A 72,089-nucleotide genomic window follows, 5' to 3' on the forward strand; every position below is an offset into this window, starting at 1 on the left:
TGTACACACTGAGTTCAGAGCCAAGAGCCAGAGCCTGAGATTGTCCGAGCAATGATTTGCTGTGTAATCCTGAGCAAGTCATTTCCCCTCTCTGGGCTATCTATGACTTCCTTGTCTGCAAACTGCATGATTTCTAATAGTACTTTCAATTTGAACTTTATATTTACTTACGTAAGGTAAGAACAGACTCTCGCGGAGGATGATGAGGATGCAGTAACCAGAGACACTCTGTATATTATATATCTTCTGATAGAAAAAGAATCAATTTGCTCACTTAGTAAGAAACGAACTTTCTTTTTTTCTTTCACTGCAGGACTGGGAGTTTTGTACTACTGGCCTTGTCGTTAGCAACCCGATGCAGAACCCATGGCTCCAAAATGGTAATGTTGTTGTTTGGTGCCATTGAGTCAGCTCCAACTCACAGTGGCGCTATGTCCAAGAAAATAAAACGTCTCCCAGGATGGTGCCATGCTCACAATGGTTTCTGTGTTTCAGTACATAGTTGAAGCCATTGTGTCTCTCCAGCTAGTTGAAGGCCTACCTCTTTTTCACTGCCTCTCTCTCCACTTCACCAAGCATGATGTCCTTCTCCAGGGACTGGTCTTTCCAAAGCATGTGAAACAAAGTCTTTCTGCCCTTATCCCTAAGGACCATTCTGGCAGCACTTCCAAGATTGATTTGTTTGTCCTGGTGGCCGTCCACGGTACTTTCAATATTATTGACAAACACCACAGTTAACTGCATTGATACATATATTTTTTGGTCTTCCTTAGTCAATGTGCAACATTCACAAGCATATGAGACAATTGAAAATATCAAGTAGGCTTACCTTAGACCTCAAAACAAAATTCTTGTTTTTCAACACTCAGGAGGTCTTGTGCAGCAGATTTACCTAATGTAATGTAGCCTTTGAGCTCTTGACTGCTACTTCTATGAGCATTGATTGTGGATCCAAGCAAGATGAAATCCTTGACAACTTCAAGCTCCTCGCTGTTTATCCTGACATTACCTGTTGGTTCCGTTGGGAAGAGTTTGGCGTTCTTTACATTGAGTCATGATCCATACCGAAGGCTGAATCCTTCATGCTCATCAGCAGCACTTCAAATCCTCTTCACTTCCAATAAGCAAGGTTGGGGCATCTGTGTATCAAAGAATGTTTTTAAGCCTTCCTTTGATTCGGACACTGCATTCTTCTTCATAGAATCCAGCTTCTCTGATGATTTGCTCAGCTGATAGATTGAGTCTGGTGAAAGGATGCAACCCGGATGCACATCTCTCCTGATTTGAAACCACGCAGTACTCCCTTGTTCTGGTCGAAGCACTGTTTCTTGGTCCAAGTGCAGGTACCACATGAGTAGAACAGAGGTTACTAAGTGTGTTTCAGAAAAGCCCCATCACTTGGAGAAAGGAACACAAGTACATGTACTACCTGTTGCAAGCAGGTCACAGGGAACTAACTACCTCTGACTTTTTAAAGCACAATCTTAAAGGCTACACCCACCTGGTGCGAAGTCCAGGAGGCAGGGTCGGCGTGTGCGGAGTCGCGGATGAGGCTCGGGCTCCTGGGCCCAGCTGGAACTGCTAAAGGACAGACCGATTCATGTTGGAAGAAGTAAGGCCAGGTGCTTCTTAGAGGCAAGGATGACAAGACTTCATCTCACAGACTTTGGACCTCTTGACAGGTTAGACCAGTCCCTGAAGAAAGTCATCGTGTTTGGTAAAGTGGAAGGGGAGCCAGCAAGAGAATGACCCTCCACTAGATGGACGGGCCCAGTGGCTGCATCAATGGGCTCAGGCACAGGAGCGACTGTGAAGGTGGCACAGAACTGGGCAGTGTTTCTTTCTGCTGTGCAGAGGGTCACTTTGGGTCAGCCCTAACTTGATGGCACTTAACAAAAACAACAACAATTATTATGGAAGCAGATGGCCACATCTCTCTACCAGAGCAGCTGAGAGCTTTGAACCGCCAACGTTTCAGTTTGAGGCCAAGTGCTTAACCCACTTGCCACCTAGGCTCCTTCTAGGTATACTCCTAGACACGTGTCTTACAGGCAGGGGTCGCAGATCCATTACACTGACCACTGCATTTCTAGATGGAAGGCAGAGACCTCCCACAAGGGAGACCAAGAGATTTTGCAGTTAATGATTGAAGGCAAGCCTAGAAAAAGTCCTTGGACATTGCAAGCACAGACACAGACAGTATGGGGCTGCTCGGGATGTGCCAGGGGCAGGAGCTGCTCATCTAAAATGCCAGTCCAGGTCCAGCAGTAACAGCTACTGCTTCTAGGCATGTGGCACATCACCGAACTGCTCTACTGGAGCTCTGTGGTTACAAAGAACATCACTCATGATTCTCCCAAGAGGGCCATGAAACAAATTAGCCAGTACTTACCAAACCCTCTGAAAATGAACTAAGCCAAGTAGCTTTACACATACATTTCCTCCTGGGACTCCAGATTACACATACTACAGGGTACATAGCGTTCCTTTACCCAGATCTCACCCAAATCATGAAGAAATGAGAAGGTGTGTTTTTCCTAGAGGAAAACAATTGAGTAGTAATTGAAAAGCGGAGCACGAAACTCAAACACCCACATGCATTTTTATTTTCACCTGATGGACATAGTTTACTTATTAAGCCAAAGCATAGCAATTGTGCCTATCCATGGGGAGAAAAAATTTTTTTTGACTAAATAAAAGCATTGTCCCTGAGAACATATGCATTAACCGTTTCATTTAGCCAACGCAATCACTTTTCCCCCCACAGTAAATAAATGAAGGCTACATTTTGTTTCCATTAAATTTCAAATGCCACGAAGGAAAAATAACATGAGATTAGATAATGAAACATCACCAATTCTACTGTGAGAGAGTAAGCATAAGATTCTGACATGTCACAATCGACAAGTCTTAGTTCAATTGACTAGTTTCTCACCAAAGCATTATTATCCCTTGTGACAATGATGTAAAGAAGCCACAACAAAGAATGGCAGAGTTACACGATTTCACCAGATCACACAACTAATGAATTGTGAAGCTGAGACCCACACAAAAGTCCGTACAGCCCGTCTCCAAATCATACACTAGTTCCATTACAGACAACTTCCCACAGCAGACAAGTCCAGCGGTGCTGCTCTAGTGCTGGGGCCACTGTTATTGCCTTCCAGAAGAGCCCTGCTTCCTTCCACCCGCGCTACCTACTGCAGTCCACACGCAGCGTCAGTCTACAGCAGACAGCCCGTGGCCGCCACTTTCCCTACAATCCAGACCAAAGCTCTTGGTCACCCCTCTCATCTCAATCCCTTTCATTCAAGCCAGACAGATGAACCCACTTCCCCCAGCACCTTCTATATTTCCCAAACTCTACATCCTCATTTCTTCTCCTGGAAAAATCTTCCTCTCAGTATATATCAATGTGCCTAAAACCTGTTAACATCCAAATCCATCCCTAAGGCTCTAGGGCAGATGGAAACCACTCTATCTTTTCAATTCTCACAGCACCGCCTCCTCTTTGCTTTGTCGCAGTTACAACAAAAGTCGAATTTCCTTCGTCCCCTTCTTCTATGACCGGTCCAAACATTTTCATGCCTGCATTATCTATGTAGGTGTAGCTAACCATCCATTCATGAATACACACAGAGACAAATATATTTATCTATGCATATATGCATGTGCATACAGATGATGCACGGATGAATCCCTGGCGGCACTGTTGGATAAGTGTGAAGTCAGCGGTTCCAACCCACCACCCACTCCACAGGAAAAAGATGAGGCTGACTGCTCTCCAAAAGATGTGAACCTTGGAAACTTTACATGGAGCTGTTATGAAGCAGAATCAATTTGATAGCAGTGCGTTTGGGATTTGGGGTGTGTGACTCTATGTGCAGGTGTCAGACTGCTAACAGCAAGGTTAGTGTTTCCAGCACGTCAGCCACTCCATAGGAGAAAGATGAGCCTGCCACTTTCATAAGGATGTACACTCTCGGAACCTGTCTACAGGGTCCTTATGAATCCGGACTAATTCATTATGTATACATATGTACACACATATATAAATACATATGTTAATATGGGAGAAGAAGAAACACACATGACTGAGCTTGAAAAAGTTTGTGAAAAAACATAACGTTTCGTTCCATTTTCCACAAACTTTTTGCAGCCTTCTCATATATAAACATAAGAATGCATACACAGACATACAAAAGTATAAGTCAAACTCTTGAAGAGGAAGGTTTTGATCTTACTCTCTCTCAGAGTGTATAGAGCTATGTCTTGTACAAGGAATGGATTCAATAAATCAATGATAAGTTACTCCATATTTAATAATGAAAGAATCATGAGGATTTAGAGGAATTGTGTCAGTTTATTTTTAAGCAAAATGAAGTGATTTTAAGCAAAAGATCATAATTAATAATGCATTAGAATCATTGGTAAAATACCATGATCTATTACTACAATTACAAAATAATTAGAAAACATTATTAACATTTGTAATATCTCAGGTATAACATGGTTCTAGGAGCTGTGAAAACCATTTGGTCTTTGCTTTGTCTTTAGAATATTAAAAAAGTTTTAAGAACCTCCAGATATATGCTTATAAGTGTTCTTCCTGGAAGCCATCCCTGAATTTTATTTAAGAATGTGGTTCTTGGTTGCTATTGAATCAGTTTCAACTCATGGGTGCAGAGGAAAACTACCCACGGGGTTTTGAACTCGGTGATGTTTCAGGAGCGGGTCACCGGGCTGACTTCTGAGACCCCTCTGAGCAGATGCAAATTGCCAAACTTTCCGTTAAATCCAGTGCTTAACCCTTTGTGCCACCTAGAGCTCCTTCACCTAAGAAGAACCTCAATCCATTGTCCTCAAGTCCATTTTGCCTCATAGCGGCCCTACGATCACCCCCTTCGTATGCTCAAAGTTGTAAATCTTTATAAAATCATTTTATTAGGGACTCATGCAACTCTTATCACAATCCTTACATACATCAATTGTGTAAAGCACATTTGTACATCCATTGACCTCATCATTCTCAAAACATTTGCACTCCACGTAAGCCCCGGCAACAGCTTCTCGTTTTTTCCCCTCCTTCCCCATGCCCCACTCACTCATGAACCCTGTTGTCCATCCCCCAGGGAGGAGGTCACATGTAGATCCTTGTAATCGGTTGCCGCTTTCCAACCCACTCTCCCGGTATCGCCACTCACACCACTGGTCCTGAAGGGATCATCCATCCTGGATTCCCTGTGTTTCCAGTTTCTATCTGTACCAGGGTACATCTTCTGGCCTAGCCAGATTTGTAAGGTAGAATTGGGATCGTGATAGTAAAGGGGAAGGGGATGGGAGGAGGAAGCATTTAGGAACTAGAGAAAAGTTGTATGTTTCATCGTTGCCACATCACACCCTGACTGGCTCTTCTCCTCCCCGAGACCCTTCTGTAAGGGGATGTCCAGTGGTCTGCAAATTGGGCCTTGGGTTTCTACTCTGCACTCCCCACCTTATTCACTATGATAAGATTTTGTGTTCTGATGATGTCTGATGCCTGGGCTGTAAATCTTTATAAAAGCAGACAGCCTCGTCTTCGGACCAGAGAGCAGCTAGTGACTTCACACTGTTGACCTTGTAGTTCTCGGCACAATGCATAACCTACTCCTTCAGCAGGGCTCCTTACAGTTCAAAATATCACTGTCAAACTATCTACAAGATATATACATTAAGCATCACCAAATGGAACTGACCAGCTTCTTGACTGATACACAGAATTTGCTTGTAGAATTTGTCTGGGTTTGCTTAAGTATAACCTAGTCAGGCCTTGCCATTTCACTTTACAGTAAACAACATGGCATTGATTCCCAGAGGGACATGAGCATCTAATAGTATTTGACGTTAATAAATGTATATAGTGATGAGTTATCCAGACAAAATAATCATTTATTAAATTGTCATTTAAGCCCACAAATTTTTTATGTTTTACTACATATTTTCCCTTTGCATTGTGTGTTTTTATTAATTATGCAAGCATGCAATCTTATAATAAGATTCAAGATTAACTGGCTATCCATTAATATGTAATTGAAGATACATATATCAAAGAATGCTTAGCATTTTGGATCTCATGGATGGTGTTCTTACTCTGATTTAATCTAACTAGTTGCTACTACCTGATTTTAGCTCTGTGTGGAGAAAAATGGCTAGTTGAGACTGACCAGATATGGAAATTGAAGGATAAGAGAAAGATAAGATGCTTGGATCAGGTTATACTGTATTTGCCAAAGGTACAAGACATGTGAGTGACATGAAAGCCACATGTCTGCCATATTTCTATTATTTTTCTTTCTAGTACACAAATGCTAATAATTCCCTTCTCATTCAACTTTGTCCAATCGAGTCAAGTAAAAATATTGGAAGATTATGCAACTTTAGTAAATTACCTCATGAACAATAATGTGATCAATGCCAAGATTAAATGGGTTCTTAAAACGTGAAATTTTCTTTTATGAAATTGAACATTCTTATGATATACTGTATCAAGTACTATGGTAAATGCCCTAAATTTTATCTACACACCAAAGATCATAAAGTTAACTTTAAGCAACCAACTGAATGATATTTTGATATTAAATATCTCTATTTCACAAATTGAAAAACTAAAATTAAACTACTTGTCCCAGGTCATGATTAGTGCGGACGGTTTGAATTCAATCTCTCCACCTGGCCTTGTAGAGTTTCACAGTATGAGGGATGAAGAAATGTGTTGGAGAAAAAGGAAAGGTAGAGTGTAGCCAGGTCCAGAGACGACCGTCTGTTGTCTGAATTGGGTTACTGATTACAAGTTCAGCAATTCGAAACTACAAACCAGTCAGCAGGAGAAAGAGGGGCTTTCTACTCCCGTAGAATTACAGCCTCAGAAACTCGCCAGGGCAATTCCACCTTGTCCTATAAGGCCGCTGTGTGTTGGTATTAACTCGATGGCAGTGAGCTTTTGGTTTTAACATCTATTGGAGTCATGGTATCCGGGCATTGAGCTGCACACCACCGTGTTGGCAAGGCAGTTCAAACCCACCAGCCACATTGTGGGAGAAAGATGAGACTACTTGCTGCTGTAAAGATTTATTAGAATCAGAAATGCTATATTGGATTGCTATGAGTTGGAATCAATTGGATGGCAAGGTATTTGATTTGGTTTTAGCATGACCAGGTGTTCAGTAAATAAGTCAGAGGGAAAAAAAAGAAGGAAGAAGGAAAGCAAAAGAAAACACATTTATCAACACAAATACCTAATTAAAACTAAGGTGAATCTGGGCCACGGGTCTTTCCTGATTCCCTTTCTACACACACACACACACACACACACACACACACACACACACACACACACACAATAGGATGGGCCCAGCGCCTCTCAGATGCCCGGCCCCGCTCTAACGATACATTTCAGAATAGCACTACCATGTCTGCACACCAGAGTGCAGAGCATGGGATTTGTGCTAGTAACTGGTGCACCTATTCTTCCAATAAAGACTGAAAGGTTCTAAACCCATGAAATCCTCAGGACCGTTCTGCTAAAACACAGTTATGCATGAGAAAGAACTTGATAAAAGATGTTTATGAATTGGAAAAAACACACTCATGTTTGCAGCAGTATGCTAGACTCTCAGTTCCACATATTTGGATCATTTGATCAATAGAAATCCTGCCTGTTACTCGTCCCGTGTGTTGTTGCTAAGCGGACCTCAAGTCAGCTTTGACTCAGAGAGATCCTATGCACAGTGAAAGAAATACGTCCTCTTCCGGTGTCATCTTCACATTGTTATATTTGTGCCCCTTTTGGGTGTGTCAACCCACCTCAGTGAGGATCTTCAGCTTCTCCCCTGCCCCTTTACTTATCAAGCATGATGCCACCGTGTCAACCCATCAGAGGGTTAACTCTTTTGGGCTGACCGTCTACTTTACCAAACACGATGTCGTTCTCCAGGTATTGATCGCCCCTGATAACATGTCCGCAGTTCATGAGAAGTCTCCATCCACTTTGCTTCAAAGGAGCAGTCTTCTATACTTCTTTTAAGATAGATCTGTGTGTTCTTTTGGCAGTCCGTGGTACTTTCAATATTCTTCCCAATTCCGTAATTCAAATTCATTAATTCTTCACCGGTCTTTCATATGCTTTCACAAGCATATGAGGCGACTGTAAACATCCTGGCTTAGCACATCCTTATCCTGAAAGTGACATCTTTGCTGTTTTACACTTTCAAGAGGTCTTATGCAGCAGACCTGCACAATGCAAAACATCACTTTCTGTCAGGCTGCTTACATAAGCATTGCTTGGGGAGCCAGGCAACATGAAATTCTTAACACCTTCAATCTTGTCTTCTGTATTTTTCATGATGGTACAGTTGTGATGATTTGGCGGGAGGGGAGCGTGTTACACTGAGTTGTAACCAGGTATGCTGAAGGCTGCAGTCTTTGAGATACTTAAAGTCCAGCTTACTTTCAACACACACTGTTGTGTCTTCTGCGTCCGTGGGTTGTTAGTGAATCTTCATTCAATCCTGAAGCCACCGTCTTCATACAGTCTAGCTGCACAGATTATTTGCTGAGCATACGGATTGAATACATATGGTAAGGGGGTGCAGCTTGGTGTACTCCTTTCTTGATTTTAAATCAATCATCTCCTTAGGATCCCTGTTGGCATAATGAATGGAATTGGGTTGCGAACCGCAGTGTCTGCAGTTCAAAACCACCAGCTACTCAGAGGGAGAAAGCTGAGGCATTGCATTCCTGTAAAGAGTTCCCGTCTTGCATCCTCACAGGGCAGTTCGGCGCGGTCCTAACCAGTCACGATGAGTCAGAATCACCTCCATGGCGGTGAAGAGTATCCTGATATTCTTTCCAAACAGCTACCTCCCCGTCTATGTACAATTTCTACAGAAGTGCCCTAGTGTCCCAGGATTCCCATTTTTCAAAAGGTTATCCAAAGTTTGTTATAATCTATACAGTCTTAAGTGACATCTCAAACTCCAGTTCACTGAAATGAAATACAGATAAAAATTCATGTTCTCAGTATCACTGACTACATAGGAAGTATTTAATAGCCACCTTCAGCTAGTGCACACTGTGTTGGTTATCACAGACATGGAACAGCAAGCATTTCAGCAAACTATATGTGATGTAGTTATTTCATGATATTAAAGTGTGCACATGGCAACACTTTACAATAAGTTCATAAATCTCTTTCAATATGATGGTGATGTACTTACTACATCTTCATTCTTCTCTCACTTATAAGTCAGGGATATGGTAATATTTGGGCTCCTGCAATGAGTTCGGCTGTGTCAGAGTCATTGTGTGTGTGTGTGGCAGGGGGGGGGGTAGGTGAAGAGTGATATGTATTGGCTATCCTGTCTCCTGAGTCCTTCTTTGCCATGAGGTGACTTAGCGAAGCTTGTCAGCAGAGGTGACTTTAGAGGACTTTTCCCCATTGACTCAGGTGCTCAAGAAAACAGGAATTGGGTTCTAAAATTTTAAAGTCAAATAATCCTAAACTGAAAGCACAGATGGAAACGAGGCTACATTTGGGGTGGTCCAGGTGTAAAGAAGGTAGGAGAGGAGAGGCCATGGCAATGAAAAGAAAGCTAAGGATGAGGGCGATGGAAGGAAGGGGAGTGAGAGGAAGCCAAAGACTAGCTGGGCTGCGCCAACCTGGCAAACCACATTTGGCCTGATTATCAGAGGCTGTCAGCTTAGCCCTGCAATGGATGACGGAGAACACAGTTGGTAAATAGATATTTCTTGTATTCTTCATTTTATAACCTCTCATTTTATTGAGGCCTCTTACAGCTCTTATAACAATCCACACATCAACTGTATGAAGCATTTTTGTACATAGGTTGCCATCATCATTTTCAAAACATTTTTCTTTCTACTTGAGCCTTGGTATCAGCTCCTTCTTAAGAGGAGACAAAACGCTGAGAAAAATTAAGGCAGGTAATTTTTCAAGAATTACCTGTCAATCACAATTTCATAGAGGAGTGCCTTTCAAATGCTATTTATTTATTTAGGATTGTATTTATTTAACACGGCTTTCATATTGCATAAGCCTCAAAAATTAAATTTGTCTTTTGTCCCAGCACCTATGATTTGAATCTTCAAAGACTGCTTTCAGTAGGTGTGTGTGTGTGTGTGTGAGATGCATAATTTTATTTGTGATGTAGAATCATACAGCTAGAGGGCAATTTTTGGATTCCCTCAGTGACTTAGAATTTTTTCTTAAGTAGTGGAAAGTTTAGGTGCAAATATAAGAGAGATCCTAAAATGTGAAAGAGGAAAAAAATAATACATGGTGTCTATTGGCATATAAATCTTCAAGGTTTGTTGGAAAAACTTAACTCTTGGTCGAAACCCTGAAGCACCTATTCTAAAATTTAAATTCCAAAGGCCCCAGTTTTAAACTAATGGAATCATCCAATTGGATATGGAACCTGAACCTGATCCAATTTGATAAGGTTTCTGAACCTCAGAAAGAAGAAACCTGCTGAGAATGGCAAAAGCTGAGTTTCTAAAATCACCAATTATCTGGGGCCCAGTGTTCTTCCAATTATACCCCGCTGGCTGGCTCTCATGTGCTTTGTGTAAGTGGGCATAACATGGTAAGACACCTACAAATTGTCAAACTTTCCTACATCATCCATATTTAGAGACAAGCATCCAATGGTTTTTGTCTGATGATCACAGCAAATAGGTCAGCTATAAACTAACATTGAATTCTTAGCAGCTTTTCCCCTTTAGATGCCACATTGACATAATTGTAGTCTTAGACACATACTAAATCACTTAGCTGAATTGAAGACCTTGTCTAACTAATTCTTTTTGTACACGGATGGCCATGTGAGCATGACATTCTAATCATCTTTGTGGCCCTATTGCAGAAGGAGGCAGTTGCCATGTAGATGGTACCACATTAATGACTGGGGGCGCAGAGGGAAAGGGCTTCATTAAAATGTGGCCTGTGGCTTCTAGCACTCTTCCAGCAAACTCGACCACCAGCGTGGCTCACACTTACTGCCATGATACCCTGATGGCAAAACTCCTACTGGGGAATAGCTAGAGAAAATAATAAACAATAACAGCTATTAGCAATTGAATAATACATTTTATGCATGGATTAACTAACTAAATTTCACAACATGCCCACAAGGTAGGAATTCATCTCCTATTTTATCTCAATTGGTATGAGTTAAACTCGCGGGTGTCCTGGATAGGAAAAGAGCAAACAAACGCCACAATAAAGCATTTTCAGATTCACTGGGCAGCGCGGTGAAATGCAGCAGGGCTCCAAGTAATCCCCTGAAGGATCCATGCACATCCAAATACCTCATTCAGTACAAAGACACTTGCCAACCAAGACACACGGGACCCATCAAAAGCAAAAATCAACCTGTGCTTGAAATATTAGAAGGTACAAACTTACAGGGAGAAAGGCTTGCACGGTTACATTTTATAAATAATGTACATGCAAAGATGAATCACAATAGATTACCCAGGGCCGCTAAACTGCAGAGTGTTAGAAAAGGAGAGTCCCTCAGGACCAGCAGTGTGAGCGGCGATACGGGGAGGATGGAGGGAAGGTGGGTTGGAAAGGGGGAACTGATCACAAGGATCTACATGTGACCTCCTCCCTGGGGGATGGACAACAGAAAAGTGGGTGAAGGGAGATGCCGGACAGGGCAAGACAAAAATAATAATTTATAAATTATCAAGGGTTCATGAGGGAGGGGACCACGGGGAGGGAGGGAAGAATGAGGAGCTGGTGCCAGGGGCTTAAGTGGAGAGCAAATGTTTTGAGAATGATGAGGGCAATGAATGTACAATGTGCTTGACACAACTGATGTATGTATGGACTGTGATAAGAGTTGTATGAGCCCCTAATAAAACGATTAAAAATAAGTAAAGGAGAGCCCCTTAGGAACTGTCAGATACACCTTCCAGATTGTGCAGGGAGAATTTGTCTCAGAGGATAACGTGCCCTGTCCATGTTCACAGAGTAATAGTCATTGATTCAATGGCTTCTCTGTTTCAGGGATTCCTCTGCGTGCTAAATACACAAAGAGGAAAAATGACTAGGCCTACCCCCAAAGAGCTACAAGCTTCCGGAATAAGTACTTATTCCGGAATAAGTGTTAACAGGCTGGTCCATCTTCAGCCAACAGAGAGCAAAGAGGTCGTTAGAAAATATCCAGGGCATCAATTGATCAGTTGATAACTCCTATGGCAATCACTCGGGGAGGGGCTTACAGGAAAAAAACCTCGTAGGCAACGCTAAGGGAAGATGGTTAACTCCACCTGTCACGGCCAGAGGAGCCCTGGCGGCGGCGTGGTTACCATTGAGGCTGGGATCCTCCTGTTCGGCTGCTCCTGAAGGAAGGCTGGCCTCTCCACTGCCTTCAACAGCTGTCGTCTTGGAAACACATCCAGGTTCACTATGAGTCAGCTTTGATTTGATGGCAGTGAGTTTGGGTTTGGAATGAGGCACTGGGGGAGGGGATTTGCAAAATAGGGGATGCAATGCTTCCCCCACCCACCCTCTTTACCCGATTTGTCTCCTAGCTTGGGCACCCGATTTTGCAAAATTGAACAATAAAGGCCTCTCTCGATAAAGTGCGTACAGAGTGGACTTCGTGCGCGTTACAATTTTACTATAGCTGCTTGTATAATCGTATCAGGTGAGGCAGTCCAAACCAGTTCGCTCCAGAGAGAGGCCCATCAGGGCACAGGCTAGGTCAGGGGTTTGTACTGATCTGCCAGTTACAAAGGGGAACCAGTACAGGGTCCGGGATGTCAACGTTTCTCACAGACTCATGTGGCACGCCCAGTTATTAACTCAGGTGCACACTGAAAAGTTGGGGGTTCAAACCTCCCCAGAGTTGGCTTAGGAGAAAGGTCTGATGATCCTGCTTCTCTATGGGGTGCGATTCTAGCTCCTCTGAATTTCCAGAGCTCATCTGTGGGAATCCACTCAATTATAAATTGTTTAATTTGGGCTTTGCTTCCCAGTTGGTCTATAGATTCAGAACAGAAAGACGCGTAAAGAATATTGTATGATATGAGGCATGTCAAAACATACTGCTACTAGGGTTCCAGTTCATAAAAGTAAACATGGTTAGGCTTCTTTCACATGTATTTAAGCATGTATCTGTGACCAGTGGCTAGCGGCAGGCAAGTTTTCTCAGTAACGCACTTAGTCTTGTTAAGGTGTCTACAAACAAAGTCCAATCAAAACCATGACTCCTGGGGCGATCTTCCGGGTCAGTTAAATTCAAGGAAGGCAGGTCAGCTCCGAAGTTTATGGAAATTGTTGTTCGTGTGTGTGTGTGTGTTTCCCAAAGTGTAATCTTGATAGGTTTTCTTAAAGGGCACAGGGTGAATATAGGATCTTTTTTTTTTTTCTAGTTGAGAATTTCATTGGTGAGAAAAAAGGTCAAGAGAGTTGTACCAAGGAAAATTTTGTGAAATAATAATGCACTCCAAAGTAGCAAAGGCTGCCCTATGAAATTTTAAGAAGTGTTTAAAATTCTTTTTAAACTTCTGTGCCAAGCTCCTGTCCTTATACATAAAGCATGAAGGATGCAGGCGGAAAGAACCAGCCCAGAACCAAAGCCTACCGCATATGGCACTTAAGGTCTCTGCATTGCCTATCAAATTATATCCTCTCCCCTAGCCCTTCGTTGACAATTTCATTGTCAAATCAGGAACCCATTGGAGTACCTTTTCCCTTTTAGCAACATGTGTATACATTTTCAAAATGGACTCTTCAAGAAGTCATGAGGTCACTGATTATCTCGGGAATCCTGGAATATAATTTTCTAAAATTTATAAAATCTGACCTTTGGCACATGTGGTTTAGTGTAGTCTAGATTTACTCAAACCTTTATTGAACCACTGTCCACTGAAACCTTTTATCTCTCCCCCATTGACATTCCTGTTGTTGTCTCTTTAAAGTGAACTATTAACTTCAGCTCTGTCATATTTTATTTTATTTTGATTCAATTATGATTCATCCAAAAGAACATTTTATTTAGTAAGTGATTTAGCATATGCTCTTACCATATGTCCACCACTAGCCTCCTCCTTGAGGAGAATTCAAAACTCGTACTGCTATTGAAATACCATATATACTCAAGTATAAGCCGACCCAAATATCAGCCGAGGCACCTACCTAATTTTACCACAAAAACTGCATAAAAATGTTTTGAAAAACTCAGATTATACACAACTATATATGGTAATTACTCTAACTCAGGTATTAAGAAGAGCACTTTACATATATCTTCTTACTTAAGATGGTAAGTGTCTCATCCAAGCCCCAGGATTGCAAATGAGTACTACGATTTGAACCCAAATCTCTTCTTGTCCAAAATCTGAGTGTTCTCTTAACCCTTCAAGGGTTCATATCTAGTATGAAGGAACCATTCATACCACAGTGCGTAAGGTCACATGATACATTCTGATATCCAGTCTAAGATATCACTGAGCTTGGAGAGAAGGATTCTAAATGATTTTAGAGCAGAACAAGTGCTTAAAGGGTATGCATATAAGTTTTGGAGATGATCAAATAACTACTAGAGGTTTGTTAGGTAGACAAGAGAAAGAGAACTTTAAGGGGATAAGGAAATATGTGGGTGGGGGGGAAGGGAGGAGCATTATTAAAAATCAAACAAACAAAAACAAATTGGTTGTGTAACTGAAAACTTTCTGGCATACCTGGAATAAGTTATCAAATGGGCCTGAAGAGGTAGCAAAGACTCACAACCCAAGTTATGGAGTCTGAACCTCACCTTTAGTGAAAGGCTTCTTGAAGCGAAGGTGTCAACTGGTCAACATTATATTTAGAAATGATCACAATGATGTGGAGTATGCATTAAGTAAAATGAGAGTGAGATCGGGAAGATGGGCATTATTACAACAGCTTAAGTGACAGAAAACAAGGACCTGGTCGGAAGTAAGGTAGAAACAATGGAAATGAAAGAAATTATCACAGAAATATTTAGAAGATTGAACTTGACCCTGTGCCTTGATGACCAAGAGCCAATGAATGGTACTGATAGAAGAAGATCAAGCTTCTGAAAGCATTAGTCAAAAGAAAAATTTCAGGAATTGATGGAATACCAATTGAAATATTTCAGCAAGTACTGAAGCATTGGAAGCACTCACTTGTCTGTGAAGGAGATTTGGAAGACATCTAGCTAGCCAAATGACTGGATGAAATTCATATTTGTACTTACTTCAAAGAAAGGTGATCCAAGAGAATATTCAAATTATCAAAACATATTATTGATTCCACATAAAAATAAAACTTTGCTGAAGATCGTTCAACAAAAGTTATAACAATACATGGAAAACGAGCTGCTAATAATCCAGCATTCTGTGATGTTCACCTTCCTGACACGATCACTGAAGACAAAATGGTTGCATAAGCAAAAGGGATAAAGAAAGCTGATGGTCCTGGCTATCCAAAGATATAACATCTGGAGTCTTAAAGGCTTGAAGATAAACAAGCAGCCATCTGGCTGAGAAGCAACAAATCCCACATGGAAAAAGCACACCAGCCTGGGTGATCATGAGGTGTCGATTGGATAAGGTATCAGGCATCTAAGACCCAGAACAAAAATCATATCATTGTGAATGATGGGGAGTGTTGAGTGGAGACCCAAAGCCAATCTGTATGCAATTGGACATCTCCTTACAGAAGAGTCTCAGGGAGGAGATGAGCCAGTCAGGATGCAGTATAGCACCGATAAAACACACAACTTTCCTTTAGTTCTTTAATGCTTCCTTCTCTCCACTATCATGCCCCCAATTCTACATTACAAATCTGGCTAGACCAGAGCATGTACACAGTTACAGGTAAGAGCTAGAAACACAGGGAATCCAAGACAGATAGACCCCTCATAACCAATACTGAGAGTAGTGATACCATGAGGGGAAGGGGAAGGAAGGGGTAGAAAAGGGGAACCGATCACAATGATTTATCAATAATCCCCTCCCAGGGGTATGGACAAAAGAAAAGTGGGTAAAGGGAGACATTGGTCAGTGTAAGACATGAAAAAAAATTATAACATCAAGAGTTAGTGGGGGAAGGAGGGACAGGGAGGGAGGGGGAAATGAAGAGCTGATACCAAGGACTCAAGTAGAAGGAAAATGTTTGAAAATGATGATGGCTATATATATATTGAGAGGGGAATAGAACTATGTACTCATATCTATATGTTAAGAATTGAGGTTGCAGATGGACATTGGGCCTCAACTCAAGTACTCCCTCAACATACGAACACTTTGTTCTAACAATTGTGAAGCTCACCTTCCTGACATGATCACTGAAGACAAAATGGGTGCATAAGTAAATGTGGTGAAGAAAGCTGATGGTGCCCGGCTATCCAAAGATATAGTGTCTGGGGTCCTAAAGGCTTGAAGATAAACAAGCGGCCATCTAGCTGAGAAGCACATGGAAGAAGCACACCAGCCTGTGTGATCATGAGATGTGGATGGGATGAAATATCAGGCATCTAAGACCCAGAACAAAATCATACCCAATGTAAATGGGGGTGGGGGCATGTAGTGGAGACCCAATGCCCATCTGAAGACAATTGGGCATAGCCTCACAGAGGTGTCACAGGGAAAAGATGAGCCAGTGAGGGTGTAGTATAACACTACAACTTTCCTCTATCTTTGGTGCTTCCTTATCCCTACTATTGTGACCTCAATTCTACCTTACAAATCGGATTAGACCAGAGCATGCACACTGCTACAGATAAGAGCCTGAAACACAGGGAATCCAGAATAGATAAACACCTCAGGGCCAACAATGAGAGTAGAGATACCAGGAGGATTACGGGAGGGTGGGGGAGAAAGCGGGAATCGATCACAAGGATCCATCTGGAACCCCCTTCCAGGGAGATGATTAACAGAAAAATGGGTGAAGGGCGATGGAGGACAATGTAAGATATGGAAATAATAATCTACAACTTATCAAGGGTTCATGAGGGAGGGTGGGATCAGATCAAAGAACAAAAATTTCACATCATTGTGAAAGATGGGGAATGCAGAGTGGAGACCCAAAGCCCATCTGTAGGCACCTGGACATCTCCTTACAGAAGGGTTTCAGGGAGAAAATGAGCCAGGTAGGATGCAATACAGCACCGATGAAACATACAACTTTTCTCTAGTTCTTTAATGCTTTCTCCACCCACCCAGCCCCCACTATCATGATCCCAATTCTGCCTTACAAATCCGGCTAGACAAGAGGATGTACAATGGTACAGATAAGAGCTGGAAACACAGCGAGTCCAGCACAGATAAACCCTTCAGGACCAATAATGAAAGTAGAGACACCAGGAGGGTAAGAGGAATGTGGGGTAGAAAGGAGGAACCAATCACAAGGATCTACATATAACCCCCCTCCCTGGGGAATGGACAACAGAAAAGTTGGTGAAGGGAGATGTCGGATAGTATAAGACATGACAAAATAATAATAATTTATAAATTATCAAGATTTCTTAAGGGAGGGGAATGGGGAGGGAAGGGAAAAATGGAGTCGACACCAAGGGCTCAAGCAGAAAGCAAATGTTTTGAGAATGATGATGGCAACAACTGTACAAATGTGCTTGACACAATGGATGTATGTATGGATTGTGAGAAGAGTGGTATGAGCCCCCAATAAAATGATTTTAAAAAGAAAAAAATCATGCCGTTAAAGATTACTTCATATTTCACTTATTTTTACTGGCAGCTTTAGGGGAAAACAGTACTGGTCTTAAATAAAATGCTTTATCTTTAATTTCTAATGCTTTATATTTGATAAATTAACCAAATACAGAAAACTATTCTTCACCCTATCACACACTAAAAAGAAAGAGAAACAAAAAAGAGCCACAGGGAAGCAAGAAAGCCAACAAAGTATCTTCTTCAAGTGTAAATCGGACAGTCTCCTGCCTCCCAAAATATGCACACCAAACGTCTTTGCCTGAAAAATCAAACTCAGTCACTTAAATGGCCTAATCAAGGCTTTACAGAAAGTTGTCCCTCCCTCTTTTCTTTATCCTACCACCAATCTGCACAAATTCTGCACTCAAAAAATATGACCCAGCTCACATCTTAAACAATTTCTGCACTCCAGAAATATCAATCCAGAAACATCCTTCCAAACATTATACCTTTCCGTCTGCAGCTCTTCCCCCAGCACACCCAACTATTAATCACCGCTCCACACGACATTATTTCCTTAGCACATTATTATATATTTCAACGTAATGTGCATTTTGCTTTGTTTGTTTGTTTGTTTTGGTTTCTTTTTATCCCCTAGAAGTTTTGTTGGCGTATAATTCACATAGCATGCAATTCAATAGCTCAATCACATCAAGAAGACTTATCCAATCATTACACCAATCAGTTTTAGAACAATTTCTTCATTCTTGTACTCATAGTTATTTGCTCCCCATTTCTCCCCAACTCCCCTGCCACACCCCAAGGGACCATTAATCAATATACTGCCTTTATACTCTTACCTAGAGTAATTACCTATGGCAATTACCTTTATACATGTACCTATAGTATTTACCATAGTGATTTGTTTTTAAGTATTTTTTATCCTTCTTTCTCATCAGTATGGGTAAGTTCTAAATCAGACCTGTGCACTATTCAGTTCTGTAACATTAGCAATGAACACAGGTCTTGGCACATAGATATTCCATGAACATTGGTGAATGGACCCAAAGCATTCATTGGCCTAGATAATAAGCACTTTAATTTTAAAGGCAGTAATTTTCATGTAATATAAACAACATGTGGCATAATAACACATAGCAAATGGAATAGTCCTGCCTTTAAATATCATCATCTAACTCCATATTCTAATTTTTCATTTATAAAATATGAGTAACAGATATTAAAAAGTAGATAACGGTTTTTATTGATCAACACTTATCCTAAACAATGAGTAAACTAATAAACTAAACTTATTTCTGCCCTTTCTCTCAGGCTGCCTGGAAAAAAATGTTGATGATCTAAATAGAACAACAAAAATTTGAGTTTTAAGCTGATATCTGTAAATCTATCTCCTTTATATACATATTAAATGTTAGATATTTAATAGGGACATAAAAGGGTAAGTTCAAGTAAAATCCCTGAACACAGAGGACATCAAATTCCTTGTGTCGATGAACTGGTATGACTCATGGGTGCAGGGCTGAAGAGTAAAATAGCACTTGGCGTCTCAAATGGACATTGGCTGTAGCCAGCCAACGGGTGTTTTGTTTCGCTTTTGCTTTGTTTTTTTGAGACTAGTAGGAGTAGAATTTCCCGGTGAGGTGGACTGGGAATCAAGCAACCATATGAATTTGGATAGATGATGTTTTCCTCTTCTGTAAAATGAGGAACCTAGAAAACATCACCGAGGACCTGCCAGATTGCACATCTATCAGCCTAGGAATTATTTGAAAATAAAGAAAAGGACTGGGAGAGGTGAGTAATAATTACTTCTGTGTGGCAAGTAATACCTCTTTGTCAATCCAGTGCTCCCAACTTTTACCTATCTTTGGAGATAAAAAATGTCAAACACCAAGTAACTTTCATATGCACAAATAAAATATTGGTTCTTGTTATTGTATGAAACATGTTAAGGCCACTGTAACTTTGGGTACTTCTGGAAGATACTAGGCGTAGACACTTTAAGCAACTAATACAATTCTCACATTCATACAATTCTCACATTCATAAGGCTTGTAGCTTGGCAAAGAGTTCACACTTAACACTCAAGATATCCCCAATAGTTAAGCACTGGCTAGTGTTTAGTCTGCATTAGCCAGGAGAGAGAACTGAAGTTCATGTGGCCTGAGGTCCGATGGCTAATAAATGCTGGGGTGGAGAGTCAGTTGTCAATTTCCAGATTTCAGGTAAGGAGGGCTGATGGCACAGTAGTTAAGAACTACACTGTTAATGGACAGATCCGTGTTCCAGCCCAGCAGCCTCACTATGGGAGAAAGACAATCTGCTTTCATAAAACTCTGCAGACTTGAAAACCCTATGACAAGTTCTAGTGTGTCTTATAGGGTCACTCAACATAGGTTTTTAATTATTTGTTTACTTTTATTTTTAAAATCATTTTATTGGGGCACATACAACTCTTTTCATAATCCATACATCCATCCATTGTGTCAAGAACATTTGTACATTTGTTGCCATCATCATTTTCTTTCTACTTGAGCCCTTGGTATCAGCTCCTTGTTTTTCCCCCACCCTCCCCGCTCCCCCTCCCTCATACACCCTTGATAACTTATAAATTATTATTTTGTCATATCTTGCACTGTCCGACGTCTCCCTTCACTCACTTTTTTGTTGTCCATCCCCCAGAGAGGAGGTTATATGTACATCCTTGCAATCAGTTCCCCTTTTCCACCCCACCTTTCCTCCACCCTCCCGGTATCACCACTCTCACCACTGGTCCTGAAGGGTTCATATGTCCTGTATTCCCTGTGCTTTCAGTTCCTATCTGGACCAATGTACATCCTCTGGTCTAGTCGGATTTGTAAGGTAGATTTGGGATCATGATAGTGGGTAGGGGGAAGCATTTAGGAACTAGAGGAAAGTTGTATGTGTCATCTCAACATAGGTTTTGATTTCAAGTTGCATTAAAACCCCTCTCAACTCTCCAGTCACCTCATTCGTTCACAGGATGGTGAGAGGTGGGCGGAGTGAGGATGAAGAGATCCATTAACGCGCCCGGTCTCCACCTTCCTGGACTACTAGTCCTAACACAGGAAAGACCAATGAACAAAATTCACTGTATGGGAAAGTGTTATCCATTCCATATAAAATCTAAGCAAGGAGCTGTGGGAGCACCTTGCTTGGAAAACTGATTCTGATGCTGAGAGCCAGAGTGATCCTACATATGGCGTGTGGTTGGACCTTGACTTGTGTGACGTGTCTCAGTAGATGGACATAGGAACCAACGTCATGCAGTGCAAAGAGAACAGCAGGGGTGACAGCTCAAATGGGTGCGAGTTCAAGACTCACTTGGGGAGCTGATCTGTGGGCCAGCAGAGCAAGATGAAGCCTCAGTGAAAACTGTCTTTGTCTCCAGAATGTCAGAAAGCTCTGAGGCTGCACAATACGATGGCTTTCATCTTTCACCCTCTCCCCAGAGGATGCTTGGGTTGCCTTGGCTTTGGAATATTCCTGAAGAATCATTTTTATTGGCATCACCAGGTAGCTCAGGGAAATACATGATCTCAGGCCTGGTCGCCAAAGTACCAAATCAGAAACTGTGTCTGTGGGAGGCCCAGTGACCTGTGTTTTAGCAAGATTGTCATGCGATTCCAATGCACACTCCAATTTGAGAACCAGTGACTTCAAATATTTCTAGCACCAATTTGGATGTACACCTCACGCTGTAAAATTCATTACCGAGAGACCCTGACCCATCCTGAAGTCTACAGATTAACCCTTTTTGTTGTTTTTGCTGTTAGAAAGGGAATAAGTCTCCTGAACAAAAGGATCAAATGGGTTGTTTGAGAATAAATGAGGAATTTAGTGAGATACAAAATCATCACTTTATTTGCATATTGAAAGGAAAAATATTGATTTGAATAGATACTATCTAAGGTTCTAGTCTCTGAGATAGAATATTTTTGTAACACAGAATTCCACTGTTAACCGTTCTATATCACCATTTCAAATGGCTCAAACATGGGAATTTTGGAATAATTTTTTTTACAAGTGCAACAAGTGTAGATGAGAAGATAGTTTGTGTTTGTTTTCTATTGTTTTATTGTTTGTTTGTTTATGGGGAGGGAAATATTTTGTTCTGACATTGGGACGGGTTCCAATTCAGTTCGACAGTTCCTGTACTGTCTCTGTGTCATCAAGGAGCTTTGGTGGCACCGCGGGGTAAACAGCGGGTTGGGAACCACAAGGTCAGTGTTCCGCAAGAGAACGACGAGGCTGTTTGCTCCCATAAAGATGTATCGTCTTGAGAAGTCAAAGGAGCACTTCTAATCTGTCTATTCTACAGATACAGGTTACTATGAGTCGAATAGACGCCATGACAGTGGTTTCAGTCACTCTGTTCAGAATTGACTAATGACAGGGACTTTGGGTTGGGTTGGCTTTAGATCATCATGACAGCTAGGCTAAGTAGGATAACAGATCCTAAGTAGTAGTTACTTTTTCTCAAAATGTTTACCATCCTCACTTTCCTGAAATCATGTGCAGGACTATTCTCATCCAGGCCTGAGTGGTTCCTTCCTCCATTGCTCCCCAAGCTGCTTCATCTGTCCATCAAAACCTATCAAGGCCATGCTCAACGGCGACCAGCTCTCTCACAGCCAGATGCTCTCTCCGTTTAGACAATACAAAGCAAAGAATTGTTTCTCTCTTGCAGAGCTCTGAGGCCTTCTGGGAACACGATGTGGATCTGTATTATTAAAATTATTCTAATTAGTTCCTGTATGTGCCATAATTTTTAATTAAGAAAAAGATAACAAATCAAATTTTCATTAAGCCAAAATTAATAAAATATTTTAAAACCCTCACCGTCCAACATGTTTGAACATTCTTCAAGTGATGGTGCCACTCATGTTTGAGGAATATTTAAAGTTCCATACCCGATATATGGAGGACTTCAGGATTCTTCCCTTATGTAACAAGATGATAAATGAAGTTTGAGCTTTAAGTTTGTAAACGGGCACACAGAAACCTGGGGCTCTGTACAAATTTAAAGGGAAAGTAAGGAAGGGTTTCAGGCTGTGCTTCTCAGGTCGCCTGAGTAGTACCAAGAGCTAGTAATATCTCCTTGTAAAAAACCAGGCAGGTGAGCAGAAATCTATTTGAGACAATCAATTGCTATTGTGGTGCAGTGATTTACTTGATTGGGTTTTTCTAGCCATAACCTTTCTAACTCTGACCAACTGTCTGGTGGGACCATGAAAATTGCATGTACTTCCTCTTTTCCTGATAGAACTGGGTAAGAGAAGGCAGGGGAAGATACTGATATGATAAGAGGATTACACCATGAGTGAGTGTTAATAATGCAGTTCACTGTAATTGTAAAACCTTGGAACGCTAACATGGGGATAGGTCAGTGTTGCTATCCCATTGGGTATCAAATGAGCCACGTCAGAAGCATAAAAGGGGATCTCTCTACCATCAAGAAAGAGGAACGAGAAGTGGCATGAGTCCTCAGGGCTCTGAGAGTCCTGTGTACTGAACATCCTCAATCCAGGAGACAGAGAGCTAAGATCCCACAGGAGTGGCAGCAGCAGAGACAAAAACCAGAGCACAAGCCTCAGTGAAGGGTTTCTCAATCTATGTGGCTGAAGACCTTCGTTCCGGAGGCTGGCATGCAAGTAGCATGCCTCTAGGCATTTAATTTAAGGATCCCCGTTGGTGTAGTGGTTATGAGTTGGGCTGTGATTACACATGATTGGCGGCCGAAACAACCAGCAGCGCTGCAGGAGAAAGGCTGGGTTTTCAACTCCCACAAACAGCTACAGAAATGCACAGAGTCACTTTGAGTCAGCATTGACTCGATGTCAGTGTGTGAGTGTAAATGAGGCACTTAACTGAGGAAGCTAGGTTTGATGACCCACAAAGCTGTAGCTAACTAAGCATCCTCTGGCTTACCCTCATGGCAGTGGCAGCACTGAAAGAAACTTGTGATATCTCTTGAGCAGTACACAGGGGAGGGGCCTGCCTGCAAGGATAGCTGGGAAGCAGTTATCCTTACATAAGAACAGTGTCTGATGTATTTCAGATCCTAAATGATAATCTGCTAGTGTACTGAATACATCTCATAATTCTGAGTATTATCTGTATTTATGAGTATTGTTCTGTGTGGCCATTGCAATGAATTATCAATCCAGCCTAGAATAGAGAGTGTCATGGGAGGGGCAGTCGGTGTTAGAATTGGTCTGTGATCTTCCAGAATTTCACACCATTGCATGTGTTGCATGAGTCTGAAGAGAAATTTGTAGAGCAGTATTGGATTTATGGGCTAATCTGAGACGTATGGACTTATCTGGATTGGGCTAGGATAGTTTCTTAATGTACAATTACTCTTTGATATAAAGCTCTTTCATGTATATATATATGAGTGTCTCTGGATTTGTTTCACTAGTGGACCTGGTCCAACACAATTAGGTAAAAGACTAAATTAGGTTGATTGAGTACATATTTCCATTTTCAGAGGGCCACTATAATCTTCTACCTCATTGCCTAAAACAATGATAAAAATTCTTCCATCTCTGTATATAAGTTTTATATGTGTGTGTATATATATTTATTTTCAACAGATTTATTTGTTCCAACAGTTTTATTAGCAATAATTTACATATCATATAAGTCAAATAGTTCAATCATTCGATCATATCAAGGAGAATTGCACAATTAGCCCCTCATCAATTTTAGAGCACCTGCCCGCCCCTATGGTTAAATCCCCTTGAAGATAAATTATGCAATCACAATCCATTCTAGTGTTTTCATTAGTTATTCCTGAACCCCCTTCCTTTCCTATCCCCACCCCTACATGCCATATTTCCTATATCCCCTTGCATCTGCTATTATCATTATGCATCCACTCCTCCTGTGCTTCACAGCTGGGAAACTCAACAGAGATCAATAAAAAAAAACAAAATAGCACTAAGGTGGTAAGGGTAATAATAATACTAATCAGACAAAAATATGAATAATTTGTAAGAAGTAAAAGACCCCCAACATATTTCAAAAAGCCAGGGAAGTAATTTCTGTCATCACACCAGTAAGAGATACTTGCACCCAGAATAAATTCAGGTCTCATCTACAGGGTGATCAACTGGCCAAGTATGGAGTCTGATCCAGCATAACCAAGATTACAATCGTCTCTGCCAGATAGTAAGGCATTCAAGATCTGCCAGTGGCTCAGTCTGACTCGATAGCCTGCTATCCTTCTTATTCTTCTATATCTTGGGTGTTCAGAAGTTTAGCTCTGATACTTTAGGTAGTATCGATATGTTCATAATAGTGAGTCTTCTGATCCAGGAACACAGAATATGCTTCCATTTGTGTAGATCCCTGTGGGTTTTATGTAGTAAATGTTCTGTAGTTTTCTGTGTATAGGTCTTTTGTTTTTTGGTTAGGTTTAGTCCTACATATTTCAGCTTTTGCATGGTTATTGTAAGTGGAACTGTGTTAGTCTGGGTAGACTAGAAAAACCAATCCATAATACTCATACGCGTATATAAGAAAGAGTTTTATATAAAATAGCAGCTGAATATTGAGAAAACATCCCAGGCCAGTGGGTGCTAAATCTTGTGGATCCCATGGTGTTATAGACATCTCAATACTGGCAGGTACTGGGTCATGATCAATAATTGATCTTTACTTCTCTAGATTTTTTAAGGTAGCTGCTGGTGTTGGCTTCTGCTTATGTCACATCTCGGGTGAGCTGATGGTGGAGCATAATATGGAATGGCAAGCGGGAGGGATTGGCTCTTTAGGTTAGGGGAGGATCAGATGGGTGCTGGAAAATGTGTTGTGTGTAGATGAGGAGGGAGTGTTAGTGGGGTGAGTAGAATGATTAGTTTTAGGTGCTCAGGAGTAGGTTTAAGTGGTGGTATTAATCATAGGAAGCCTTCTCTTAGGTGTAGTAATTTTTAATGAGTTGGAGAAGGGGGTTATGGGATACATGATTTTACTTGGTAAGTTAAAGGAGATCATGTGTTCCTGAGGTAGAAGAAACACGTTTCAGAGGTTATCGTGGCTGGGGTAAAGAGGGGTATAATGAATCTGCCAGAATCCCTTATCTACCTGGTGTCTTATGTGGGAAGAGTGCAGTCTGTATGTTGTTTTGTGTTTATAACAGTGGGTTCCTGCACAGATCAGAACTATCCTTATGCATAGTTCTAGGGTGTAAATGGGCTAGTAGAGTGTATGGTTCTGATCAGCGAGCGATCTAGTCTGTCGCAGGAAATGCCTGGTTCCATATTCCCTGGTGGGATGACTTTTGTGTTTACTTTATCAAAACAAAATGAGAACAATTCTACAAACTACCTGGTGCCCTCTGCATTATAGGTTCCAGCAGCTCCTGTTTCCCCTCTGCTGGATCTCTCGCCAATTAGGTGGGGTTATTTATCTGCAGAGTCACCAAGGGAGGAAGCTGGGCCTTGGAGGAAGCTGGTCCTTGGCTAGTGATTATCACCATAGGCTGCCACGACTTCCAACTTCCAGGGTCTTTAGGCATCTGATCAGACATTCATAGGATGGCCCTAAAATATAGACTCCCCCAGACCACTTCCCCAAGCTGGTGAGTCACTGAATAGGGTGGAGGGTGGGAAGAGGACGAATCAGGGAGTTGCCACCACATCAACAAAGGAGGCAGAGCCCAGGCAGGTGCTGCAAAGGGACTGCAGGTGATGAGGACAGCTGTGCTCTCTGTAGGGGACCGACAAAGGAACCCTGAGGTGCTGTGAGACCTGCTCTCATGTCCCAGTGCCCCAGCACAGCTACCTCACCCGCAAATCTGGTGATCCCATATGAGCTGTTCAAGGGTATGATCCTATATGGGTGCCATCTTCTCAGAGCTCCTGTATATAAGTTTTCGTTTAAGTGCAAGAACCCATAATTATAAATCAATATGGCTAGATTGAGAACTCTTTGCTATGTTGACTATTAAACATCATATGGCAGCTCTAACTTCAGGTATGGTACTTATAACAGCAATGTTATGGCTTCCTCTCCAAGTTCTGTATTTGGAAGAGCTGTGTGCTGTGTGACTGTGGTAGTTAAATAATCTGCTGTCAATTTGAGGATTAGGAGTATTGGGGTGGAGTCTAGCCGATCAATCAGGATACAGCCAATGAAGTCTCCACGTGGGAATAGCCTTCTCCTGAGGATTCTGGGAACTATTGGATTTCCTCCTTGGAGGTGGCACATACTTTGTCTCTGCTCACTCCCTGAGAGATGCTTTATTGACAAGACACGTGGAACTATGCTAGAGCCTCTCAGCTGGAGGAGCCATGTGGAGAGCCCTGCCAACACTAAGATGTTACAACGCCACTGGATCCACCAGACTTCCCACCTACTGGCCTGTGAACTTCGTGCATGGGGTCATTTCATGTATTTCATGAGTCTGAAGTGGACTTTATAGATTGGTATTGGACCTCTGGGCAAATATTTGACTTATGGACTGGGCTGGAATGCTTTCTCAATATTTAACTGCTCTTTCATATATATATATGAGAGCTCAAGATATAAAGCTTTTTCTTATACACATATGAGAGTCTCTATGGATTTGTTTCTCTCAGCTACCAAGACTAACACACTGACCAATATCTATTCCCATTTCCTCTACATTAACACAATCTTTATTTGATTGACCATATAATTGCAAATAGGAGTTAAAATTTAAGCAAAAAGCTTGTAAGAAGGATTTGAATGAAGGGAAATTAGTCTTCAGACAAGCCTTTCCTTTGTTCACTTTTTGTTCATCTCTCTGCCTGTGAGTCAGATATGATGGTTAGAGTTTCAATGGACAGACATCTCTTGACCATGTGATGACCCTGAAGAGGGACAGGAAAGACAGAGGGAGAGTGAGAGATGATAGCCAACTAAAACAGAGAGAGAGAGAGAGCTATGGGGGAACAAGGCACTATTAGACCCATGAGGAGGATATTGTTTATACCTTTATTGTTATTATTGTTATATATTGTTATACAAGAGGGAGGAGACTGAATTACGGAGCACCATGTCTTAAGGGCACCATACTGGCATGGAGAATCAAACTAACAGAGAGGACGACAGTGCTGGCCCCAAGTTGAGCCCTGTTGACCCCTCACCAGAAGAATGTGATACAGAAGACAGCACTGAAGATATAACCTGGGTAGAATGGTGGGTCTATCCAGAGCACACGGTTGTGAACTAAGAGGGAAACAGAGAGAGAGAGAAGAGTGGACCTCATCATGGCCCACCAAGCCCTGGGGACAACATTCCTGCCCAGAGAGGACCATAAGGCCAGCCCTACTATGAGACACAACATTCTCTCACTGGCCCATAGCACTATGGGGGGACAATACTGGAGACACTTTGCGAAAAGAGTGCCCAGTCTGCCCCATGCACAGGGGGGTGAAATGTGAAAGGAGTGTAATAGGGCAGCAAGGGGAGCAAAGTAACCAAGTCCCTGAAGCATCCTAAAAATAGACTTCTTACTCAGGGGACAGGGTGTTGTACCTCATCTGACCTGATTGGAAAACACTCATAAGGGTTAGCACACAGAACGGGAACTATCTATTTTTTTTCTTTTGCCCTATGTTTATTTATATAAGATGGGCAGGATAAACAATCCTGAGGAGAAAACAACGGGACCAGCGGTCCAGCGGGATATGGGAGGGTGGTGGGGTGGGGAGGGGGCAGTGGGGAGCCAACCAATGAACTCAAGGATAAAGGGACAACAAGAGATCTGAAATTGATGGTAAGGAGGGTGTATAATGCCTGGTGGGGTTTGATCAAGTGCAATGTATCTGAGAGGAATTACTGATAGCCGAATGGAGGGTAAGCTTGATAGTGGGACAGGAGGCAGGTGAATGGAAATAGAGGAAAGAAGTAGGAGGCAAAAGCTATTTATAGAGGTATAGCTATAGGCCTGCATATACGTAAACATATTAATGCATAATTAAAGGGACAGATCCCAATGTACATATATTTATATGTTAAGTATGAAGATAATAGACAGACTTTAGCCCACTACTCAAAGCCTCCCTAAATACAAGAACACCTTGATCTAATAACCTGGCAGTCTTTGATACTCACCTTCCTGACACAATCGCTGAAAACAAAATGGGTACATAAGCAAATGTGATAAAGAAAGCTGATGGTGCCCAGCTATCGCAAGATATAGCATCTGGGGGTCTTAAAGACTTGAAGTTAAACAAGTGACCATCTAGCAGGGAAGCAACAAAATCCACATGGAACAAGCACATCAGCCTGTGATATCATGAGGTGTTGACAGGATCAGTTATCATAAAATCCAAAACAATTATATCTATGTGAAACAGGGGGATTGGAGTGGAGACCCAAAGCCCATCTGTAAACAATTGGACATCCCACCACAAAGTTACAAGGAAGGGACAATTTAACCAAGGTGCAGTATAGTACCAATGAAACACACAACACTCCTCTAGTTCCTGAATGCTTTCTCCCCCTACTACCTTGACCCAGTTTACCTTACAAATCTAGCTAGACCAGAGTACACACATTGGTACAGATGAGAGCTCTAGGCACATGGAATTCAGGATAGATCAAACCCTCAGAAACAGGAGTGGGAGTAGTAATATCATGAGGGTAGTGGGATGCTGGGGCAGGTGGGGGTTGTGGAGAGAAAGAAGATCCATCACAAGGTTGGATATATAGCCCATCCCCTAGGGGAATGAATAACAGAAATATGGGTAATGGAGACAATGGACAGTGTAAGACATGAAATAACAATAATAATATATAATTGATCAAGAATTCATGAGGGTGAGGGAAGGAGAGGGAAAAGAAGGGCTGATTCCACAGGCTCAAGGAGAAAGAAAATGTTTTGAAATGCTGATGGTAACATATGTATAAGGGTGCTTAATACAATTGAATGGTGGATTGTCATAAGATTTGAAAGAGTCCCCTAATAAAGTGATTCATAAAAAAAAAGAAATCCTACCATCACCACACTTGCCTTGGACTCTTTTACTTCTTTCTGTTTGGGGAAAATTGCTTCTATTTCATTAAGTCACTATTATTGTATAACTTCATTACTAGTTAAATAATTTAATCACAAGTAATGAATCTTCCCAAACATTGGCAGGATAAAGAGACAGAAAAAAATCAATGGCGACTTTTAGACCTGGAGACCAAATGAAATAGAAGCCAGTGTCCCACGGTAATGTCAGCTAAAAGAAGCAGACCCGTGTGCCTGAGCGAGGCATCCAGAAATGGGACTTTATCAGGAGTCTAAATCATGCCAGGAAGATGACAGTATGAGGGGGGCTTCAAGAAGTTTTGGCGGGAAATCCGACTATCCTTCCATTTGTGGAAGTCAGAGGTGCGCGGTGAATAAAGGCAAGAATTTTAGAGCCAAGGATGAAAGGAGCAGGAGGGAAGAGCAGGCTGTTTGAATCAGGAGGGCTTAGCATAACCAGTCACCTAACACATGGATAAGAAACACAAAATCTATCTAGGGAGCCAGGGGGATAGCATGTTTACACACTGGGATGTGATCCACATTGTCATCAGTTTGAAACCACCACCAGCAGCTCTGTGGGAGAAAGACTAAATTTTCCAATCCTATAAACAGTTACAGTGTCGGAGGCCCACAAGGGGCTACTATGGGTCAGCACTGATGCAATGACAGTGATGCTGAGGGATTTTTAATCCAGATGTTTACCTGACCACTACCCATCCCTCGCAATACCTGGCACAGTACGTAAAATCAAATAAACCAACACTAATCAATTAATAGAAGAATGTTGATGACTGTAATATGCGTATGATGACTAATGGCAAGCCAGCCAGAAAATCTTTGGAGCTCACTGATAAATCTCATGGTCAGTAGGCTGGATGAGACGTAGCTTAATCCCAATCTGCTTTCCCTCCCCTTCAACTGTCATTAAAGACACCCAAATTATCACAGAACACACACACACACACACCACACACACCACACACACCACACACACACCACACACACACACACTCACACACAACACAAGAATGGCAATCACACTGATAGGTGCCGTCAAAACCTCATCCCACAAAAACAAGCATTTTAAAATCGCTCAACATTACCTTGTGACTGCTGCTTAAAACCCTACATTCTATGTTTGTAGACTGTTTTCTCTCTGAAACAACGGTTCTCACTCAGGGTGACCATAGCTATCCCTCTCCCCCCTACACCTCCCATGGGCTATTTGCCATCTTCAGGGGGCAGTTCTTGGTTGCTACAACTGGACTGAGGGTGGCAGGTCAATGTAGAGGTCAAGGATTCTGCTAACTATCCAGGACCATCATCCCTGCAAGAAAAAAAAAATCATAGCACAAGGGTCCTAGCTCATTCGTGTTGTGGTGCGACCACCCCAGGATTGACAGGAATACCTTTTGAGCATCCAACAGGAAAAGAGCTACTGAGGCAGGCTCACAATACCACGAGTAGTCTATAACCTTTGGCAATGCTCAGTCTCCAATGAATTTCTTTGTTCACGGAAGGCTTGAAATGAATAATAACCACGGCTATTAACTGCCTATATTTTCTAGGCGTAAGGCTAAAAGAACATGCAGATAGCTTGTTGAATCTATAGACCACTCCTGATGGGCAGGGGTTACTATCTTGATTTTATAGACAAGAACCTAAGGCTATGGGTTAAGTCCAAGGTTGCACAATGTTTAAATAACAGAAGATCCCAGCACATACCAACCACGACAAGTTAATTGTGTATACTCTTGAAATGGTCACTGTTCTAGAGATCTATGCCTTTTAAAGAGTTGAGATGAGTGGGTCTACCCCCGCCCATAAGTCATAAAAATAATAGCTTTCTTGCATAGAACGCTTCCTGAAATGCACTGTGCATTTCTTTGCTTTATTGAGCATGCCACATGAAACATAATGCAATCTTTTCTTAAGATGTCAGGGTGGTTGCGATGAATATTAACATTGTCCTGCACTGCAACCCGCTCTGGTTCTAAAGACATGTTCAGGGCTGTGGTCTGTTCACGAGATACTTTTGACTTCTTTCTCTACAATTTGCATCAGTTTTCTTTGATTACCATTGTTCAGAAGATGCCTAACTGACACTTTTTATTACAGCCATTATGTCTGCCTGCAGATGCTTAGAAGTGTCTGCGGTGTTAGATGAAGAAGAAGAGGAAGAGGAGGAGGAGGAGAAGGAGAAGAGAAAAAGAAGAAGAAGAAAAATAAAGAAAGTGAGATTACCAGGACTGTTGACTGCCATCTAAAAATAAGATCCTGGAAAATTTTGCCAAAGATTGTATGGTTGCAGGGGCCAGGGTAAGGCGGGAGGAGTAAGAGGAAAACAAGGAGCTGAGAATTTGCAGAGTATCACTATTTTCTGTTATAAACTTTTGGGGTAGGGGCTGGGGGTCTCATATTTCCCAGTTTACAGTTCCGGTACAGCTAGCTAAGCCTGAGGGAACTCTGAGTTTTAGACTTGAGGGTGCTACAATAATGGACATTTTAATAGTCATAATTTAGAAAATTCTAATTTGGACTAAATTGTAATCTGGTGCTATGCTAAACTTCCACCAAGTGATGTATCAGTAAGTCTACCAAGACTTAAGCCTAAATATATTAATAGAATCTCATTTCCTAGGCACTTCCACATTAGGCCTTTAGTTTTTAAACATGCAAATCCTCGTTTTATTTTTTTAACCACAAGGGGACAAAATGCTAATAAAATTCTCATGCAATAAATAACTACATGTGGCAAGATGAAATGAGGTTTCAAAGGCTGTTTTACTGTGGGGGAAAACTCATGGTCCTTACAGGAGGCTCGAGAGAGCTTTTGGCTGTTTCTCCACTCCATCACTTTTCCTTTGGCAAATAGACAGGACCCTCATCAGTGGCAGTCACAAAGGGGATGCGTCCACAGGGGTGTGTGGTAGGCAGAATGAGAACAAAATACAACTGGACATGTAAGTGCTTCCATAAGTAAAACTGTGCAGATCTGCTTAATAAGCAATTGGTTATTTTTAAAACCATCACGTTTAAAGAGATTTCCTGTATAATTCTATGCAAAAGAAGTGATCATCTGACCCAGGCATGGGCATGCTAATAGTTGGTTTTGCAACTGGTCATGGTAATGTGCTTAGAACTTGGCCTTGTCAGAGTGCTGCAGGGTTTCTGAGGCTCACAGCTTCTTTTGACTCAAGAGCAGCTGCTGAGTTCCAAGATAGTCCCTTGGGTACCAAAATGCTGCTTGCAGCAGTTTCCTTACATTTTTGCCATGCTGTTGTTAAGCTGAGCAAGCTGCCACCTTTGCACTAAGATCGCCATGGAGAACAGAGCCAACCAGGGTTTTGAATGCGCTGACTAGTTGTGTTAGTCAGAGTTAACTAGAGAAACAAATTCATAGACACTCATATGCGTATAAGAAAGAGCTTTATATAAAGAGTAAGTGTATATTAAGAAAACATTCTAGCCTAGTCCAATTCAAGGCCCTAAGTCTGATATTAGCGCATACGTCCAATACCAATCTATAAAGTCCTCTTGAGACTCATGAAATACATGCAATGATGCCTAATGCAGGAAGATCACAGGCCAGTGGGTGGAAAGTCTTGTGGATTCAGTGGCGGTAGAAGCATCTCAGCGCTGGTGGGTCTCCACGTGGCTCCTTCAGCTCCAGGGCTCTGGCTCCATTAGCGTAGCTCCATGCAGCTTGTCAACAGGGATGTGTACCAGAGAGTGTCTGGCCCCCAAGGATCTAGTTATCTCCACCACGCTTCCAAATGAAGTCATCAAGCTTCGACCTGATTGACAGGCTAGACTCTGCCCCCTCCTCAAGTTGACAGTTGATTATGTAACTGCCATCCCAGTCAATGGAATTTTGGAGTGCATTAGGCTTATGTTAGAGAGCAGGGTGCTTGCCTTATTTGGACAATATTAGGTTAGCTTGGGAAGAAACAAAGTGAAGCTATTTTCTCTTAAATCATGGTTTCCCACAGTTGAGTTTTCCAATGAGAAACATTTCTCCAGTAGAAGGTTTAGTATAAATTCTCATTGTCTGCATATTAAAATGGTTATCTAATTGGGAATTGATGATGCATTGACTGAAAAGGTGAGTTCGTTTCTTTTTAAAATCTGTATAGTCTTCTCCACCTGCTTTATCAGCAGCGATCAATGCACCTCTGACTCACGGCAAGATCATGTGTCTGAGCTCTGGAAAACTCAGTGCCAGAGACTCCATGAGGACTCACCCCCGCCCTCTGGAGCAGAGTAGACCTGTCCCTGTGAGTGTCTAAGGTTGGTCGGTTTCGAACTGCTTACAGCCCCACTTGTAAGCCACCATGCCACTCATGACATTTTTAATGGCTGATTTTTCAGGAGCAAATCACAAGGGTTTTTTCCTGTGATACCTAAGGATAGACTCAAACCGCTAACCTTCTGGTTAGCAGCCCGGAGCTTTAACCAACCTTACCACTCAAGAATGTGCCACGTGCTGTGAACAGACTTCCTATCAGACAGAGTTCATTGGGAGATGGATCAATGCAAATGCAGTTTAATACCTTCTGATTTATTCTCCCTTTTGATCCGTTTGAAATTTGTTCTAGTTGTTAATGTTTTTCATTGTCTTTTTAATGGAGGTTTTTTTATGCTTTAGTTCGTTGGTGGTGGGTTTTATTCTTTGTCTGTTTTGCTTTATGTTTTTGTATGTTTTTCTTTCTATGAAATCCAAGACTGCTAAAACTATAGAAACAGTAACTGAATTAAATTTCTTAGTCTTCTGACAGATGGGGGAGGGGGTTTCAGGGAGAATGGAAAACTAATAAAAGTAAATACAAGACTAAATAAAATGTTCTAAAGTTGATTGTGGTGGTGATTCCGCAACCCTTTTGAGCATACTTAAACCACTCAATAAAATTGTGACAACTGAAAAGAAAACCAAAAGTGAATGTCCCACTTGCCCTACAGAGACCACAGTTTAATATTGTTGCAGAAACCCAAGTGTTGATCCCTTTGCAAAGGATGCAGCATTCAAACAACAGTCACGATTAGTGCCTCTTCCAGGGCTTGGTGGGATATGCAGGAAGCTACAGGTCTAGCGTGGACCACAGGCCCACGCCAATCTCAAATTCTAAGTCACTACTAGACTGTGGTTCCCGCTGTGGATGCTAGTCTCCCACTGACAAGAAAATGTCATTAAAGGAGCAGCACTTTCTCTTCTGAAAGTATTCCAGGAAATTCTAGCTCCTGAAGATGGGTCTGTGGCAATACATTCGTGTAGCATCATAAAGAGTAAAGGGCTGATACTGGAAGGCTTCAAAAAGTTCACTGGGAAATTGGAACTAAAAAATAATGGAGCTTTCCCTGATCTTTTAGAAGCTCTCTTGTATATCCAGGTTTAGATGACAGGAAGCTTATGGCACTTTATTTTCGCTCTCTGCCTCCCAATAAAATATACAGTGACTGAAAACCTGACCTGGCAACATGATAGCAATGGAAATTAGTAATGTCTAGTCTCAGTGTTTCAGCATCCGAGGAAGTCAAGACTCATGTAGCTGAGACTAACACGTGGCTTCAACCTCCACTGATGTGTTTATGCAGGGCTAGAAAAGCCGCGGAAACCACCTCCAACCTCAAGCCCCGCTGCACACCTTAATCGTAGAGATGCGGAAATCTGACATCCGACATCTGAGGCCCTACAAGGAAATTGCTCCTATGATTCCTCTCCCCTTTTATATTTACTTCTCTCCCGAGGGTTCGCCTTATATAAAAACCTACACTTAATACTCAGTGGTATAGGAAGGCCAAGAATGAAGGAACGCCAATGCCAACCTGGTGGGGAGCATTGCCAATGCCAACCTGGTGGGGAGCATTGGAGGAAAGGCAGACTGATAGAGTTGCATACTCTGCTTGAAAAGAAAGGAACGATAGCTTGTTTCAGATCACATACGGGAGAAAGATTTCTTTCACAGCCAAAGGACCAGGCATTGGAAGGAGAAAAAATTTCCTGATGGATCTACAACTGTATAATTGGCCTCCTACAGGTGCTGAAGGGCTTTGAACACCCAGTTAGCCTCCGGGTTAACACCTGACAGATGGGATCTACTTCATCTCCGTGCAAAGTAATGCAAACGTGAAGAGCAACATTTAGAAGTCCTCCCTGGATTGTGCTCATGGTGAATGTCCTTAGTTGCTAATCAGAAGGTTAGAGGTTTTAGCCTTCATTCACTAGGGTGCAGCTGAAAGAATGAGGATATAAAAAATTCGGGAGAGATTTGCCCAGGGAGGCAGTAGCCTCCAGGCCATTCTACCTCAATTGACCTCCAAAGGCAATCACAACTGATTTTCCATAAAATATTCCAAAATACTTTCTTCCTTCACCCTCCAGAGGTGACCTCATTGTCTTGTGGAAAAGGCAGGTTTGCTAAGTATGTTAAGCATCTCCCTGGTGAGCTGAATTTTGTTATTCACTTCCATTACAAATTCATTTTCATAAACCGGAATCATTGCAAAATCCAAATGAACCAGCTGCAATAACTTCAGCGACTACATTAACCAGCACATTAGTTAACTCTCTAGGCTTGCTGGAAAGCAACTGAAGGTTAGTTCTCCAGTACATTCACTGTCTATTAGACACGCTCGTCACAGGCCGTCCTGGCTTCTCCAACAAGAGGAGCATGTGGTGCTCTGAGGCTCTAACTCTGTGCCCACTTTTGTGACAGGTCCAGTGTCTAAAGCTACAATGAGTGCCAACCTTCGACAGCTCACGTGTTATCATCAGGAGCGACTAGTGTCTGGAAAGGGGCATCATGCTCAGTAAACTAGAGGGGCAACCAAAAAGAAGACCCTGCATGAGATGGCCGCAACAACGGGCTCAAAATTAGGAACGATTATGAGGATGGCAAAGGATTAAGCCATGTTTCACAAGGCTGCTGTGAGTTGGAACCAACTCTGTGGGAACCCAACAACACGCTGTGTCCTTGTATCAACTAACGTGGCTAGAGGCAAGCCCCTTCCCCTGCAGGCCTCGAGGGCACAGAGTTGTTTCATGAATGACACAAGACCAGGTTTGTGGTTCTCATGCAGGACAGGTCATCAGCCCTCAAAAAGAGAACACACACACACACACACACAAACTCACACATACGTTTGGAAAGATTGAGATTGAGAGTGGAGAAAAAAGCAATCAGGTAAAGCCATTGGTATATAAGTACTTTATATATGCATGACTGACATAGTCAATCTATCTGTGTGAGAACGGTGGGTGGTAAAATAGAAGTACACTCAATTTGAATTCAGAAACATAAGTTTGATGATAGCCACAGGAAGATGACCACTTTAAGCACTGGCTTTCCTAAGTGTATTAATGGTTCGCAAAGCTCTGCTCACAGAGCTGTTCTGAAGGTCACCCTAATATTTTTATCAAAGTGTTTGTCCCAGTGTAGGCCATAATAAAGACACAAGAAATTAAGTCTGAGGCTGGTAGGTGTGGGTTCTCAGTTCTTCCACATGCCACAGAAGAGACCTCCTTGGACGTGTGTAAAGTCCATGCAGCTGAGTTATTCCCGTCCCATTTGCCCTGCCTCGGCATCTCCCTGAGGGCAACCATTCGGCAATGCACAGCCTTCCTGGTTTAGTTGAATCTGAAGCCAGAAAAGCCAATTAGAAACTAAATGATCATTAAATAGAAAGAAACATGTTCGGCTGTCAGAATATTAAACAGGTTCTGACTCCCGTGCAGCACGATTTTCCCTCTGGGAAATGCTTTCCTTCCGGCTGCAATCAATGTATATTTTTAGCAGGAGAGATATTAAAGAAAAAAGAAAAGAAAATCAATTTGTTTCCAAAGGTTTCACTTGTGCCCAAATATAGACATAGACCCCACAATAATGGTGACAGCATCGATTTGTTCTGTGCCTTGCATTTGTATTTGCATTCTGAGGTGCTTTCCAGTTGTTTCCAATACATAGGAACCCCACGTCCAACAGATTAAGTAGACAGACGGGTAATATTATCCCTGATTTGTGATCAGAATGACCAGGTAGCCTGCTCAAATTCTTAGTACGAATGAGTTAGAGAGCCAAGAATTAATTGATCTCCACTTCCTCTCTCATTCCCCTCACTGCCTTCAAGTTGATTCCTACTCAGTGGACCCTATAGGACAGGGTAGAACTGCCCCACCCCCACCCAACCCCCTTGAGTTTTCTAGAATAACTCTTTATGGGAGTGGAAAGCCTCATATTTCTCCTCAACTGATCTTAGGTCTATGATAATAGAGACTAAAATACATTCCACCACACGAGGCGAAACATGAAGGGAGCGCAAAGAGCAGCAAGGGGAGGAAAGTGACGAAATCCCCAAGGAATCCCGAAAACAGACTTCTGACTCGAGGTGGGTGGGGTGGGGCAAGGCTTGGCACCTCATCAGACCAGATCAGAAAACATAAGGGTTAGCAGACAGATCTGGAACTATTTATAGACTTTCTCTCTCTCTCTCTCTCTCTCTCTCTCTCTCTCTCTCTCTCTCTCTCTCTCTCTCTCTCTCTCTCATGTCTATCTATATAAGATAGGCATGATTGTTTACAATCCCGAGGAGAAAATGATTGGACTGATGTTTCCAGAGGGCCACGGGAGGGGAGGGAGTAGGGGAAAGGGAGGGGAAACCCTGGAACAAGGGAACAACAAGAGATCTAAAATCCTATGTGGAGGAGGGCATAGAATGCCCGGTGGGTTTTGATCAAGTGCAATGTAGCTGAGATGAAATACTGAAAGCTGAATGAAGGTCCAACAAAATAGTGGGACAGGAGGAAAGTAAAAGGAAGTATAGGAAAGAAATAGGAGGCAAAAGATATTTATAGATGTATAAATATAGGCAAGGATATTTGTAAATATGTTAATATACAATGATGGGGATATAGACCTATGTACCTATAGTTACTAAGGTAGCTGATGGACTTTATTCTTCTACTCAAGTCCTCCCTCAACACAAGAATACTTTGCTGTAATAACCTGGCATTCTGTGATGCTCACCTTCCTGACACAATTGCTGAAGACAAAATGGGTGCATAAGCGAAGGTGGTGAAAAAGGCTGATGGTGCCCGGATATTACAAGATATAGCATCTGGGCTCTTAAAGGCTTGAAGTTAAACAAGCTGCAATCTAGCAGGGAAGCAACAAATCCCACATGGGAGAAGGACACCAGCCTGTGTGATTACAGGGTGTCAACAGGATCAGGTACCAGGCATCAGAAGACCCAAAACAAACAATCATATTGATGCAAACAAGGGGGGTCAGAGTGGAGACCTAAAGCCCATCTGTAGACAATTGAACATCCCCTCATAGAAGGGTCACAAGGAAGGGATAACTCAGCCAGGGTGCAGTATAACACCAATGAAACACACAACATCCCTCTAGTTCTTTAATGCTTCCACCCCACCGCCACCCCGACTATCATGACCCCAGTTCTACCTTACAAATCCAGATATACCAGAGCATGTACACTGGTACAGATAAGAGCTCTTGACACATGGAATCCAGGACAGATAAACCCCTCAGGAACAGTAATGGGAGTAGTGATACCATGAGGGTAGGAAGATGGTGTGGGGAGAAGGGGAAGAAAGGAGGAACCAATTGCAATGATTGATGTATAACCCCCACCCCAGGTGGATGAACAACAGAAATGTGGGTGAAGGGAGAGAGCGGATGGTGGAAGATATGAAAATAATAATGATTTATAATTTATCAAGGGTTCATGAGGGTGGGTGTGTATGGAGGGAGGAAAAAAAGAGGAACTGATACCAAGGACTCAAGTAGAAAGAAAATGTTTGAAAATGATGATGGAAACATATGTACAAATGTGCTTCATGAATGGACTGTTGTAAGAGCCCCCCCCCAAATGATATATATTATATATATACTTATATATTATATATATATAATCCAATGCACTATTAGTTTGCATATTCCTCAAAATATCTAAGTACCTGGAGTTTGAAAGGTCTTTAGATTTCATTTTGTGCTAAACATCCTGACATCTAAAAATGATATCTTCATAGTAAGAAGATGAAATTTTATAACCCAATAAAATTAATGTTATTTAAACTAGATAATAACATCAAGACTAGTATTACCCACTGCTGGCCAGTCAATTCTGACACATAGCAACCATACCGGACAAAGGAGAGGGGCCCAGTAGAGTCCCAGAGACAATACATCTTTACCAGAACTGAAAACCTCATCTTTCTCTTTTGGAGTGGCTAGTGGGTAATTTTATAACAGTTAGTTTGTTTACATGTAAGTAATGTAAGTAACCTGCCATAGAAAATTTGAAAAGCTCATAAAAATTCATGAGACAAAAGGAATACAACAAATAAAGGAATTATCCAAAAATCCCACTTGGAGAGCAGACTATTTGCACATTAACCCTGATAACCCAACAAAATCAAGACCTTGTGTTATTTTTATATAATAAGAAATATGATTTCTGAGCTAAAAAACTCAAAGCTTCAAAACATTTACTAATTATATGCTATATGTTAGTATAAGAGTTCCAGGAGAGGATGTGAAGAAAAATTATATATAATTCCTCTTTGCAGAATCTCAAAGTTGACTAAGCAATGAACATGGTCATCACCCATATCCTGGTTCATTGTCCAAATATGGAGGGAAAAGAAGGTAATGATGACTGAAAAAGAGAAAAGCCAAAAGCATGACCATTCTATTGCCACATATGATAAAGCTGTCCCATAAAAGTGCATGGTTCGCCTGTGATAAAATATAGGTAAGACCAGCACCTTAGATTTCTGATTCAAGAGGTTTAATGCAATTAACATGGAAGAAGGTCATTTTTTAAGAAGACACATTCAGTATGGTAAAATTTAATTGATTATCAAAGGACCTGTGTTGTGTGTTTTGTTTTATAAGCTATGTTCATATATCAATTTTTATCGCAAAGAAATAATCTTCCATTCTCAGGCAATTAAAATTGAAACTGTGTTATCTAGCTATGAAATTAAAGAAATGCAGATCAATTTGGGGGAAGAAAAGCTCTCAATTTGATAATCATAAAATAAGTATATAAAAAGATATGGGTGAAATGAGACAGAGATTGGTGTAAGACATGAAAAAAAGAATAATTTATAAATTATCAAGAGAACATGGGGAAGGGATGGTGGGGGAGGAAGGGGAAAAATGAGGAGCTGATGCCAGGGGTCAAGTAGAAAGAAAATGTTTTGAAAAAGATGATGACAACATATATACAGATGTGTTTGACACCATGGATATATGTATGGATTGTGATAAGAGCTGTAACAACTCCCAATAAAAAATATAAACAGACTACATCTCATTAACCATGAATACATTTCTCCAATGATCATAAATAAAATTTAGTATTAAATTTCAAACTTTAAGAAAACGATATCATGACTCTATAATATCTTTCTACTCCATAAGCAATTAAGAATGCTCTCTTCAGTTCTACATGTTTTGTACTCAATTTTATTTAGCTTTGCTTAATTTAAGGTTTCTCTCCCCTATATGATCTTTCTGTTGAAGGCAGTAAAAAGCGTATCATCTTCACTGTCATTTTAAAATTCACTCAAAATATACTCAGATAATCATCTGTAGTCAGAATATTTCAAGATTTCCTTAACCTCTTTCACAGCACTTGTAGAAGTCATTGTTCCAGATGTAAGTTTAAACATCAATATAAGTGTTAGGACTGTATTTTAGGACTCTAAAAATATGCTACAAACAAGTGTTAGTACAGGGATCCCTTTCATAGAATAAGGGTCAAGAGTCTCAATTTCAGACCTTGGATTCTAAATGTTGACCAAGAAGATAGATGACTTAAGGCAAATGCTGCCGTAAAGGTCTCTTAACCGAAGTCTTGGTTTACAACTCAGAAAACTAAGAAAGGGAAAGAGCCTTGTCCAAGGGGAAGATTCCATACAAACATCCTGCCTGCTCCCCTACGATAGAACTCTGTCATAAATTCTTTTGAAACCTCACTGCCACGATAACATTGACTACTACGTACATAACCAACAAATATTGTGGAGTAAACAATATGAGTGAGACTGCATGAGAGAGCGATAAAAGGAGGAGATGACCGATTCTATATCAATAGATCGACATTGTGATACAGTTCTCACCTTAAGACAAGCTTATGATGCATAGGGAAGCAGGGCAGAAGGATGTGCTTCAAGATGCTAGAACTCAGTAAGCTATACAATATCTTTCATACGGCATGAAGGGACCATCCCCTATGAATTAGACACTGCTAAGTGCTGAGGGTCAAACGCTGGTTCTTGAAAATTACCCAACCTACTGATGGAGCCAGGGATGTAAGTGATTTTAGTAAGTGAAGTCATATGAAAAAGACTTATAACAATCTAGGCATGCAGAGCAGAGCTGCGCATGCGTGGGGTGTTCAAGGCTGTGAGCTTTTAGAAAGGTTACCCGGTATTCCTCTGACATGCAAGGTTTGAACTTTCTGTTTACCGTTAGCACTAAGCCATTGGTGCTAACCAGAGACTTCTACGGCTAGAATGGAAAAAATAAAATAGCATGAAAGAGAGACACACTTTCTGGAAAGGTCACAAAAGGTTTTGTAGGACAGTGCAAAACTACGCAGAATTTTAAGTAAATCTTCACTGTGACAATAGTTGAGAAAACACTTCTGTCAGAAGGGACCTCCCACGAAAACACAGAGAAGGGTGGATGACCATAGAGCAGGCAAATGAGAAAAACCATGGGCTTTAAAAGTGGAATATAGCTATTGGAATAAAAAGACCAATAGATGAGCTAAATAGCATAGGGTAAGAGCAGCATTGAACGCTGATGAATTGGGAGTTAGAATGAATATGACAGAAAGTGTAAAATGTGAAAACCAGGCCAATGTCCCCGGGATATCTAATAGGCATCCCTGAAACAGATAGTGGAAAGAATTGAAGGAAATCAGCTTTGCAGTGGCTAAGAATTTTCCAGAAGTGAAAACTGGCACGAGTCTGATTGACAAACTACAGCTGTTCTTACAACATGATCCAGAAAACCCTCACCCAAAAGCTCGCTGCATGCAGTGAGCTTACAGGACAGGGTAGAACCGCCTCTTTAACTTTCCAAGACTGCAAACCATCCTGGAAGAAGCCTCGTCTTTCTTCTGTAGAACACCTGGGGATTCAAAGGTCATCCTGTGGTTCGCAGTCCAAGGCACAGCCCATTATATCACCTGAGCTCCATCAGAGAATGCCAAATTTATCCGGGGGTTCACACAGTCAAAACTATTTCTGCAGTAATATTATGGTATTATTGGCCCTTTTCAAAGAAGACAGACACACAGACTGGATGAGATGTCACTATTAGTGTTTCTTTTCTACCTGCTTGGAGTCTTAAAAGCAGACAAGCATTTGGCTTTACCTGGCGCAGACTGGGAAACGAGGATACAGAATGTCTGGTTATTTGCCTCCACGAGTCGCGGTCTCCTGTGCCGTAAGACCAGAAGAACGGTATGGTCCTCAGCTACCATTACTGACCATTGTGACGAAAGATGCCATAGGAATGGATGGAATGAATTAGGGCAGAAATTGAAAGAAGGTGATTTTGGAACTGTATCTGGAGGATAACAGAAAAGGTTCCCTCTCAATTAAATGCATAAGTTTTACAAAGGCTTTAAATTCAAAGTACATGATCTATTAGAAATGCAGAAGTCCACAGCTTGGATTTCAATAGTGAATCACAATTATTTCTTCATCCACTATTATGTTTTCTGGTGAACTGGAGAATTGAAGATAGGCAGGATTATATAGATTTCCTAAGTAATCTATATTAACAACAATAGCAGGAAAAATATTAGTCAAAAGGAAACTTAAAATGTTTTATCCCTTCATTTTGGTCTTTCTCTTACATATTTTAGCTTGCTATCTTTCAGAAAACCCAGGAGCTTTATTTGTACTCTAAAAAGAAACCTGGCATTTTTAAAAAGCTAGAATTGTGTATAACTGCTCATTTCTTTTTTTAGTAACATAGTAGCAAATTATCTAAAATTATATAACTTGGGATGAAGCATGACCCACACAGAGCTCTTTATTCATCTACATGTCTGCAGTAGGAAAGTCGAGTGCAGTGTAAACGGCTACAGCCTATCGAAGTTTCTGGCGCAGACATCCATTAGTTGCTCCTGTGTGAACTCTGAAGGTTAACCTCAAGTCAACGTCATCAGCCAAAAGTCTCTGCATACTTTGCCAAAATGGCAAATGACCCAGTATATGATGTAACCCAGAGGATAATAGATCAGACATTTTCTACAGACACATCACCCTGTCTAAAAATAATATACGCATAGCAAATTGATCGTGCAGTACTTTGACTCACAAACTGTTTAACGCACCAAGTAAATGCTCATTACGTCCCTTACCTTCAAGGAGTCTTCAGTCCAGCAGCCTAGTGAATATGGATACAGTGTTTTGTTGTTCCCATGCAGTTATATACAAATAAAATGGAGGGAGTAAGGAGAGCACAATTCCACTCCCCTTCAGACTCAAGGAAAGGGTCCATTGAGGTGACAAAGGTTGAAATCTAGATGATAGGCCAGAGTTTGCTTGGTGTGGGAGATGCCTGGCAAGGAGGGCAAGCTGGGCTGAGGGAGCAGAGGCAACACATTGGCTCCGCAGCCTGGTGGATGGTTACGTCAGAGAGCTATTCTCCAGCTTTATCTCATTGCATCAACTCTCAACCCAGTCCTCACAAGACCACTGGAAGACCCTGAGTGTGAAAACAGGTGTTGAAAAAATTAACTGAAGGCCACAAAGAGTCAGGAAGGCTGGGAGGGCAAACATCTGATCATAACTGGCTTTGCACACCAAGCAAAAGAGTCTGCCAAACCTTCTAAGGATTCCAGATCATTCGTGACACATTAAAGGAAAGTGATGTGGCATTTTTGTGCAATAGGAAAAAATAAAACTCTCGGCTTGTAAAATAGGATACAAATGGATCGTAAGAGAGGAAGAAAGATCAGGAGACCAAGTAAGCTGTTGAGAGACTCTTTCGAGAAAAACAATTCCATTCTCCAAGGAATCCAGAGGAATGCATTATTAAAGGCACAGGATAAGCGGGACTTTGGGTAGAAATTCTTTTAAGGAGGTGAAAATCTGAGCACTGCTGGAAAGTGAAAGCAATCAGCAAAACAGCTCGTGCTTCCTTTCCGGTGGGAAGAAACGGAACTCCAAGATCATCTAAGAGATCAGAAGCTACCGAAGCCGTGCCCAGCGCGGAATTCATGTGATGAAGTCACTTTGGAAGGTTACGGGTGACTTTCCACCCTAGCTTAGCAAAAGTAAAGCCACCAACGTTTCCATGGCAATAGCCAAGAGTTCATCGAGCCAAGTACCTTTGTTTTGCCATGAAAAAGAAGATTTGGGGTCATTTGAAATACTCCACTTTATAGAAATTAATGGACAAACTAGTAAGCTAGAGTTAGGATCAAGCTCTCATTATTCTAGTATTATGATATGGATTATTATGAATTATTATTTTCTGTGGTCTCCAGAGTCCCACAGCTGTGAGAAGGGTCTGGGGCCCAGTCGTAAAAGGTGACAGAGCCTCTAATACACATCTGCCAGCACGAACTTCATTGACTTCTTATCCGAAGCATTTTTAAGTAAATTTCTGTTTGCAAATAACAGTAAAAAGTAATCACTAAAATAGCAGAAGGTTCTCATTTTTTCCCATTTAGTATGAATAAACTTGAGAATCCTGAGCTGATGAACACCTTAATATTGTCACTCGAAGCTGATGACCCCGCATTCACCTCAATTTACCTCAAATTCCTGAATGCATATTGGCAAGCAGCTTAGACAGATGCATTCAGCTTTTATGCATGACGAATCATCACACTTTGGCACCACAAACACAAGAGGACAAATAGGTGAGAAAGCACAGCTAGCGACCAAATGGTGGAGGGAGTGGCACAGACCGGTTTGTGAAAGAGGAACGGAGCCCAGGAGGAGATGTCAGTGTGAGTCTCTCTGCCATTCCTCTTATCAATCAATTCACTTCCATTCGCATAAATGTTTCAGTAGCTGAACTTCTCTGCTGCCAAGGAGTCCGCCTAGACCATGGGCGTGTGCAGCACGGGCAGAGCGGGGAGGCTCAGCAGCCCTGGCACCAATGGAAGCAATGGAACATCTCCACCCCTCCCTGCTCATCACAACTCAATGCACAGTTCATGAACTCTTACTATATGCCAGACGGGGCAAGGCATGCTGGGAAATGCTGGAGGAAATGCCAAATACAATATCAAATGCCAGCGGCCTGCATTAGTAGGATGCAGGCAGTATGCAGTTTTAGAGAAATGATCAATTTGCTTCAAATCGAAAGCTCTGGCTGAGAGGCTTTGGTTTGAACCACGTTGTAATAGGCAATTAGAGAGCTCAACCTCTTAAAAAGAGCAAAGCAGGTGCCCCATCTCCCTGGGCTCCCTGGACATGGGGAGGGGCTGGAAGCACTTGATTGCTCTCTGCAGGTAACAGCTGGTCGCTTTGAGGATACTTTGAAAGGCAGCCACAAAGGGGGCTATGGAAATACCACGAGAAATACAAAGTATGTTATTACATGGGCATACATTAATTCAATGTTATGAAACTCCACCTGCATCCACGAAGACTACATTCAGAGATGTTTCCTGATCACCTGGCACTTAAGTCCAACTCCCCCAAAGTCACTTAGGCTGTTGTATCGCTGGGTTCCCTAACTGATCGCCCTGACAGCCAGCTTTGCAGCCCGAGACTCGCATTCATGTTCTGCCACTTCTATGCCTTTTATTTTACTTTATTTTTCTATGCCTTTTTAATCCCTTGTACAAAATATCCTCAAGGCAGATTACTATATCCCATGTATTGGGAGGTTAAAAGTGCGTAGGTCCAAGTCTGGAACCTCACCAACACATATTTACTTCTAAGCCTCATCTCTTTCAAGGGCAACTCTGGGTTTCATTGTAAAAATTAAGTACTCTGGCAAACAAAATTGCTAAATGATCAGAATATCCTTTTTCTAAAGTTGGGTAGGAACATACTTAACTCAGACTCAAGAGGATGGCATCCAGTGCCCCAGCTCTTGTAATACACATTTAGAAGTGATATAATCTATATAAAATTTCATTATCCATTGGTGATTATCTTGTACGCTTAGTAGACAATATACAAACAAAAATATAAATAAATGACTGTCGGGATTAGAAAACCCACCTCCCCCATAACAAGTTACTGTGGATTTATGTTGTTGCTCAGTGTCTTCAAGTCGGTTCTGCCTCAAAGCAACTCGATGGACAACGGAAGAAAACACTGCCCTATACTGGGCCATCTTCACAACTGTTCTTACATTTAAGCCCATTGTTATAACCACTGAGTCAATTCGTCTTATTGAAAGCCTTCCTCTTCTTCACAACCCCTCCACTTTACCAAGCATGATTTCCTTTCCCCGGAACTGGTCTCTCCCGACAACAGGTCCAAAGTATGAAAGATGAAGTCTCACCATCCTTGCCTCTAAGGAGCACTCTGCCTGTACTTCTTCCAAGACAGACTTCTTTGTTCTATTAGCAGTCAAGGGTAGTTTCAATGGTCTTCTCCTGTACCATAATTCAAATGCATCGCTTCTTCTACAGTCTTCCTCATTTAATGACCAAATTTCAAATGCATATGAGGCAACTGAAAATACTATGGCATGGGCCAGGCACACCTTAGTCTTCAAAGAGACCTCCTTGCCTTTCAACACTTTTAAGAAGTCTTGTGCAGCAGATTTACCCACTATTGTGTGCCATTTGATCTTTTGACTGCTGCTTCCATGAGCAGAGTGGATTTCCTGGGCTGAAAATTGCTGTAGGAATAGAGAGCCTCAGCTTTCTCCCTTGGTTGGAGTGGCTGGGGAGCTTGAGCCTCCACCCTTGCGATTAGCAGTACAATGCTTACCCAACAGCACCACCAGGACGTCTTAGACCAGTGACTAATGTGTTAGAAAGAATTCCAGAGGCTCCGTCCTGGCAGGAGTTCCAGTGTGAACTCCCTACTGTGCGCTGTCACCGATGACCTTGAACATCTGTTTCTTCAACTGTGGATTTTTGATCCGAGAGTTATAGGACAGAATCAACTTGGCCTTTCAGTTTCTGAGACTTTAAGTCTTCACAGGGGTAGACAGCCTCATCTTTCTTGTGTGGAACAGCTGGTGGGTTCAAACCACTGACCATGTTGTTAGCAGCTTGAGTACCTCACTGTGTGTGTGCGTGCATGTGTGTAGACACCTGGAAGTATTTTAAAATACACACACACATATATAAAGGTCCCTGTCAGATAAGTATTCAAATGAATATTTCCCAGTCTGGAGATCCTTGAATGAGATCTGCCTATTCAAGGAAAGGACAGAAGGTATGACTCAGCTTCCATCGATGGAGGCATGCTATGGCTTTCCCAGAGAACAAAATGAAGTCTAAGGGAAGAGGTGAACTGGAGTCTTGAGCATAAATTCAGAGGGCAGAAGCCCATTAGGATGTGCAAGTCCTGTCACAGGACAGGAGGAGAAAAATATAGGACAGGCCTTTATAAGGACAGTGTCTCCTTCCTTGTGTTTTACAGCCTTCCCATGATTTCTTTTTTTTTTTTAATCACCATCTGTCAATTACAGTGATCAGTAGTTTTCTCTTCAAGGTGGACAGGTCTGGGCCCTGTTCGTCAGGAGCAGAAAGGAAGGGGGAATTGTAGTCATCAGTATCACTCCCATAGGCAGTTCTGGATACATAGGGCGAATTTGGCAGGGTGAAACCAGTGGAGGGACTGACGTGTGTGAATGAAAAGAAAGCAGGGTGCTGAGCACAGCCAGGTCTCTTAGAGTCCCAACCTTCATGGCAGCATGGAGCCCAAGACTCTGACTGTGAGTCTGGACGAGTTTGGATAGACACAGCTCATAGTAAATGTGCTAATCTGTCCTCCAAAAGGAGCCCCACAAGGAAAAAAAAGTCTTTTAAAACTTATTTTTAGAAAAAAATTGTCTTAAAGATGAGAGCATTTAGCAAACCAGACTCCAAGAGTATCTGCATCATAAGATCAAAACCAATGACTAAAATCCACTAGTCCATTTATTCATTCATATGAGGTGATTATAAAATTTATTATTAAATCTCAGACAGTGTTGAAGGTACAAGGGAATGCTGTTAATTATTAGTGTAAGATGATGAGTGTACATAGGGACGTATGGGCTTTATAGGAGTCCTGATGGCACTGGGGGGTCAAGGATTGGACTGCAAACCGCAAGGACAGAAAGTCAAACCTAGCAGCTGCTCCAGGGGAGAAGATGAGGCTGTGTGCTCCTGTGAAGACCTGCAGTCTTCGTCACTGTGAAGTGCGATCAACTCCGTGCCTGTGGGGTTAGCTTGAGTTATGCTGCCTATCCGGAAAGGCCATTATTCAGTATCCACCATTCACCTGTTCCGGGTTGACAATCTGAAAAAGGACCACAAACAGAGGAGGAAGGAGGGAGGTTTCTGATCCCATTTTAGAGAGAAAGAAATTGGTGATCAGAGAAAATAAATGCCTTATCCAATTCACAGATAGTAAATCTATAGCACTTGAAAAAATAAGGATCTGATAAATTTCATATACGAACCCCTAAAACAGTAATTTACGAATTAACATTTCCAATGAGAAAATACCGCCACTGTCGCTAGTATTTAAAATAAGAGTAGGGTCACCCAAAGTGCACAGGTTTCGTCAGAGCTTCCAAAATTAAAACCGTCTCAGAGGAATAAATAAGCTGCCTATTTCAGAGGAATATGAGGGGGTACCACCCAAAACGGATTTTTTTCCAAAGCTATATATTTACAATTTTTTACAAAACAACCTTATCACCTTCAAAGTACTCTCCATTACAATTAATGCATTTGTCACTGTCACTGTCACCAGAGAGAACCTTCCCATGTGAGGCCACTGGCTGCACTAACTCAGAGTGAGTTGCTCAAAGCTCACATAGCAGGAAAATGCAGACTCTGGAAGCTCCGCTCCATCCAGGTCAATTCTGGTGTTTTTTTTGTGGGGGGTGGAGGGGTCGGGGAGGTTGTGGGTATCCCCTCATAAGCCACTGAAAATCCTATGCATAGCATCAAAACATTGCCATTTACTGAAAAACCTAATGAAGCACAACATTGTCAGAGATATTGCCAGGAGATGAGCCACTCACATCAGAAGGCACTCAAAACACGACTAAGGATGAATTGCCTTCTCAAAATAGACTCAATCATAATGATGTGGATGGAGTAAAGCAAAGGATCATGTTCTGATGGAACATTACTCTAAATGAGAATTAACAGCTGCAAACATCAATTAATAATAGAAAGTTGAATGTATAAAGTATGCATCTAGGAAAATAGAGCGCGCGCACACACACACACAAAACTCACTGGTATTGAGTTAATTCTGACTCATAACGGGAAAGGGTAGAACTGCCGCTGTGGGTTTCAGAGACTGTAACTCGTTAAGGCAGTACAAATCTTGATCTTCCCCTGTAAAGTGTGTAGTGGTTTTGAACTGCTGACCTTGTGGTTAGTAGCCCAATGCATAAACACTAAATAGAATACATAAACATTGCATTCTAGGCATTAATGAGCTGAAACGGATTGGTATTGGTCATTTGGAATCAGAAAGTCTTATATCTTACTATGCTAGCAATGACACACTCAAAAGGAATGGCATTGTATCCATCTTCAAAAGGAACATTTCAAGATCTATCTTGAAATACAATATTGTATAGGATAAGATAATGTCTGTCCACATACAATAAAATCCCATCAATACAATTACTATTAAAATTATGCACCAACTATTAACGTTGGTGTTATAGAAACTGAAGAATTGTACCAATGTCTTCAGTATGAAATTGATCAAGGTGCATTGTTATTATTGTCATTCAAATGTTGGAAACAAAGAGAAATAAATAGTAGTAGAAACTATGTTCTTGGTGGCAGAAACAAAGCTGGAAATCACATGATAGAAATTTTGCAAGATCAATGACTTCTTCACTGAAAATGTCTTTTTTCACGAACACAAGAAGTGACTGCACATGTGGACTTCTCTAGAGGGAACACGCATCAATCAAATGGACTACATTTGTGGGGACAGATGATAAAGAAGCTCAAGCTCAGCAGCTAAAACCAGGCCATGGTCAACTTTGAAAGAGACTATCACTTGCTCACATACAAGTTCAGGTTGAAGGTAAAGTAAATTAAAACAAGTCCATGAGAGCCAAAATATGACACTAGGTATATCCGCTCTGAATTTCTAGAACATTTTCAGAACAGATTTGATGAATTAAATGCGAATGACAGAAGACTTGAAAAACTGGGGGACGACATCAGAAACATCATACATGAGGACAAAGAAGTCATTAAAAAGACAAGAAAGAAAGAAAAAATCAAAGTAGATGTGAGGTGAGGCTCTGAAACTTTCTCTTAATTGCAGAGTAGCTAAGGCAAATGAAACAAAGGATGAAGTCAAAGAACACAGTCACTGTACGATAAAGAACTAGTCTACATTCACTCATCACAAGAGGTAGCGTAGGAGCAAGAACCAATGGTACTGAGGGAAGGAAGTCAAGCTGCACTGAAAGGTTCAGTGCAAAACTCCAATGCAAATGGTTGAGCTACTAATGGTTAACCCCTTGCCCACGGGGCTCCCTGTGCTTCATAAAGCCCTCAAATTTGGTTGAGTAAACCAATAAAAACAGCTTAAAGATGTCTCTCCATTTGCATCGGTTGTGAAGGGTTTGTGAGATTCACAGTGTGCATACTCCAATAGGGTCTGAAAGATAAGGCATCATCACAAATGGTTCATATTGTTCAGGCCAATCTAAGGCAGGGTAGCATCAGGATGGAGAGAATAAGCTTCTGACCATGGCCATCTGTATGAAGAGTCCAGTGGAGAATAAGGGTATTGATAGGAAGCCACCTTTCAAACAATACCCCCCTAGTGGTTCTCAACTTTCCTGATGCCGAGACCCTTTAATAGAGTTCCTCATGTTGTGGTGACCCCCAACCATAAAATTATTTTCGTTGCTACTTCATAACTTTAATTTTGCTACTGTTATGCTGTAAAAGAGTCATGACCCACAGGTTGAGAACTGCTGCCTTAGACCAACAGCACACAGATTTCTCAATTCCCACCCTGAATGAGTTAACTGAGTGTACTTCTTCGGCAAGTCTGAGCCAGCATTTCTAATAGGCTGTGAACTTCGGGGCCATGATGCCTTCCTACCTCCTCCATTCCTTATCTCCCCTCAGCAGAAGGCTGGGCCACGGGGAAGCTAGAGGCATCAGTCCAACTCCAGGCCATGCAGTGATCCTCTTTGAGTGCTACCCTACGGTATTGTGATATATACACAAAGAGAACATTCTCTTCCAGGGGAAGGAAATTGCATTTCCAATTGCTTCAACATGAGGAATACTTCTAATCATTTCACTAGCTACTTCAATACATTGTCTTTATTTTCTCCTAATAAGAAGACACAACCTGACTGCAATGAATAAGGAACGTTAACACTGGAAATGGAAAAGAAACCACTGGGTCGTGCCGTAGCAGAATGACTTGGCATCAAAGGATGCCATGTGACCTCACACTCTTGCTTATTTTCGATGCAAACGGCTCTGCACAGAGGCCCGTGGGTGATGCAAAAGACAGGTCCTGGCAGGTTTTCCCTCTCACTTCGAAGCTGTCCCCTAAGTGAACTGCCTGGCACTGCAAATTCTAAATCGGGCAGTACTATCCCATCCATGACTGAGAATCCATTCACCAAAGGTGGAAACTCTGGAGATGTGTCTAGATTATGTTCTGGCACCATGTTCTTGACTAAATCAAAGGAAGTGCACTCTACCCAGCTGAGCCTACTGTTTACCATATTTTTACACAAATAACTCAGCCATATTATGTTTGTTTTCTGTCACCAGACTCTCCCACTCCAAGTATTTTCATAAGGACACTGTGCCACATTTTTTACATGTTATAGTAAAAATTAAAATGAACACAGAATGCATATAAAAATACCCAGGGGTGGTAGGAGGGGAATGCATGAGGTCATCAAATGAACACCGAATGCAAGCATTATTTCTGGAAAGTTGTAATAAATTCTAGAGCATCTGTATAGTAATGCTCACACTATCATTGGCAGAACATCACAAGAAATACTAGTATATAAAACCAGATCCTCAGATTTCAAGTTTATTATAAGGAATTATCATAATACTTCATAACAAAAGAATGACTGGCATTCATTGAGACCTTGAAGTCACTAGTGGCACCGATGGTTGACCCTCGACTCTCAATTAAAGGCTGGTGCTTTGAACCACCTAGACCTGCCTTGGAAGACCACCTGGTATTCTACTTCCAAAGCATGACAGCCATGGACACTCTAGGGAGCCGTTCTGCTCTGTACACATGGGGTCAGTTGCCAGGAATCAATTGATATCAACTAACGCTGAAGACTGACTACGTGCCAGACACTGCTTTGGATGCTTTCCACCTATGCTAATAGAGACCATGGCATTGTGAAGTAGGTGTTTTAATTATTTCTACTTTATCAACAAGGTAACAGAAATACAAAAAGGTTAAGTACTAAAATGCACATAGATAGTAACTGGCAAAAGTAGAGCTCATACTGGTAGCCACCACACTAACTTGCTTCTTTCACTGAGAGCCATCCTTGTTGGTGCATCTGTCCACCCAGTGTGGATCTTTAAGTGCAGAAACCCTTCCCCTCACAGCCTTGCACTTGCAGCACCTGCATTAATGCTTGTTGAATGATGGAAACTCATTTGTGCCCCCATTCCCCAACTGAGAAACATTCCCTCCCTTCTCTCAATTTGCTCAATTTCTATATTAGACCATTTACCGAATTCTGCCTTTAGTTATTTATATATCGTAAGACTCTCTCTTCCCCATAGAAAATGCTATTGTTATTCTTGTTCTGTGCTATCAAATCCATCTGTGACCATACAAGGGGATACTGAAAACAAAAACAAATGGATGTGTTTTTTTCTAAAGCTTTGTATTTAATTAATTAACTGATTTATTTTTACAAAACAACCCTATTACCTTCAAAGTACTCTCCATTACACTTAATACATTTGTCAAATCTGTGACTCCATTCTGGGAAATGCTCATCAGTTTGGATGGCTGACAGCACCTCCCTGTTTTTTTCTTCAGCTGTTCTATGTCATCAAATCACTGTCCTTTCATGTCCCTCTGCACTCCAGGAATCAAAAAACAGTCTCACAGACAAGGTGTGGTGAGTAAGGTGCTTGGGGCAACAGATGCATGCTGGGTTTGTTCATTTGATTTTTGCCAAAAACTAGCACAGTGAGATGGCTGCATAAGCAGGTGCTTGTTGGTGGCAAAAACAGTCACCCATCAGCCATGAATCAGTCTTTTTTTGGCCAAAGAGTTACACAATCTTTTCAGAACCTCTAAGTAGAAAGCTTAATTAACAATCTGACCTGGTGGGATGAACTCCGGATGCATTACACGTTGACATTTTCATCCGTTCAGGAAGTTGTAGGACATCCAGAATGAGGTTTGTCATCAATTGACATTTCACTTTTTTTGAAATGAGAAAACCACCCATACACCCTTATATAACACTGTTCTTGTAAGTTGTGTTCAATATCACAATTTCTGCAGCATTTTTCCTGAGCAGAAAACATTTCATAGTCACATGCTGTTCTATTAAATCAGCCATCACAAAACTGAGGTTTGAGCAAAACTAGTTTTATAAAAAAATTCACTGTGACCAGAGAGAACTTTCCCAGGTGTGGCCACTGGGTGCACTAACTCAGAGTGAGTTGCTCAATGTTTGCCTAGCAGGGGGGAGGAAGCGGGTGGGGGGGGGGGGGATGTGTACTACAAAAACTTTGCCCAACAGAATTTTCTCCATGTTTTTGTTTTGTTTTGTTTTGTACTACCCCATAAGGATAAGGAACCCTGGTGGTGTAGTGATTAGGAACTGGACTGCTAACCATAAGATAAGCAGTTCAAAGCCACCAGCAACTCTGAGAGAGAAAATGAGGCTTTCTCCTCCCATAAACAGTTATATTGTCAGAAACCCACAAGGGAAATATAACCCTGTCTGATAAAGGTCATGATGAGTTGGAATTGATTTTGTGGTAGTGAGTTTAGTTTGAGGTCCCATAAGGTATCCTAGGCCTAAACTTGGAAGGGCTAAGTAATTCAGATCAGACCGCCAGGTCTGTTTGGCTGAAGAGTCACTAGTTGTTAGAACGTTATGCACTTTTTGGTTACTCACTCAATGCTTAACCACTGTATCAGCAGGGTCCCTTCCCCATAGACTTTTTATGGGGAATTTGTGCCTAAGTCATGCATTTAGCAAGGTTTCCTCCATAACATGTATGAAATAAATGAAAACAAAGGAAGTGTCACATCAGGCATAGGATTCAAGGCCCTCCTGAAAGCCAGCCTGGGCCCATTATACTTAATATCCACCATAATAGGACCCATTGTTTTCCTTTGCCGGAATTGTGGCAGACCCAAAAGTCACTTCGAAGCTGAGTTTCTTACACTTGATTCCTGGGATGCGCACAAGGATCACTTGGGGTGCTTGTAAGACCACAAATGTCCAGTCCCTTATCTAGAGTCTAATTCAGCATTTCCTGAGAATTTGCATTTTCAACAAGTTTCCCAGGTGAGATTCATGCTGTAAGATTGGGGACCACACTTTGAGAATCACAGTTCTTGATCTCAGTTTTAGAAAATGAGATTCTTCAGCATGAAAGAAAACATCGGGTAAGGCATAAGCTGTCTGGGAGAGTGGAGATCAGTACATAAAGGGAGCAGAAGTGGTCAGGTGTGCAGGGGGAATGTGCGCAGCAGCTAAGACTAGAGTGTAAGAGGTGCAAAGCGGGACATGAGAAGATAAGCAGAAACTTTGAACTTGAGCCAGAAGATAAGCAACTGCATCTTCAAATCATAAAGGGATGAGGATTCACCTTCTCATTCAGGGAAGCTGCATCTCCATCCCTCGAAATCACAACTAAGAGGGACACATCGTAAAACTTCCAACACGAATGACGGGTTGGTGTGGTGTCCCCATACCGCTGAGCAATGTTGCAGGGAGGAGGGGTGAGCACTGTACAGGCAGTGGGCCTTCAGACTTGCGACCTGAGGAGTTCCACTTCAGAGCAGAGAGAGCAGGAGGCTGGAGAAGCACCAAATATGCTCCTTCCCTTGCCCCCAGGTGCATGCATCCCAGTAAGACAGCAGATCCTGAATGAGGGAAATAACAAAAGCAAACCATTTCTCTGGCTCCCATGTTAGCACAGATGTCTGTAATGGGGCTTCTTCCTTCACTAGAAAAAGATCTTTCCTGAGGTGCCCCATTCCCTCAGTGCTAAAGAAGCTATTTTTAAAAGACTGAAACAGAGCTATAGCAGAGGCAGGGGAGGGATTTTTTGGTGAAACATGCTTGCGCCAAACCAAAGCTTCTTTAACAAAGAAGTGGGGTTGGCTAGACGGTTCATGCCATATCCAGGTACAAACCAAGACTGAAGAATGATGACAACTGCGGAAGGCCATGGAGATACGGGGGCACGAGATTGTCCCCAGGGCCCAGGGTGAGAAGCCAAGAGCTTATATGGCTACATAGGCTCAAGCCGAAAATCAGGTGGCAGTGACCTTTGGTTGAGTGGTTGTGGTAGGAGGGAAAATGGGAAGGGAAAAAAGGATGCACATGGGGAAAGTCAAAGAAAACAGACTATGAAGCCAGCCAAGTCTGTAGCAGAGCAAAGAAAACACTCAGTCAGAAAGACCAGCAAACAAATGCACAGCAGGAAACCCAGCAGGGGGCTTGAGAAGTATGAAAACAGCACATCCAGTCAGGCTTTGGTGCAAAAGTGGCCAAGGTGTTGGTTCCCTCCTGTGTTGGGAGCCATCCCAGCCATGCTGCCTAGCAAAGATCCAGCCTGGTGGAAGGAGCGTCTGCAGAGCAGAGCTGTCCAGGGAGGGCTTCCAACATCCCTCAAATATTTACTGTTGTCAAATCCATTGTGGAGAATTTTGTGCATTGTCATGTTTACCGCACCTGGAGTGGATGCGAGGGCAGTCTTGAGAAGTACGAATGGAACCAGATCTAAAACTTGCTTCAATATGACAGGGATTTCCTTAACTGAGGCATTGGAGAGGCTTAGACAGCGAGACATCTTTGGGAATTCTGAGAAGGATATGTGGGAATTGAGTGAGAGAAAAAAAAATCCAAAGTTGAGGTCAGAGGAGAAAATGAAACCCACCGAAAAACCCTGGATTCCATTCAGATTAGGTAGAGGGAGGCTCTTTTGGGCTCCCCGCTATAGGGGACCTTATAGACTGCTTCCCCCAACTGAAGCCCCTATACCTTAGACAGGGGCTTACCTAGACAGAGAGAGAATGGTTAACATTAACAGAAAACATGTAAAAGAGCAAACATTAAGTCTTTGACAAAGAATCAGGTGGTTTGGCCCCCCATGGTGCCTCAGGAGTATAAAAATAAGAGAGACATAGGTAGACAATGGGACAGTTACCATGGAAAAGTTTTTAAAGGAAAATATTTGAGAAGCATTTAACTCTGCTTATAGATATTAGGCTTTGAAGTAGCACGTGAGGTAGTTTTATTATGTTAAGTTAGTCAACCAGGAAAGAAGCATTGTGAGCAAAAAAATAGGACAGTGAGTACGATCTGAGTCTAACCAAGTTTTCTGAACACCTCAATCAAGAATAGCATGTAACTTATAAGACAAACAGAACAGAAAGAACCAGGATGAGGACAGAAAGTGACAGGAAAAAAGTACAGACCTTGTAATGCTCTTTATCAGGTTTTAGTGGAAACAATTAGGGTGACTTTGGAGTTAATCGTAGGGAATTGTTTTTATGTAGTGATTTGCAAAATGTTTTATGGTATAAATAAAGCTGGTTGGAAGAAGTCTGAAGTGATTGCTTCCACCAGAACATCTCTCATGTCTGTCTCCTCTGTGCTTGCTGACTGCACACCTCCTTCAGGTAGCCAGTTCAACCCTCCCAGAGCCGGACTCCAGCATTCCTGTTTCAACTATTACATCCATTATCATGGTACCATCTGGGGCCTTTACCTCACGTAGATGTGGAAGCGCATGTGTCATTCAGTCATTGCACAGGTCCGCGGACATCTACCGTTTGTGAGGCTGACAGTTGATAGACTCACAGTGACCAACAGAAGCAGTTCTGCCTTCGCACTCACTGCCATCAAGTCGATACCAACTCATGGCTCAATGAACTTTGGTGCATACACACCACGCATACTATATACATTGCGAAAGAATAACAATGACATGGATGGATTTGAAGGATATTATACTGAGTGACGTCAGTCAATCACCAAAGGAAAAGCATTCAATGAAACCGCTGTTATAAAAGAAAGGTGAAATCAAGGAAAGAGTTTTTCAAAACTAAAGAAAGAGACTGAAAAATTGAAGTCAAGGATTTGATCTTGTTTGGATCCACAATCAATGCTCGTGTACACAGCAGTCAAGAGATCAAACAACCCATTGCATCGGGTAAACCTGATGAACACGACCCTTCAAAGCTACTTGGAGGACTGAGGCGCGCCCGACCCAAGTCTTGGTAGTTTCAATCCCTTCATATGCGAGACCGAAGAAGAATGAATGCCCTTGAACTGTGTTGCTGGTGAAGAATAATGCGAGTCCCATGGACTGAAAAAAGGAGACACAACTCGGTCTTGGAAGAAGCACAGCCAGAATGCGCCTCAGAAGCAAGGATGGTGAGGCTCCATCTCAAGTACTTTGGACAAGTTATCAGGACACGCCAGTCCCTGGAAAAGGGCATTGTGCTTTGGAAAGTAGAGGGCAGATAAGAAGAGGAAGACTCTCAACAAGATGAGTTAACACAGTGGCTGTGACAATGGATTCAAACACAAGAACGTTCGCGAGAATGACACAGGATCTGGCAGTGCTCCGTTCTGTTGAACATAGGATAGGGTCACTCTGAGTCAACAGCATCTAGCAGCCACAATAACAGGGGTCAAGGGAATAGGAAGGAATGGAGAAGCAAAAGGCTAGACTAGAGGGCAGACAGAGGTCAACTTGAGTGAAAGGGAAGACTCTATCCTCTAAGAGGGAGAAGAGAAAGAAAAATGAGGGAAGGTAAGTGGAACCGGGCAAGTATTAGAAGCTTTGACAAGTTGTTTAAACTTCTGAATATAAAAATGATTATCTGAACCGTAAATCCCCATATAATGCACAATAAAAAGTTTTTAAAACTAAAAGTATTCCTAGCCTTAAGTACCAGCCCGAAGAACCGGAAGATCACAAAGTGGGAAGAGGTGGTGCTTGTTGTAAGTTAAGCTACGTAATTCATTGTCATAAAGATATTCATTCGGGGCTTGAAGCTGCACGTAGTCTTCTAGAATGCACTTGTCGACATTTCATGTGTTCAATACTATCCTGAATGCAAGCCATCTAGCTGGCCATGATCCAAAGCACAAGACTTCAGGCTTGATTCCGAACGATAGCAAGGAGGAAGGGCAACACCAGAAAACAACACTCCACCTCAGTGCCCATCCCAAAAGGCCAGACCAGAGGAGGTCAGTGCATGACTAGACGCGTGCAATCGGAAGGACACACAAGTTCAAACTAGAGAGATGAAAGATGTGGAATGGACAAGGTCTTAATTCCAAACTCGGTCAGACCACTCAAGGAAAGGGGAGCCTTAAGGTTGACTCTGTTTCTGCTTGGGTAGCTGGTAGGTTGTGGTGCCTTTGCTCAATTGAAAAACCAGAGTCCTAAGTAATTAGAAGGGAGTGGAAAAGCTTGTTTGGTCCCGGTAGAGTTTGAGGAGCTCTGGGTTTGAAGCACAGAAGAAAGTTCTGGCTGGAAATAAAGAAGTCCTATGGTTCTGGGAGCCAGTTGAAGGGAAGGAGTGGCTATCTTCCAGAGAGAGAGGCTAGATCGAGAACTATGTCTCCCCTCTTCCGTTGACTAAAAATGATGGAGCCTAACAGCCGAAGGCACCTATTTTAACGAGCCGGTCCTCTGAAATGGAGAGGGACACATAAGAAATATTGAGGGAAAAATCAGCCAACTGAAAATCTTTTTTGTCCTTTTCCATTTCTGCTTTTCATTTAAGCAAGCGACGAAATGCCCATTTTACAAAAGGCGCCTACAAAGACCGATGATAACAACAGGTGAGACAAAATCCACTTGAAGTTATAGCCTCAGCTCCCCCACCTGGTCCTCTAACTTTCCAAGAGCAGTAAAGGCACCGCCCAGAGTAACAGTGTGATGACTATTTGTTTTCAAGGAGGGTCCCTGGGGCCCGAAATGATGCTATCCTTTCTCTCTCCTTTTATGCACATGGAGAAGTGACCATGGTGGGAGGGAGGGCTGCTGTCTTATAATTCCTTCCCGCATCCATTAAGAGTCAGAGCAGAATCTAGACGCTTGCTTTCACATGGAACGTAAGAAGACTTCCTTAGACCAGGAGAAATGGTGGCACACATACCAGGTTTTATTTTTCAGTAATTTTCCCAGCACCTCATTAACCAGAATCCAGCCCTGGTTCAAGCAAGGTAGAAACCGCAGATTTTTCACCACACACTTCATATACACACGTTCATGTGTACACAAACATATGTTCCCTTTCCTCTTTCCTCCAGCCCCCACTGTTTCCACATGGATATATCAATCTTATGAGCACTGTCCAGTCTTGGGTCAAATCAGGAGCCCTGAGGTCTGAACCCGCAGACCTGGCTCTATCTCAGTTCTGTGTACGAGTGACGGTTGCTATGGAAGTCCTTCCCCATCGGAACCTCACTTTCCTCTTCTGCCAAGTGAGGTGATTGGAGTAAGCAGTGTCTAGGTCCATATCGTCTCTACCATCCTCAGAGGGTCCAATGGCCCAGGTTTGTATTTGCCACGTTACAATTATCTAGAAGCACTGGTATACCTTATTGCCACAGTTACAATTTTCATACATCCTCTGACGAACGATTGGTCCCCATCACCTTCTACGGGCGCTCAGGAGTTTACAGTTGGTGGTGTGCTCCAAGGTTTGGCAGCTACATGGGTGTTATGTGGTGATAAGAGATTAGCTGCTGCCATCATTTTTTAATCTTGGTTTTGCTGGTGTGATGAATGACATAAGAAATGGCTTTGAGATGTCAAAGAGGACACACGCATCTGCACCAGCACTTCCTAACAGGGCTTTAAAAAGAATAATTTCCCTGCTATGTTAAGCAGCAGTTACAAAACCTGAGTGGGGTGGGGATGGGGGGGGCTTTTTCTCTAAGGGGGGCAGGGGGATTCTGCTATCATTCAGGTGTTCACTAAAGCCCTGCCTAAGATAGCATCTCTTTAACCACTGTTCTGTGGTACTTATTTTTTATCATTCTCGAGCAATTCAAATGTTGGTCATCCAGAAAATGTATTCCTTCCTACGGGCACAAGGAGCAGAACTGAACTCACTGGCACAAGCCCCGCCAAGTTAGATTCAGAGATTCACTATTCTGATGTGAAGCCAATCCCCCAGCCTCGGTGCCGTTATGAACATCAATCAATGGATGATTACCACAGAAGCCAAGAGAACCTGGTCTTCTTTTGGGAAAGGCCAAATGAATTCTAGAAATATCCCTACCCTCCATGACATTGGGAAAGGTCACTCCCGGCTCCATGTCACTGATACTCAGGCGCCATGCGCCTAAGAGTCACCTTGGGGGTGATCACTCACAGTGAAACGTCTTGGAACACTCCCCCAGAGATTGTGATTCATTTGGTTCACACTGGTTCCCCAAGAACCCAAAGCAAAAAAACTGTTGCTACCAAATAGATTCCAACACATGGCCACCCCGTATGTTATAGAGTCGAACCATACGCTCCATTGGGCTTTCAAGGGTTTTCCAAAACACAGGGCCAGACCTTTTTGCAAGGCACTGTTGAGTGGCTACAAATCACCCCCCTTTGATTGGCAGCCAATTAAGTAACCATTTGCCTCACCCACCTGCATTAGTAAGCTCCCCAAATAACTCTGACCGGTGTTCTGTGGATACAGGAAGACACACTTTCAACTGCTTCTTTCCATTGGTCAGCATTGGCATAGCGCCAGCAAACCCTACCCACAGCTGATGGTGTTTATGAAGCTAAAATGGACACACACATCAGACCCATAGAAGCTCTGAAGTCAAATGTTAGGAAGCAGTCTGTAATCATCACGGGTGATTTGTGAAAAAAAATTGATCAAAGGCTCCTCAACACTGCACATGCCAATCAAGACCAACTGATCAGGGTTTGTTGGTCTGTTTTTCATTTAGAAAAAGGTCACGCAGCTGCCCGTTTGTTTTTTTATCTCCAGGGCCATTTTAGGAAATTCATCTGCTCAAAACAGCTGCTCAAAGTAGGACTGATCCTTGCAGAAAAATCACTGTGGGACCACACTCAAAAGGTGACATCTGTTAAACTGTGCTCTCCCTTTTGCTACTTCCTGGTGAAAAAGAAACTATGAGGAACAATCTTGCCTTTTGGTAATTTAAAATCAGGGTAGAAAAAAAATCATTTGGGCAATAATTATAAAATGTCTATAAAGGGATTTATTTATAATAATCTCTTTTTAGTCATTTTCATGAAATTTAGATAATGCTTTTGGAGTGACTATATGAACTCACCTTCCTTCTTCTCTCAATATTGTGCACCTGATAAAGTACATTTAAATTTACTAGTCTTCATATAACCATATTCTTCATATAACCCTTAGATGAGCAATACCCACCTCCATCACATCTCCAATTCATAGTGATCCTGTATTGGTTTCCCAAGACTGGTTTTCTCCCAGAAAGCTTCTGGTGGATTTGAACCACTAACTTCAAATTTAACGTCCAACATCTCATCTGACAAAGCTCATTTTAGACAAACTAGACAGATGACATTACCGAAGGGCAACAGCATTGAACAAGACGTGATAGCTAATAATAACATCCCAACCCGGATAAGGGACCAGTTCCAGTGTCGAGATCCTAAATACCTGGTTTGTGTAACGCTATGGATGATCGTGATGACCCCAAAGCTCTTTGGAGGGTCCCTACATGAGATGAGCCATCAGTGACTCCCTGGTGCACATAGACTGGAAATGTCAGTAGCCCAAATAGCAGGCAACGTTGCAAAGTGAATTTAAGTAACTGTACTTAGTCCAGAATGTAACCTCTTGTAATTGGATCTCCTTATAGATCCAATTTGAAATTATTCTAAATTTTTAATAGCCTCTGCTTTCTCTTAGATTGAGGACTCTATTTGTTTATATGGCCATTGTTAATGGATTCTTATTTGTTGTCTGAATTGGTCTTGAGTATTTATCTATAGAAGGAAACTGGGATATGTAGAATTATGAAGACAGGTACAGAATGGATGATTACTTGAAGACACAGAGGGGAAGGTGGGAAAATGAGGCGGCAACATCGGTGTGTAAAATGGAGTAGAAAAGATTCCAAAGTTGATTGTGGCAGTGATACCCCAATAGCCCTTCTAGTCTGATTGAACTAGTGAATTATGTGATATATTAATTGTATTTCAATACCCCCTCCCCAGAAAAAAGACCCAACTCCAAGGACAATGGCCTGAGTTTAAATCCCAGCTCCATACTCACTTGCTATGTGATTTTGGTCTATTTAGCTTCTCTCTGCCTCAGTGTCTTCATCTGCAGAGTGAAGACAATTATATTACCCACCTTATTGTGCTACTGTAATGTTTAAACCAAACCAAAATCCCTGCCATAAAGTTGATTGTGACTTATAGGGACCTTGTAGAAAAGAGTTAAACTTCCCCCTCTGCTTCCTCTCCCTGAGAGACATTCCTGATGACAAGCCACATGGAGACACACTGATGGAACCACAGAGCTGGAGCTGGAGGAGCCACATGGAGACCCCTGCCAGTGCTGCGATGCTTCCATCACCACTGGATCTACAAGAATTCCCCCTCCCCCCACTGGCCTGTGACCTTCCTGCATTTGGCATCATTGCATGTGTTGTGGGAGTCTGAAGAGGAATTTATAGATTGGTATCAGACATTTGAGCTACTATCGGACTTATGGACTTGATCTGGACTGGGCTGGGATGTTTTCTCAATATACAATTGCTCTTTTATATATAATTCTTTCTTATACACATATGAGTCTCCCTAGATTTGTTTCTCTAATCCACCCAGACTAACACCATTATCAAGTTAATATTTCTAAAGTTTCTGACACTTAGTAAGCACTACTAAAAAGTGTGCGAAATAAAATGAAATTCAACAAGCATTTAAGTGTTCAGAATATGCCAAGTCCAAAATCAAGGGCATCTCTATATCAAGAGATAGAAGTCTCCGTGCCTGATCCCAAGGGGCTCCCAGAGTATTGAGAGGGAGGATGGCAGATTAAATAAACATCAAACAATTCCTTAGGTGTCATGAGAGAGTAGCAGGAGCCTACTGGACAGGAAGAAGTAAAAAGAAGGAGAGGCGAGCACATAGTGGCTCAAAGCAGAGCATTAAAAGATGAGCAAGAATTGGGCACGGACAAATGCAGGATGGGAAAGGGAGAGGTTTGCAGGCCAAGAGTGTAATAGGTGTAACAACAACAGCAGCAACACAGAGGGTTCATATCTATGATCTACAAAGACTATGCTGAATAATTTACCTGTGTCTTGTTGAACCCTGACAGCGCGGACTTCAAGGTTGGCCTCCCTGTTGGCATTTTAGTAATAAGAAACCTGAGACTTAGAAAGGCTGGCAGGCCCTTGCTCAGGTCCAACAGGACAGGTAAGTGGCAGAGGCCCCCAAGGTCGGTTTTCCACTCATTACTCAGTTGTGGAAGCAGAAGGAAGCATGGCACAATCGAGACTTTTGTGACGAAACGGAGAGAAAAGGGAAAGGGCTGCACAGTAGAGGAAAAGGTCTTTTCAATGTGCTGGGTTTGTTTTCAACAGCGTGGAGCAGCCGTGTTGAGAAGTGAGGAAGGCAGGAGAGAGAGGATGAAATCACCAGAGCCTCAGGATTGCAGGGGGAGCTCCGGTGGGGAGGCGCTGGGCTGCTGCTTTACTCTGGGTAGATGAGAGAAACAAATCCATGGACACACGTATGTGTCCAAGAAAGAGATTTACACACAAGAGCAATTGAACATGGAGAAAACATCCCAGCCCAATCCAGATCAAGTCCGTACGTACGCCTATGTCTGATACCAATCTATAAAGTCCTCTTCGGACTCACAAAACACATGCAATGATGCTGAATGTAGAAGATCGCAGGCCAGTGGGTGGAAAGTCTTTGGATTCAGAGTCATTGGAAACATCTCAGCGCTGGCAGGGGTCTCTGCATCAGGGTGGGCCCATGTGGCTTGTCAGATGCTATGTCTCCCAGGGAGTAGCAGAGAGAGGTGTACCAGACCTCCCAGAACTCTCAGAAGGCCGTGCCCACAGAAGTCTCATTGGCTATTCCCAGACTGACAGCCCAGACTCTACTCCCACACTCTTAATCCTTAAATTGACACCAGATTAGGTGACTACCACAGCTGCTCACTGCAAAGTCAGCAGTTTGAAATCACTAGCAACTCATCAGGGAAAAGATGGGGCTTTCTATTTCCATAAAGTGTTTCAGTCTCAGGAATCCACGGGGGCCCTTCCACACTGTCCAGTAGGGTTATAATCTGCTCGACAGCAGTGAGTTTAGGGGTTTAGTTTGGGCGGGGGAGGGGGGCAGGGTTGGGTTTAGTTTTTTTTTAGAATAGTAGACAGATGAGGCAGAATCCACAAGATATAAGGAGAGGTGGAAAGTAAAACCTATTTTAGAATGAAAAACAGATGGTGCAGACAGAGGCAGGTTCACATGAGGATATGGGTCAGAAAGTTAGGATTAAGACCTAATTATAAGCCCTTATAAGAGCTTTATTGGAAATGATAGTGGCACCGATGGGAGGCTGACTTAACCCTTTCCCCTTTCATCCAGTAACGCACCCAGCCTGAGAGCCCACCCCTTGGCCTGGGCGCTCGGCTTGTGGTGCTTTTTTGTATTTGTCGCGGGCATGGCACATGCTTCTTACTGTGGCCAAAAACAATAAGTGCCAAGCCTCATAGACCCAGGTAGAGGCCCAACTCTGCCTTACAGGTAGATAAGCCCCAATAATGAATACCAGTGGAAACCCCTGGAATGGGAGGCCAAAGGAATATTTTGGCTCATTTCAATTTTAGAGAAGATAAAAGTACATATACTTTTTTTGCCTCTGAGATGACAGATTCAAAATTATTCTTCAGAGAGCGTGCATTTGCTGCACCAGATGCAAGTTCACCATTTGTGGTTGCATAGCTTTGCTCTCACTGCTTCTTGCTCCCTATTCTCCAGAGTTTCCCACTCCCTTGACTGAATGTCCAAACTGACCTCGAGGCCTGGACAGAACACAAATGCCATCCCCCAGGTTGAGCCTTCATTCCTCGGAGGAAAGGGGATATCCCTCTTATTGCCCATTATAGGTAGTTCACGTGGGTGGGCACAAATGGTTGGTCCTCAATGACTATCCAAAAAGTCAGTGGCTCAGACCCACTCAACAGTGCCTCAGGAAAATCTCTGGTGGATGTGAGGGCAATCTGGGTGCAACATCTGACAGTGCATTGATCCCTAGCGTCGATTCAGCTGATCTGTCTGCCTAGACTCATGTCACCCTCATTCCTCACCATTCCATGTTTGTTCCTCCCCACGCTCTAGGCTCCGTTGAAGAGGACAATCTTCCCCAGTAGAGGATGACGACCTTTAGTCAAGAGTATTTGAGTATCTGTGCTTCTTGCTAAAACCCCTAAACAAGCTTAGTAAGTCCAGCAACTTCTTCCAGAAGGTCAGAACTAAGACACAACTCTACTTGGCACACGTGGGTCACCACGTGACAGCAGCATCCACAGAAACTAACAACCACAATGCAAGTGCGTGTGTTCAAGGAAACTACAGGCTCTTCGATCAAGTCTCATCGAATACTGAATTCTTCCTACCACCCACTCTGACAACCTCTTCCACATGGCAGGTTCACAGTAAAAGTCTCCCACCATCCTTCACTGAGTAAACTAATGAATAAAATAAGACAATGGGACCTGAGATTAATGGGCTTCAGCTAATTAAAGAATTCTATAACTCAGGATCTATGGATCACATATAAAATTTTCTCTTTGAGTGTTTTGGTTTTTTGTTTTGTTTGTCACCGAAAGCATGAATCTCATGGATGAGGGGCTGTGTGGATGCAGCGAATGAGGGAGTATCTAGGTGCCAATCAGTTGGTTAGTCAATAAGGTTGGGTTAATCCGGGTTGACTAGAAAAATGAATCTAATAACACTCATATATGTGTAAGAGAGAACTTTATATCAAAGAACAATTGCATATTGGGAAAACACCCCAGCCCAGTCCAGATCAAGTTCACAAGTCTGATATTAGCCCATAAGTCTGATACCAGTCTATAAATCGCTCTTCAGAATCACACCATCACATGCGATGATTCGAAGTACTGGGCGATCACAGACCAGTGACTGCAAAGTCTTGTGGACCCAGTGGTGGCAAAAGCAGCTGAGCGCTGGTGCAGGTCTCCGTGTGGCTTCTCCAGCTCTCTGAGTGTGACTTCTCAGCAGAAAGGTGACGGCAGAGAGAGGGAGGAAGGCCTCCAGAGAGCCATTTGTCTTGGTTGCCCTCCAATCAAGCTGTGACCTAACTTGCAGACTAAACTCCACCCCTTCGCTCTTAATACCCTCAAGTTGACACAAGATGATGTAACTACCACAAAGGGTAGTACCATTCTACCCTCATGACTGCCATCAGCCATACGGAATGGTGGGCTTGACAGCTCTCTGCGATGTGCAAGAACTACATACTCGTGTTTTTACAGGGCAGGCTTCATAGGCCATTTAGGAGCAAAAGTGCAAAGCCCATTGGTCTCTGTGAGTGTGCCTCAGCTGCACTTTCTCAGTGGTCTTGTTCTAAATTTGTACTAAATTTGTCTCCTTTCATGGAAGCTGGAGACTTTCTGCAGGGAATCCCACAGGGAGTGACCAAATGCTAGCGGTTCCTTTCAGATCTGCTCATGATTGGCTCCATGTGGGCATTGCCGCTGAGCTTTTCCGTGCATTTGCCAAGCTGTAAGCAGGAAGGGGGAGAAAATCAGGGCAGCTGGGGGAAGGAATGGGAGACTATGATAGTCTTGGTTCACCGAAATGTGGCTTCTCCTCTTACCCGTGTGCCACAAGGGGACGTTGGAGAGGGGGAGGTGACTGCAGCAGCAAGACCGATTGCGTTATTTACCGAGTGGGTGACCTTGGGTCAGTCGCCCAACCATGCAGAGCCTGGGTAGCCTTGCTGTAATTGGGAAAAAATGGCTGTCCTGGGGACCTTTGGGCAAGGTTTCTTAAAACTGAAGAACTAGGGGGGATATTCCACATGCAGATTCTGGCTCAGCAGATTGTGGTGAGTATTTCCAACAAGGCGCCAGGTATAGCAGCTTGCTGCTTTGTAAACCTCAGTTTGATAACAAGACCATGTGGGACTGCAAAGAGACGGGATGAGATAAGGCTAGGAAAGGCCTTCTAAGCTGTAATGTGGGTTTTTTTTTTTTTTAACAGAAACTAGTGCTGTGGGGAACAGTAATAGAAACAGGACACATTTCCTCGGCATACCTGCCCCACTTCCCTGAAGGTCTCAACGTTTTTAAAGGGCTGCCCTCCCCGGCTGCCCTCCCCGGGTGGCTTAGTGTGTTCTCCTCCACGCAGTCTGCTTTGCTCCTGCTCACAGCTGCTCTTTCCTGCTGACGGAGCGGCCGACATCACTTTTTCCAGCGGCAGCAGGCTAATGTGAAGATTTAGCAAGGCAATGAGTTCCCAAAGGTGACCAGGGGGCTCTGAGGGACCCTGTGGAAAAACACACAGCTGCTTGAAAATGGAACCGGATCTCCACCGATAATGGCCCTGGAAAGGTACCCGATGATCCCACAACGCTTTCAGAAGGCAGTGAGAGAGAATTTCACATCTCACAAACAGGTTTGTGCTTCTCTCTCTCCCTCCTGTAAGCTGACACTCTTGAAACACCAGAAGAGATGGTCACACTTTCCAAGGGGACAGTCTTGGTATGGTCCCAAATGTCTGGGGTACAAGGGCATTCACAGAAGGTCAGCTCCCAGCCCCGGCTCAGTAGCTCCAAGGCTTACCTCAGCAGGATCCTCAGATGTCAGCTGTCTGAAGAGGCTGAGTCTTGTGGAAAGAGAATGGACCAACTAGGCCTCAGGGTGCCCTCTTGCACCTCTGAGATTCAACTGCAGTAGGAACCAGCAATCAGGAGAATGGGAACTGAGAATGCAGATGGGTGGGGAAACCTCAGTTCCAACGCTGTCCCGTCACTGACTTCGCCGGCCTCCTAGATGCTCAGCAAACAACCAGGCACAATCCATCTCAAAATCCCTGCAGCTGGCTACTCCCTCCACCTGGAAGAACCGTTGTTCTCAACCTGTGGGTCGAGACTCCTTGGGGGCCAAACGACCCTTTCAAGGGATTGCCTAAGACCATCAAAAACACGTATTTCCAACGGTTGAGGATCATCACAACATGAGGAACTGCATTATAGGGCCACAGCCATATGAAGGTTGAGATCCATTGCTTTACAGAGTCCTCTGATTGTTACTTACACAAATCAGGTATTTATCCAAGTTCTTAACACCAAGTGAGCTTATTACCATCAAGTCAATTCTGACTCATCGCAAGCCTAGCACAGAGTAGAACTGCTTCACGGCGTTTCCAAAGCTGTAATCTTCTAGGATGGCACAAAGCAGGACCGCCCTTCCTCCTTTATTTCTAGCTCATGAGAGAAGGGCACAATGACCAAGGACATTTATAAAAATCAGGAGCTCAAACTGCATATAACGTACAATCAACAACTCTCTTCTCCCGCCATCAGGTTGATAGAAAGTCCTAGGTCTGACAAAATAAGCCACTGCATTTCCCAGTTTATCCTGATCCTGTCCTGCCAATCATTGTTGACGGACCAACTAAACTCATACTGGTTAGAACCTGCGTCGAGTGTGAAAAGTAGAACAGAGTAAGGAGGAAGCCCCGACTTCAGAGTCAATAGTTCTTCGTGTAATTTTTCTCTCCACCACTCTCTCTGGACTTTCAGATGAGATGAGAGGTTGACCGGAGAATTCCTCGGCCCTGCTTTAAGGTTAAGAAGCTCTGGTGACTCGATGGCTTACTTGACCACTAACAGGAAGACCAGCCGCATGGACACACCGGCTGCTCTACTGAAGAACCAGGTGGCAATCTAGTTCCAGAAAGATTGACAACCTGGGCGGCCCTGTAGAACAGTTCTCCTCGGTCCTACAGGGCTGCTATGACTTGGAACCAACTCACAGCAGTGAGTTTGCATTTTGAGTCACAATGTTACATTCATAGTGGTTTCATTGCCACCCTCTTGTCTCCAACTCACGATAGCCCCATGTACAAAGAAGAACATGCCTCGCCCGTGCCCTCTTCACCCTCCGTGGGGTGCTTATGTCTCTGAGCGACTGGGCACAATGCTTTAAAAATACCCGAGTTGTATAGACTATGTGCTCGTGTCTATAAGTCCAAGGGCATTGCAATGTATTTTAGGACAGCACAAAAATCCACCAAGATCACACTCATGAATTCAGAAAAACCCTTCTTCTTTAAAGAAAGCTCACTTGTAGTCATAGTGGGTAGAACTTAATTGCCATCCCGAGTGTGTTGTTCGTCCTCACATAGGGGCACATCTTCCAAAACTCCTGGCAGGCAGTTTCCAGTCCATCGCTTTCCGTAGCAGCTCATCGGTTCTTGCTAGTCTGACTTAGTATTGCTCTGCTGAAACTGGTCCACCATGGATGGCCCTGCTGGCATTTCAATTACCAGTGGTAGAGCTTTCATAACCATACTTAAGCCAGCACGTTACCAAAAACTGTCGTTAAATAGCTCCTTCTTTTCATTGCAGCAAAAATAGCACTGAACGTCTCTCTTACCTCAAAGACAACAAACGAACTGGAAGGTCACTTGGGAGTTCATTTTATTCAGACCAAAGAGGAGGGAGAAAAAAAGATAAGTTAGAAACCTGATGGTCATCAATTTACAGAAGGGAAACGAGCCCCCTTCTCTGGACACCTGCTAGGTTGTGTCACCAGTCACACAGAGATCCTTTCCCAGAGAGGTTCAAAAGGTTTTTCCAAATGAAAAAGGAGTCTAGCGTTCTCATGAAATCACTGGAGATGTCTGAGGGTGGTAATCAGCACATTTCCTGAGCTCTCTCTTTTTTCAAGTTTAGCAACTCCAATTCCTTTAACTTGTCATTAAGACGCTGGCTTCGTCTGCATGCTCTCTCTATTTTTACTAGGCTCTTCTAAAGTGCAGCATCCCAAAATGGACAAGATGTTTTTAAAGTATCTGACAAATATAGGCTATTACCCGAGACCACATTCATGGTTCCAGCAAGTCCTGCTTCTTTAAACAAAAGCGACCTCTAGCCACAGCTACTGAAAGTTAACATTTGCCGTACCGAACGTGCTCCCATAAAGTGAAATGAAGAGTTTGACTTCAAAATGAAGCAAGCCAGATAAAGGTTTGTAAGCATCATCAGAAGATGATATATTTGAGTTCCATTTTATAAAGACTTATGCCTAGAAATGAGGCAGAGAAGAGGCAGTAACTTTTCATCCCCGCATTTCCACTTTTGGCGACTGGAAGGCCAAGCAACTTGTTTAAGTAACTATGTTATTAAAAGTATTTGGTACTTCAGGGTAATCACTTTCTCAAAACATTAGCATTTCACAGCCGTAATAACTTTGGACCCAGTGTTAATTATTTTCAAAGCCTTTTATGAAAAACACTGTATGGAGAGCAAAACAAAGACTGAGGCAATAATAGGCATCTCTCACAACACAGGATGGTCTACCTGTTGTCATCTTTTAACAAGTCCTGCGACTGAGAAGACTGCAGTTTGGTGGCAAGGGAACCGGTCCCATAGACTGAGATTAGGGCGTTAGCTTTGGGCTTGGGCAAGACACTTGACTTCTTTTTGTGAACATTTCAATTTTATTTTATCTATAAAGTTATACACTGAAACGAGGGTCTCTTCTAGCTTTGGGATCACCAACCAACATGCTATAAATTCACTTTAGGAATACATATATAACGTGCATGAAATATCTCAAGCCCAAAAGCAAACCACCGAGTTGATGCTACCACATAGCAACCCTATAGGACAGGGTAGACCTGCCCCTGTAGATTTCTGACCCTGTAACTCTTTATAGGAGTGGAAAGCCTC

Source organism: Tenrec ecaudatus, chromosome 8 (assembly GCF_050624435.1).
Source record: "Tenrec ecaudatus isolate mTenEca1 chromosome 8, mTenEca1.hap1, whole genome shotgun sequence".
Taxonomy (NCBI): domain Eukaryota; kingdom Metazoa; phylum Chordata; class Mammalia; order Afrosoricida; family Tenrecidae; genus Tenrec; species Tenrec ecaudatus.